The sequence below is a fragment of the Triticum aestivum genome, chromosome 4A (assembly GCF_018294505.1).
Source record: "Triticum aestivum cultivar Chinese Spring chromosome 4A, IWGSC CS RefSeq v2.1, whole genome shotgun sequence".
Classification (NCBI taxonomy): domain Eukaryota; kingdom Viridiplantae; phylum Streptophyta; class Magnoliopsida; order Poales; family Poaceae; genus Triticum; species Triticum aestivum.
The window spans coordinates 624,364,825-624,436,200 of NC_057803.1; the positions used below are offsets into that span (position 1 = coordinate 624,364,825).

Genomic DNA, 71,376 nt, shown 5'->3' on the forward strand with positions numbered 1-71,376 from the left:
CAAAAGAATATGAATTGCAATTTCTTGCTAATTACCTCATGTTTATCTTGTATATGTCATTCCTTTCTCTTACCAAAGATAGTTTGTCCCAGGCCACTTGTTTGCATGAAGTATGAAACAAGAACTACATATTGTAGTTATGCACCACTTTGACTATCTATTGCCACAATACATGTCTACAATATATATTAAAAAACAACATATATTTTTCAAGTAAATTCATATATGAAGCTCAATACAAATATTAACAGGTACACAATTCATATATGAAGCTGCCTGATCTCCCACATTGATTCTTCGTAACTGAAGTAGCACTAATGGGCAAGTTTTTCGAAAATGGCCTTTAATCAAGTGTATCCTCGAAGCAGCTAATTAACATTTAATTATTTTTTGTCTTTCCTGTAGATATGCCATGTGCATAGAACAAATGAAGTGTGTACAAACAACAGCAACGACATGTGATGCCTTGTATCCGACTTCACACAGAAGGCCACTTCACCGTGCATAAACAATTTTCTTAGACAAAAACTTGATTAGTAAACTGAATTTGAAGGAAAAGAACAGTGCTTTTTTGGAATCGACTAAGCAATCCGATACTATGAAACACCATGTAATCGGAAGAATGAGCTGGGTACTGAGTCAGACCATACGACCAAAAGTAGATATCTATGGTTCACTTTTTTTAACAGCAAAGGAGTTCTAAAATTACCAAATCTTCACAAATACATGTCACTTAATCGTGTAACTACAGATGTACTATTACTACATATCCACCATCACTGGGAGTAAATGATTGGGATTTGGTTAATCATCAACTGACCATGAAGTGTCCTTAAAAAACGAGACGATAACTAGCAATACAAGACATCAGATGATTGTGCAGGTAATACAGTAATGTAACTAATAAGATCATCTACCAACTGAAATTTTGCTTACCACTAAGATGTATATATCTGAATATTTATACTCTGTCAGATTCAACCCATGGTAAAATACTTTACTCTCCTACAAATAGGGCTGGTGCGTGCCAGGGGATTGAGAAACATCATGAAGCCCGAATCACACAAAAAGTGGAGACATGGTTCCAAATACTGCTTTCACATTCATGAGCCAGGGCAGGAAGAGTATATAAAGGCATTGCAAGGGAGATCACCGGCTTCAGTTCTCGGGCACCAATGATGCGGCTCTATTCCGGCTGCGAGTTGGGATCTGGTAGCTTGCTAATCAATTTCTAGGTGTCCTCCGCATCGCCACGGTCCAAGAGAGAATTCCTTATTTAACACTGTCTTAAAACTTTTTGCCCTATTTAACACTGTAAAAAAATTTCTTCCCTATCTAACAATGCGTCTAAATTTTATGCCCTTTATGACGCTTTTGTCCATTTAAGCCTTAACTGTGTTAAATGACATCTGAAAAGACGTTTTTGCCCCTCATATGATATGTGATAAAAAATTGATAAATGTTAATATTGTATGTATGTATGTATCCAACCGGCTCGGTTTGGTAGTTGTGTCAGCCAACTTTCAAGAAAAATCAATCAACCGCTTATGCTAGCTCTGTGTACGTGCATCTACAAGTGCTCTGAGTTGCATGGTGTAACTTTGCTTGTATTAATCACATCTGTGAAGTGACATATACATACCGGTACAACGAGTAGGGCAGCTCGCTACCGAATCTAAATAGAAAGGCTGTCGAGTAGGCGGAGGCATGTGGAGCGCGGCGCCATTGCACTTGCACCCTGCATGCGCGCGTGTTGACCGAGTCCATGAGCTGGTCCTTGTGTATGGAGTGGAGTCCGCTTGAGTCCATTTTGGTCAGGCGTGTCTTGCTGTCTGGCAAAGACGTGCGCGACGCCTTGCCCAGGTTGCCTCTTGCCAGGACGTGCGGCCGAGGAGCTCGACCACAGGGACGGGGCGTGTACTGTAGTCGACAACTCATCGACGTATTCCAGATGACCGGTTCATATTATACGAGGGGCAAAAGTGTCTTTTTACATGCAATTTAACAATGTTAGATGAAAAAATAGACAAAAGTGTCATGAAAGGCATAAAATTTAGACCCCGTGTTAAATAGGGAAGAAAAAGTTTTCCCGTGTCAAATAGGGAAACACATTTTAAAGTAGTGTCAAATAAGGAATTTTCTCACGGTCCGAAGGAGATGCACGCTAGCAGCCGCCATTGTGGGAGAGAAAGTCGAGCTCCGTCGCCATCCGTCGCCGCCTGTGCGTAGGTTTTTCTTTTTGAGACAAGCATGTGCGTAGGTTTTTTGAGAAGCTGGTCCAACGCAGGCCCAGCCTAGTAAATAAATGTCGGGCCCTTCGGGGGCGGCCCATAGTGCCTGTTAGCCCGATTCATGTGAAGTCGTCAATCGGCGGAGCAGCAGCCCTATGAATTGATCTGGTCCGTCGGTGAGCGTAATCAGACGGTTAATTGTGCCAAAACGGTGAGAGGGGGCATAGGTAGCTTCATTTTACTGTTTTACAATAGCTCATGACACGCTTTGTGCAGATACATAGTACTACTACGTACATGCAAAGTAATGGGGCAACTACTAAGTTGCATCATTTCTAACGGATGCACGCATTCTGAATATGAAATTATTAGTTCCTCAGCAAGACTTGTACATCTGGAATATGAAAGTCGATGTGAAGTAGGAGAGCAGGTGTCTTTCTTCACCTAAGTCAAACCTCATCTCTACATGTTGTCTTTTTTTTAGAGTAAGATGATGAAGGTTTCTTGCGGGCAAAGGGCACGACTATGTTAAATAATTGGATCATCATAGTTTCTTGTGGGCAAAGCGCAAGACTATGTCTCTGCAAGACACTGGTCGGGATGATCACGGCTTTGCTCATTAAGATGACACATTTGTTGGGATGATTAAGGCTTTGCTCACTAAGACAATGCATTGACGAAGGATTACTCTATGTGGTTTATGTAATACAAAATCACAATTCTTATCCGTAGGTGACTTTGAAAACAAATCTACACGGTAGCACCTATTAGTCATTTTAACCTCCCCCCCCCCCCCCCCCCCACCCCCACCTTGCGAGAAATTGGTGCCTTGATGACATCACACACAGTTAGAATAACAAGCTGTTTTGAGCATGTGTGATGTCAAAGAATCACACATAGTTGGAAATTAGTGACTGTGTGCTATGTCACGCACACGATTTATTCGGAGAAACCTTATAGGAGGAGGGGTTTCATCATATAAGGTCGGACGAGAAGACTTCTGTTCAATTTCTTTGCCACAATTACTTAGACTGAAAACATAAGTGATGGTTTGTAAAACCTTGTGTGATGCACGATTTTCAACCATGCGCAATGACCTGATCTGTACTAGTGAGTGGTGATATACCAACTCCATGCACTCAGATATAAACCAGATAACACTTTTATTCTTCATTGACCGTACTATTTTATAGCACCACCGTATGATTTACCATATGACCAGCCTAAACATACTAGAAAACATGCATGCACGAGATTAAACGAACAAAAAATTGAACATGGTACACGTAGTTGCTAGTTTGTCATCCGAACACTGACATTGGTACGCCGGCGGCGCCACTCGTCGGAGAGCTGCTGAGCGAACTCAGTTAGCTGCTCCACATTGGTGCCCCTGTCAGGGACCTCACATTCCGACCGGACTCCAGGTCCATCCGGGACACCTTCTTCCCGAGAAGCTCATTCACAATGTCCACCAGCTTATCCAAGTTAGCTTTGGAGCAGTCGTCGATCGAGCTCCAGCTCCGCTTAATTGATCATCCTGCACTTCCATGTACAACAATCATTCATTAATTACCATAGCAAATAATATGGCTGTGTATTCTCCATATAATTTACCACAATAGGGCACTCATTGTTACGTTTTTGTTTTTTCGGTAGGTACCTGGATGCGCAGGTATTGGTGGAAGGAGCCAAGGGTGGCCGAGAGGACGGAGAGGTGGATGTCGACCATGTCCCAACTAGCTGCATTGAACATGTCTTGTATGGTTAGCCCTTGAGGATCCAATTTATAATGCCCCACTTGGCGGTGTCCTGGGCACTGTACTTGCCTTTAGGGTTCGAAGACATCCTGCAGCCGATGGAGATGACCATGTACGACTTCCCAAGCAAGCCGCGGTTCTCAGCCACGATGATGTCCTCCACAACTAGGCTCATCATGCATAGTGTCTATAGCAGTCATGCATGTGAGATATCAAGTTATGTTATACAAATTAGGGTTTGGAACAATGCTCGATACCCTTGGTGGGTATGGCTGTCATATATTTATAAGAGGGAACCGTAAAAGTACATGTTATGTTACAAAACGTATATCTAATATATACTTAGTCTAACACCCTCCCTCAATCTTAACTATGTCCTAAAACACTCAGGAGGTTAAGATTGCGAAGACATCCTTCAAAAGAAGGCAAAGGCAGGGGTTTAGTGAAAATATCAGCAAGCTGATCCTTAGAAGAAACAAATTTAATCTGAAGGAGCTTCTGAGCAAAACGTTCCCTCACAAAATGATAGTCAACTTCGATGTGCTTCGTTTGGGCATGAAATACTGGATTGGTTGACAGATACGTAGCACCGATGTTATCACACCAAAGAACAGGTGGCTGAGTTGGGGAGACCTTCAGCTCTCGAAGCAATGACTGTACCCAAATGATCTCAGCTGTGGCATTAGCAACGGCTTTGTACTCAGCTTCGGTACTACTCCGAGACACCGTAGCCTGCTTGCGGGCTTGCCAGGCAATCAAGTTAGGTCCAAAGAACACAACATGTCCCCCCGTGGATCGCTGATCATCCGGACTACCAGCCCAATCGGCATCAGAAAATGCTGAGAACAGTCCAGAACGTGCAGGCTGAAGATGGAGTCCATAGGAACCGGTGTGACGAATATAGCGCAAGATACGCTTAACAGCTGACCAGTGAGAATCACGAGGTGCATGAAGGTACCGGCACACACGGTTAACGACAAATGATATGTCTGGCCTAGTAATGAGAAAGTACTGCAGTCCACCCACAACGCTGCGATACTCAGTGGCATCCTCAAGAGAGAGCAAGTCACCAGCAAGAGCTATCAGTTTGTCTGTGGCAGACATGGGAGTCATAGCAGTCTTGCACTGCAACATACCTGCACGACGTAGGAGATCCTGAGAGTACTTCTTCTGAGTAAGAGTCAAGCCAACATCAGAATGAAGAACCTCCAGGCCCAGAAAATAATGCAGTCTCCCAAGATCCTTAACAGCAAACTCAGCGCCAAGAGAGGACACAAGCCGATCTGTAGCAGTGGCAGACGAACTGACAAGAATAATGTCATCAACATAGACCAGAACGTACATAGTCACCTCAGGTCGCTGAAGAATAAATAGAGACGTGTCCGTTGTAGAAGGAACGAACCCATGTGCATGAAGAGCAGCACCAAGACGGGCATGGCAGGCACGCGGGGCCTGCTTCAGACCATAGAGAGCCTTGACAAGGCGACACAAATGATGTGGCTGAGCAGGATCAACAAAACCTGGCGGCTGACACATGTAAACCTCTTCTTCCAGAACTCCATGAAGGAAGGCATTCTGAACATCAAGCTGTCAAAGTGGCCATCCATGAGTAACAGACAAGGAGAGGAGAACACGAATAGTAGTTGGTTTAATAACAGGACTGAACGTGTCTTCATAATCAATGCCATACCGTTGCTTGAATCCCTTGGCAACCAAGCGCACCTTGTACCTCTCAATGGAGCCATCAGCATGCTTCTTCACCTTGAATACGCATTTAGAGTCAATGATATTGACACCAGATGGAGGTGGAATGAGACGCCAAGTGTTGTTTTTCCGAAGAGCACAGATCTCCTGCTCCATCGCAGCACGCCAATGTGGAATGCTAAGTGCTGCTGGAAAATGTCGTGGTTCAGTTGTAGGATCAGCCTCAGCATGCGCCACACAAGCCACAAGCCACGCGACGGTGCCATCGGTGCGCTTCTTCGGCTGAAAGATGCCACCCTTGCTGCGAGTATGGGGACGCAGGATGACAGGTGGCGGTGGCGATGGAGCTGCCACGACAGAGGGCACGGTCAGGGTCGGCGAAGACAGGCTCGGTGGCGTCCATGAGCCAGGCGACGAGGATGTAGTGGTTGACGACTCCGCCGGCCCAGGGGAATCAGGTGCCCTGTCCATCAGCGCCGCGGGCTCAGCCAACCCAAGCGACAGCGGGGCCGCCCCAGGCGACAGCGGGGCCGCCCCAGGCGACAGCGGGGCCGCCAGCCCAGGCGATGGAGAGGCCGCCCGAGACAAGCGCGAGGCCGCCAGCCCAGGCGACGGAGAGGCCGCCCCAGGCATGTGCGAGGCCGCCAGCCCAGGCGACTCGGGCGCCCCCTCGGTTCCACGTGCATGGGACATGCACGCGTGATCGACGTCGGGGACAGTGGGCGTAGCTGCGGGGGCAGTCAACGGAGCAGCAGCCGGCGCAGTAGTATCCACATCATCATCAAGCAGCTCAAGTCGAGCGCCTCGTCCAGTTCCTGCACCATGGTTAGGCAACAACAAAGGAGAATATGTAGCATCCACAAATTGATCAGGCAAAACTGGAAAAGAGTGCAACTCGGTGACGGGAGTAGCGGTGCGTGACGTGAGTGTGGAAAACGGGAAGACAGTCTCGTCAAAGACAACATCGCGAGAAATTTAAACACGATTCATCGGAATGTGAAGACACTTATAACCTTTGTGAAGAGGACTGTATCCAAGAAACACACATTGTTTGGACCGATACTCAAGTTTATGCTTATTATACGGACGAAGATGTGGCCAACACGCACAACCGAACACTTTGAGTAGGGAGTAATCAGGAGTTTCATTGAGCAACACTTCCAGCGGAGACTTCATGTGAAGAAGTCGTGTGGGAATCCTGTTAATCAAAAAACAGGCAGTAACAAAGGCATCGCTCCAGAACCGGAATGGGACAGAGGCATGCGCAAGAAGTGTTAGACCAGTTTCAACTATGTGACGGTGCTTGCGCTCAGCAGCACCGTTCTGCTGATGTGTATGAGGACAAGACACATGGTGTGAGATGCCAAGCTTCTGAAAGAAGGTGTTAAGATTACGATACTCACCACCCCAGTCTGACTAGACATGGATGATTTTGTGCTTAAGCAGTCGCTCAACATGTGCTTGAAATTGCATAAAGACATGAAACACATTAGATTTGCGCTTAATAAGATAAATCCAAGTAAAGTGACTGAAAGCATCGATGAAACTGACATAATAGTTGTGACCACTGATAGAAGTTTGGGCATAGCCCCATACATCAGAAAACACAAGTTCAAGAGGAGTCGTGACAACACGACTCGATATAGAAGAAGGCAACTGATGACTTTTGCCTTGTTGACAGGCATCACACACTAGAAACGCCTTATTACCCGACTCAACAAGAAAACGATGATGATGAAGCACATGGCGCACAATGGGAGTGGCAGGGTGGCCAAGGCGAGAATGCCACTGCGACGATGACACCAGAACACCACTGAAAACTTGAGAGGCTCGTGGCATATCAAGCGCGTATAAGCCATCACGAGCTCGACCACTAAGAAGAACGTCCCTCGTGTCCCGGTTGAAAGGATCGATATGGTTGACTAGATGGGGGGTGAATAAGCAACTACCAATTTTTAACTTTTCTTTAGCAAATTAAACTTTGCATCAAAGTAGGTTGTCTAGATGTGCAACTAGGTGAGCAACCTATATCATGCAATAACAACAAGCAAACAAGCAAGCAAGAGAAGTAACACTAAAGAGTTTGCAAAAGTAAAGGTAAAAGATAACCAAGAGTGGATCCGGTGAAGACGAGGATGTGTTACCGAAGTTCCTTCCCTTTGAAGGGAAGTACGTCTCCGTTGGAGCGGTGTGGAGGCACGATGCTCCCCAAGAAGCCACTAGGGCCACCGTATTCTCCTCACGCCCTCACACAATGCGAGATGCCGTGATTCCACTATTGGTGCCCTTGAAGGCGGCGATCGAACCTTTACAAAAAAGGTTGGGTCAATCTCCACAACTTAATCGGAGGCTCCCAACAAAACCACGAAGCTTCACCACAATGGACTATGGCTCCGTGGTGACCTCAACCGTCTAGGGTGCTCAAACACCCAAGAGTAACAAGATCCGCTAGGGATGAGTGGGGGAATCGAAAATCCCTTGGTGGAAGTGTAGATCGGGGCCTTCTCAACCACTCCCGAGCAAATCAACAAGTTTGATTGGCTAGAGAGATAGATCGGGCGAAAATGGAGCTTGGAGCATTTAATGGAGCTTGAGCAATAAATGGAGCTTGGGGGAGGAAGAGGTAGGTCAAAGAGAAGAAGGGGACTTCCTTTTATAGTGGGGGCAACAATCCAACCGTTGCCCCTCACCAACCAGCCCCGCACAGGGCGGTACTACCGCTGAGAGGGGGCGGTACTACCGCCAGGTCAGCGGTACTGCCGCGCCAGCCAGCGGCACTGCCGCGCAGAGGAGACTAGTAGGGAATAGGACCCAACGCGGTACTACCGCGGTGGTAGGGGCGGTACTACCGCTCCTGGAATGGTACTACCGCCTCTACAACCGCAACTAGTGCCGCAAAACCCGACACGAGAAAAAGACCCCTCGAGTCGAGGTGGTAGGAGCCACACAGCCCAGCGGTACTACGACAGCGGGGTCATGGGCGGTACTACCGCCGTGGAGCGGTACTGCCGCTTGTGACCCTTCGGCCGTACTACCGCTGGTAGTGCGGTACTACCGCTGGGGCACAGAAGAGAGAGAGAGAGAATCTCTCCAAAGAGGCTGAGGACGAGGCGGAGGTGCCAGGCACCCCAGCGGTACTACTGCTGTGGAGCCACGGGCGGTACTACCGCTGTGGAGCGGTACTGCCGCTTGTGGCTCCTCAGAGGTACTACCGCTGGGTTGCGCGGTACTACCACTTGGACCCAGACAGGACAAGGAAGAGAGGAGAGATCTCTACAATGGAATGGAAAATCTCGGAGGGTGAGAAGCTGATGTGTACATGTTGATTCCACCCATGCAATACCCCAGCGGACCCCCTCTTGATAGTACGGTGCCCTCTACGCAACTAGTCCATCGAGAAAGAAACGAAAGAGCTACACCGTCTTGAAATATACTCCGAGGGGAAGAAAACGTCTCGTGCCAGGGGAGAATCTGTGAATTATTCAAAGCACAAGATTAGTCCGCAAACATGTTGTCATCAATCACCAAAACTACCTTGAGAGAGATATGCCGTAACAATCTCCCCCTTTTTGGTGGATTGATGACAACTAGGGATTTGCGCAAGGAAAAGAAATAAAAGAAGAAAACTCTGAACTACAAAATATAGACGGGCTCCCCCAGAATGTGTGCACCTAGATAGTGGAGCATTCGGAGCAAGACACACACATTCGGATCAACACTCCCCCTATATTTTATAGTCCAACAATACTAAGCACAAGATATATGAGAGAAGAGAATAAAACAGGACAAGCATGCATCTCATAATAAACTACAGTACTGAATAGACATAAGTAATAAGGTAGCGATAGGGAGCATATGTCTCACACCATATGTCTAGAACTTAGGTCTCACAGGCACCAAACCAAACCAAATAAAGACACCGAGAGAACACACAAGAAACCACAAGACGACTCAAAGCACGGCAATAACACAAATCCCTACACTCTCTCCCCCTTTGGCAGCGAGACACCAAAAAGGGGAAAGAGTGACGCTACGACTCCAGGTGATGGGAAGATGAAGATCTCGAACATCACATCTCTGCATCTTCATCGTGGGTCGAAAACTGCTCGGCATCGGAGTCGGTCCAAGGGCAATGCTGATGAATCCATTCCTCCTCTTCAGTGATCTGACCCTCAGACCCACTGGCAACTGTCGCTCCCATCTGACGCATGAGCTCCTTGTGGCGCGTCCTGGCATGCTTCTCCGCCACATGAGTCATGTACTGACCATGAGACTCCATGCAGAAAAGCTTCTTCATCTTGCGTTTAAGCTTCTGTGCCCATGACGGTTCTGTACTAGAGGGCCCAAAGTCCTCCTCATGATCATCAGTAGCAGCCCCACCCTCGGTCCCCATGGCAGCAGCAGCAGCAGACGGATCCCCCATGGCAGCAGCAGCAGACGGACCCCCTGTGTGAGGCGCTGGGGTGGCCCAATTGTCCTTCTTCCTCAGACGCTTGATCTCATGAGAAACCAAGTCTCCAGTTTCTAGCAACACTCTGGGATAAGTCTGTGCCCAGGCCCTCTCAATGAGCCTCATGATGAATGGACCATATATAGGGCACTTGCGCTCAGACACGGCAGAGAGAAGTTCAGACCACATGACATGAGAAATATCCAGGCTCTCTCCAGTGCTTGCTTCCTTCTCATGCTGACAGAAAAGGAGCATGTCCACGAGGTAAGAGTGGACCATATCCAGATTCCCGATCCGAGGGAAGAGAGTCTCACGGAAGATGCGATGAAGAATGTCCAGATACGGAGACAGCTCATAGGTCTTCTTCTCAGTTACTGGGTGAACTTTCACAGTGCAGTAGGGCCAAAGGGCTTGCTTGTGGGTGGACGTAGCATTGCGGTGAGGGCGGAAACCGACAGGAGTCTCAAGCCCGTGATCCACCACATCAAGTAACTCCATGAAAGCCTTCCACTTGACGGGAAGCAGCTTGCCATTGGTCATCCATGTCAGAGTCCTGTCGACATCCGTCCCAAGATGGACGGTGGCATAGAATTGAGCCACCAAATCCGCATCGAAATCCTTGTTGAATTGCATGATCCTAAGAATGTTCAGCTGAGTGCACATCTGAAGGGCTTCGCCAAAGTACTCCGGGTCCTTTTCCATAGCATCAGTGTCAATGGAGCGAACATCAACAAAGAGATTCTTCTTGGCCTTGATCACATCAAAGTAGATGGCAAACTGAAAACGGTTCCAGAACAGGCGGTTGACCAAAGTGGGTTCTTGGTCCACCGCATAGGGGTTGTGGTGACGCTTCTCCCAAAACTCCTTGTTGGTCATCTCAGTCACACTCTTCCCTTTTGGCTTGTTGGCGGATCTCTTTGATTGCTGCGGAGGTGGGGGAACACTTGCAGAAGCGCTTGCTGGAGGCGGTTGGGTGCTCGAGGAACCACCGGCTGGCTCAGAGGTGCGGTAGCGTTTGGATGTTGCACGCCCAGGGTTGATACGGCGAGCTTGATGCTCAGAAGGGTCATCACCTGGAGCCAAACACAAGAACACGCAAAACAACCAGAAAGAACGAGCATGATCCAACAAACACAGCAAAAATAATCAAGGTAAGGTAGGAATTTGATGGAATTTGGCATGTAGCGGTAGTACCGTGACATGCACGTGGTAGTACCGCCCCAAAGAGAGCGGTAGTACCGCTCGAGGTCAAGCGGTAGTACCGCTCCAATGAGAGCGGTAGTACTGCTCGAGGCGGAGAAACAGCAGTTTCCTACAGCACGAGGCGGAGAAACATCGGTTTCCTACTACCGTGGTCAGATCCGGAACTACCGGCCTGCCAAATTCAGAAAATTCCTACCAAACTCTAATCGAGATAGTCTAGTTGCCTTCTCCAACCAACTCAAGCCTAGATTTAGCCAAAAATCTAGAGATGCAACCACCATTGCCCCTAAGAAACAAGATCTAAAAACGAGACAAAAGGAAAGAAGGAATGGGGGCAATACCGGCATCCATGGCAAGAGAACGGGGTGGGGATCGACTCCACCAAAGGAAATGGAGAGGGACGCCCCGGAGACGGAGATCCGCCGGAGCCCTCCCACGGCGAGTGGAGGCTGGAGAGAGGAAGAAGAAAGAGGGGGGGCGAATGGGTATGAGGGAGAAGAAACCTCCCCCTGCGCCGATATAACCCCCTGGTCCCGTCCCTCAGCGGTAGTACCGTGCTGGGGGCGGTAGTACCGCTTATGAGCGGTAGTACCGCGCACCACCAGCGGTAGTACCGCCCAGCACGCCACGGCAACCAAACAAACAAGGCTTTTGCTCGAAGGAAAGACACAAACGGCAAGAAAAGAGAGCACACGAGCAAATGACCAAGACACACCTCTTCAAAAGAGGGCGGTGGCCGAGGCCACCTATGTTTGAGTCAAGAGGTATGGCGCCGCGAAGATTTTAACCTTGGGCCCATGACCAAAACTCGTCTTTGAAACACAAGTACCATCAACAATGGCTAAAGTGAAAGACTTGATCAATTTATGCATAATGGGGGAGGGAGAGTTCATTGAGAGAACAACACTCCCCCTATGTCCATGCCTACACCTAAACTAGACAACAAATTGAGCGTGGTGGGGTGTGCAAGGGTTCAAGCCACATTGCTCGAATCAATGATATTTAGCTCATGCCTTAACTCGCGAAATCTTGCTTCATCCAAGGGCTTCGTGAAAATATCTGCAAGGTTGTCATGAGTGTTGACATAGTTGAGCTCGATCTCTCCTCGCCTAATGTGATCCCGGATGAAGTGATACCGAATCTCAATATGCTTCGTCTTGAAGTGTTGCACCGGGTTGAGAGAGATCTTGATGGCACTTTCATTGTCACACCAAAGAGGCACTTTGTCACAAGTGACACCGTAATCCTTTAAAGTTTGCCTCATCCATAGGAGTTGTGCACAACAACTACCGGCGGCAACATACTCCGCCTCAGTGGACGAGAGAGACACACAACTTTGCTTTTTGGAAGACCAACTTACCAAAGAGCAACCAAGGAATTGGCACCCTCCGGAAGTGGACTTCCTATCCACTTTGTCTCCCGCCCAATCGGAATCCGAGTACCCTACAAGCTTGAAGTTTGATCCTCTTGGGTACCATAAGCCAAAGTTTGGGGTATGAGCCAAATATCGAAAGATTCGTTTGACCGCCACATAGTGACTTTCCTTAGGTGCGGCTTGAAACCGTGCACAAATTCCCACACTCAACATGATGTCCGGTCTAGATGCACAAAGGTAAAGCAAGGATCCAATCATGGAACGATATACCTTTTGATCCACCACTTTACCATTGGGATCTAAGTCAAGTTGGCACTTGGTGGGCATTGGAGTGGAAGCCGGCTTGACGTCACTTAGCTTGAATCTCTTGAGCATGTCTTGAGTGTATTTGGATTGATTGATGAAGGTTCCTTCTCTTCTTTGCTTCACTTCGAACCCTAGAAAGAACTTCAACTCTCCCATGGAGGACATCTCGAACTTTGAGGTCATGAGAGCGGCAAATTCCTCATTGAAAGCTTTGTTAGGAGAACCAAAGATAATATCATCAACATATAATTGGCACACAAACAACTCCCCTTTGACCTTCTTAGTAAAAAGAGTGGGGTCGATTAGCCCAACTTCAAAACCACGGTCTTGTAACAACTCGGTAAGGTGGTCATACCACGCACGTGGGGCTTGTTTAAGGCCATAGAGTGCCTTATCGAGTTGATACACATGATCGGGAAAGTAGGGATCCTCGAACCCGGGGGGTTGCTTGACGTAAACCAATTCATTAATAGGACCATTAAGAAAAGCACTCTTCACATCCATTTGTTGTAACTTAAAGTTATGATGAGAAGCATATGCAATCAACATGCGAATGGATTCAAGACGAGCAACGGGAGCAAAGGTTTCACCGTAGTCGATACCCTCGACTTGGGAGTAGCCTTGTGCTACCAAACGAGCCTTGTTGCGAATGATAATCCCATGGGCATCTTGCTTGTTCTTAAATATCCACTTGGTTCCTATGACATTGTGATTCCCGGTCGGTCTTGGCACCAATCTCCACACTTTGTTGCGCTCGAAGTTGTTGAGTTCTTCATGCATGGCATTGAGCCAATCCGGATCTTCTAGCGCTTCATAGACCTTGTGGGGTTCCACACAAGAGACAAACGCGTGATGCTCACAATAATTTGCTAATTGTCTACGAGTGCTTACCCCCTTTCTTAAGCTTCCAAGCACATTCGTCATGAGATGATCCTTGGTGGAGAGCTTGGAAGCAACCTTGGCGGCACGACGCTCTAATTCCTCCTCGGGGGTGAGACGAGGAGTGGTCACTTGATCATCTTGAGTGTCGTCTTGGGCTTGTTCTTGTTCTTGAACTTGCTCGGAGGAGAGAACTTGACCTTGGGCATCACTTGATGTGTCAACACCGTCTTGAGCGTGATCTTGCCCTTGGTCATGTTCTTGAAGATGAGGGCCTTCATGTTGTTCTTCGGAAGCGTGTGGGCCTTGGGTTGGTGATGGCTCCACTTGAGTGGAGCTTTGTCCTTCTCCTTCGGCCACAAGGGGTTCCTCAATGGGTAGGATAAAGCCAACACCCATTCTTCTTATGGCTTGGGGAGGAATTTCATCACCTACATCACAAGTGCCACTTTGCTCCACTTGGGAGCCGTTATTCTCATCAAACTCCACGTTACACGTCTCCTCAATAAGTCCCGTGGATTTATTGAGGACACGGTAAGCATGAGAGTTTGTAGCATAGCCAACAAATATGCCCTCATAAGCTCTAGCCTCAAATTTAGACAACCGAACACCTTTCTTGAGAATGAAACACTTACACCCAAATACCCGGAAGTACTTGAGGTTGGGCTTGTTACCGGTGAGTATCTCGTATGGAGTCTTGTTCAAGCCCTTGCGGAGGTAGAGCCGATTGGATGCACGACACGCGGTGTTGATGGCTTCGGCCCAAAAGTTGTACGGAGACTTGAACTCCGCCATCATGGTCCTTGCCGCATCCATCAACGTCCGGTTCTTCCTCTCTGCAACACCGTTTTGTTGAGGGGTGTAGGGTGCGGAATATTGATGCTTGATTCCCTCATCACTAAGAAACTCATCCAAGGTGTAGTTCTTGAACTTGGTGCCGTTGTCACTTCTTATTGTCAAGATCTTTGCATTGTGTTGACGTTGTGCTTCATTTGCAAAGTCAATGACGGTTTGTTGGGTCTCGCTCTTCCTCTTGAAGAAATACACCCACGTGTACCTTGAGTAGTCATCCACAATCACCAAGCAATACTTCCTACCTCCAAGACTATCGAAGGATGGAGGCCCAAAGAGATCCATGTGAAGGAGCTCCAAAGGCCTCTTTGAATAAATGATAGTCGTGGGAGGGTGAGCCTTCTCATGTAGCTTTCCTTCGATACAGGCACTGCAAGCACGATCTTTAGCAAAACTAACATTCGTTAGTCCACGGACATGGTCCCCCTTGAGGAGACTTTGCAAAGATCTCATATTGACATGGGCTAAACGGCGATGCCAAAGCCATCCCACATCAACTTTAGCCATTAGGCATGTCGCGGTCTTAGTGGGTCGCTCCGAAAAGTTAATCACATATAGACCGTTCTCGACATGCCCAACAAAAGCTACTTTAAGAGTCTTGCTCCACAAGAGGGCCACGGTATCGATATCAAAGAAAGTGGCAAAGCCCATGATTGCAAGTTGACGAACGGAAAGTAAATTGTATGCAAGGGACTCAACAAGCATGACCTTCTCGATCGTGAGATCATGAGAGATGACCACCTTGCCAAGTCCCAATACCTTAGAAGATGAGGCGTCACCCCACTCGACATTGGTGGGCATAGATGGAACCTTGTGCACGTCCACCACCAAGTCCTTGCTTCCGGTCATATGATTTGTAGCTCCGCTATCGAGCAACCATGATCCCCCACCGGAAGCAAACACCTACAAGAGATCAATGCTTGGTTTTAGGTACCCATTTTGTAATGGGTCCTTTGATGTTAGTAACAAGGGTTTTTGGAACCCAAATAGACCATTCAATGTATTCATGAGGAGAACCAACAAATTTGGCATAAACATGCCCATCACTAGCATGGCATAACACATAAGAAGGATTAAAATCGCCGGCTTTGTTGGGAGGGGTGACATTGCCCTTCTTGACATTGTTCTTCTTCTTCTACTCGGAGGCACTCTCTCCCTCCTTCACAAAGGTTTGCATGAGAGGAGGAGGTCATTTGGTCTTGTCATTCTTCTTCTTGTTCTTGGAGTCGGGCACATACCCAACCCCTTCCTTGGCCACAACTCCCTTTTGGTTGATCAAGAGATCGTTGAGGTTCTTCTTGCCTTGTATGCAAGTCGCAAGACCTCTCTCAAGTTGCCCCTTTAGCTTAGTGTTCTCCTCAACAAGATTTACATGCTCACAACATGGGTTAGTAGCATTTGCATTATCAATTAACATCATACGAGGGAAAGTGGATTTTTCCTTGGTTAGCTTTACTTGAAGTTGATCATGACACTCTTTGAGGCTAGCATGAGCACCCTTCAAGACCTTGTGAGCCTTGTCAAGTAGATCAAACTCCTCTTTGAGTCTAGCAAGATCAACCTCAAGTTCGGTCTTCTCGGATTTTAGCACATGAGAAACTATGAGGACATGATCATAATCTTTCTTTAACTTAGCATGATCAATGTTGTGTGACTCCTCAAGAGCCAAACGAAGACCACGCTCTTCCTCAAGAGCATTGGAAAGATCCGAAATCTCATCGGCATAGTCACGACTATGCCCTTCCATCTTAGTGATGGTGTCTTCGTGAGTCTCGATCATGTCATTGGCTTCACCAAGTTGTTCCAAGAGAGCAACAAAGTGCTTCTTGGATTTTCCCTTGAGTTTGCTCATAAAGGACTCAAACTCGTTAGCCTCCACATTAGCTCCCTCAAGTTCATTACTGCTATTCGTCGGAGAAGGATGATTAATGATGGTAGTTTTGATATTGGGGGTTACCTTGTTGGTGGCTTTAGCCATGAGGCACTTGGCGGTGATGCTCTCATTGGGTGAGTCGAAGAGAGACACCCGTGAAGTCGTCGCAATGGCAACGGAGGCCATGGCAACCGACTCATCATCTTCATCATCGTCATCATCCTCATTGTACTCTTCTTGTACAACCAATGCCTTGGGAGGAGTCTTCTTGGTGAAGTTGTTCTTGTTGGGGAACGACTTGGCCTTGTCCTTTCGAATGAGCTTGCCACCATTGTCTTCCCTCTTCTCATACGGGCATTCCGCAACAAAATGACTCACATTGCCGCAATTGTAGCAAGTCCTTACACGTTGCTTGCCCCTCGTGCCACTCGAGTTGTTTTTGCTAAAGTTTGGCCTCGAGTTTTTCTTGCTCCAAAATTGCCTTGAAGCAAGTGCCATGTGTTCATGATATGCATACTTCGTATCTTCGGGGTTGCTCTCCTCTTCTTCCTCTTCTTCTTCTTCAACGGTGAGCTTGGCCTTCAATGCAAGGTTAGGCTTCTTTGCCCGTTGAGAACGGAGCACCGCATTGTCGGCGGTCTTGTCCAAAATGTTCATGGCCACAAACTCATCCAACACTTCGCTTGAGGTCAAAGTGTGGAAGTCCGGTCTTTGACGAATGACGGAGGACATGGCCTTGTGGTAGGGCATCATTGCCTTGAGGAATTTGCGCTTGATCCAATTGTCATCCGTGTCCTTGCTCCCGTGATCTCGTAGTGAGACCGCGAGTTTGGTTACTCTCCGATAAAGCTCACGAGGTTCTTCATCTTCTTTCATTGCAAACTCATCGGCCTCATCTTGTACCACTTCATAGTTGGAGCGTTGAATGCTTGCGCTTCCCCGGTAGAGAAAGACAACACAATGCCATGCATCTTTGGCCAAGGCGAAGGGACGAAGATGAGGTAGGTCTTCGGGTGGAATTGCATCTTGAATGATGAAGAGAGCATTCTCGTTGAATTGATTGTCCGCGGCTTCTCGAGGAGTGAAGTTGCTTGGATCATGTGGATAGAAACCTTCTTCAATGATTCTCCAAAGGTTAGTGTTCACATGATTTAAATGACGTTTAAACTGGTAAACCCAAGAATCAAAGTCCTCATTTTTCACAATCTTAGGGGGAGGACCGGCATGATTCAAATGAGTGGAAGGAACCGGTCCACCATAAACAAGTGGTGGTTCCACATGGGCAAAGATGCCGGTGCCATTCTTACCACTAGAAGAAGGAGCCTTTTCACTACTAGCTTCCCCCTTGTCGGGGATAGCATCTGTCACCTTGTTGGAGGGGTCACCCACTTTCAACGGTGCGGTGGATAGTTTAAGCCCCTCAAGAAATTTAGTAAACATGCTTTCAACTTCGGTCGTCATGGAGGTTTTCAATGTCTCCAAGGCCACATTGAACTCCTCCCGAGAGATTGAGGTTCCCCCATCGCCCGTAGACGAGATCGGATTCACACCGGAGTGTTCCTCCACACCGTCTACGGTATCAACCATACTCTTTGGACGGTAAAGTCCTTAATAAAGAGACGCGGCTCTGATACCAATTGAAAGGATCGATATGGTTGACTAGAGGGGGGTGAATAGGCAACTACCAATTTTTAACTTTTCTTTATCAAATTAAACTTTGCATCAAAGTAGGTTGTCTAGATGTGCAACTAGGTGAGCAACCTATATGATGCAATACCAACAAGCAAACAAGCAAGCAAGAGAAGTAACACTAAAGAGCTTGCACAAGTAAAGGTAAGAGATAACCAAGAGTGGATCCGGTGAAGACGAGGATGTGTTACCGAAGTTCCTTCCCTTTGAAGGGAAGTACGTCTCCGTTGGAGCGGTGTGGAGGCACGATGCTCCCCAAGAAGCCACTAGGGACACCATATTCTCCTCACGCCCTCACACAATGCGAGATGTCGTGATTCCACTATTGGTGCCCTTGAAGGCGGCGACTGAACCTTTACAAACAAGGTTGGGGCAATCTCCACAACTTAATCGGAAGCTCCCAACAAAACCACGAAGCTTCACCACAATGGACTATGGCTCCGTGGTGACCTCAATTGTAACGCCCCGGACACAACCGCGGGTGGTCGTTACTGCTGGCGGGATCTAGACTGGCCTCACAGATCAATACTAGTCTTTTCTGCGCACTTTGTCCTCACTCATGCGCACCCGGGAGTAACTTCCCGGTCGGTCACCCATCCTGACACTACTCCAAGCTGAGCATGCTTAACTTTGGAGTTCTGTCCGAATGGGCTCCCAGAAAAGAAGGAATTCCTTATTGATATGAGTAGTCTATCATCCCTAATAAGCCAGGCCATCACATACACCCCCACTCAGAGGAACCGACGTCCTCATCGGGCCACAGGAACGTTCCCTCTTGGCACATACGTCTGTGCTTCTAGTCCAGTACATGTGCCATGCCGTGTGCCACGACGGGTCACAAACGTCATGAACAACATGACCACACACCTGTCCGCAACCATCCGTGTAACCGTGAGGGTCGGCTCTGATACCAACTTGTAACGCCCCGGACACACCCACCGGTGGTCGTTACTCCTGGCGGGATCTAGACTGGCCTCATAGATCAATACTAGTCTTTTCTGCGCACTTTGTCCTCACTCATGCGCACCCGGGAGCAACTTCACGGTCGGTCACCCATCCTGACACTACTCCAAGCTGAGCACGCTTAACTTTGGAGTTCTGTCTGAATGGGCTCCCGGAAAAGAAGGAATTCCTTATTAATATGTGTAGTTTATCATCCCTAATAAGCCAGGCCATCACATCAACTGTCTAGGGTGCTCAAACACCCAAGAGTAACAAGATCCGCTAGGGATGAGTGGGGGAATCGAAAATCCCTTGGTGGAAGTGTAGATCGGGGCCTTCTCAACCACTCCCGAGCAAATCAACAAGTTTGATTGGCTAGAGAGATAGATCGGGCGAAAATGGAGCTTGGAGCATTTAATGGTGCTTGAGCAAAAAATTGAGCTTGGGGGAGGAAGAGGTAGGTCAAAGAGAAGAAGGGGACTCCCTTTTATAGTGGGGGCAACAATCCAACCGTTGCCCCTCACCAACCAGCTCCGCACAGGGCGGTACTACCACTGAGAGGGGGCGGTACTACCGCTAGGTCAGCGGTACTGCCGCGCCAGCCAGCGGCACTTCCGCGCAGAGGAGACTAGTAGGGAATAGGACCCAACGCGGTACTACCGCAGTGGTAGGGGCGGTACTACCGCTCCTGGAACGGTACTACCGCCTCTACAACCGCAACTAGTGCCGCAAAACCTGACACGAGAAAAAGACCCCTCGAGTCGAGGCGGTAGGAGCCACACAGCCCAGCGGTACTACGGTAGCGGGGTCACGGGCGGTACTACCGCCGTGGAGCGGTACTGCCGCTTGTGACCCTTCGGCCGTACTACCGCTGGTAGTGCGGTACTACTGCTGGGGCACAGAAGAGAGAGAGAGAATCTCTCCAAAGAGGCTGAGGACGAGGCGGAGGTGCCAGGCACCCCAGCGGTACTATTGCTGTGGAGCCACGGGCAGTACTACCGCTGTGGAGCGGTACTGCCGCTTGTGGCTCCTCAGTGGTACTACCGCTGGGTTGCGCGGTACTACCGCTTGGACCCAGACAGGACAAGGAAGAGAGGAGAGATCTCTACAATGGAATGGAAAAGCTCGGAGGGTGAGAAGCTGATGTGTACGTGTTGATTCCACCCATGCAATACCCCAGCGGACCCCCTCTTGATAGTACGGTGCCATCTACGCAACTAGTCCACCGAGAAAGAAACGAAAGAGCTACACCATCTTGAAATATACTCCGAGGGGAAGAAAACGTCTCGTGCCAGGGGAGAATCTGTGAATTATTCAAAGCACAAGATTAGTCCGCAAACATGTTGTCATCAATCACCAAAACTACCTTGAGAGAGATATGCCGTAACACCGGTCCTTGATAAAAAAATAAAAAGGGTGAAACTCAACGAACACATTGTTGTCACGAGTTAATTTAGGAACTGAGAGTAAACTACGTGTGACTGAGGGAACACGAAGGACATCAAGCAGACACAAGGTTTTAGTGGTACGTGAAAGGAGAGATGCCTGACCAACATGTGAGATGGGCATACCTGATCCATTTGCAGTGCGAACTTGATCATGGCCGGTGTAGGGCCGGCGAGTGGCCAGTTTGTCAAGCTGGCTCGTCAAGTGGTCTGTGGCGCCCGTGTCCATGTACCAGGCAGGATCCACAGAGTATGATGGAGTGAAGCCAGGATCCTGTGTAGCGAGAGCAGCTTGCTTCTCATTGCCCTTCCCATTGTTCCCAATGCCAAGAAAATCTCGTTTGAAGCGACGATGGCAGCGAGACGCCAAGTGTCCCTCAATACCGCAGAGTTGACACTCAACCCCACCACCACACGCTTCACAGTGGAGCCGCTTGTGGCCAGACGTCGGTGGAGGTGGAGCGGGCAGACGGGGCTGGCTGCCCGAAGATGACAGCGCCTTCTGCTTGGCACCGCGAGCACCTCCGCGAAGAGCAGCGTTCGTAGATGGACCCTCCGAGTAGACGCCAACGGAGCGGCGAGCAACGAGTCGTTGTTCGGTGTTGAGGAGGCGTGCATAGAGATCGCGAGGCGGCGTCGGCGTGTCACGTCCGTTGATGTTTTCAACAAGGGAATCATAGTCCTCGTCAAGCCCATTGAGAATGAATGAAGTGAACTCCTCGTCAAAAAGAGGCTTCCCAATGGATGATAGTGTATCAGCCAGGGTCTTGACCTTGTTGAAGAAGGTCGTGACGGAGAGATCATTTTTCTTGACCTCACCCCGCTGATTACGGATGGCAGAAGACCGAGCCAGCGACTGTGAAGAGAAGCTGGAGTCGAGCGTGGCCCATGCATCCCTCGACGTCGCGGCAAAGACCACCATGCCGGCCACGGAGGGAGTGAGCGAGGACTGAATAGCACCCAGAATAGCCTGATCCTGAGCGATCCACCGACGATGAGCAGGGTTGGACACCATGACAGAACCACCTGCAGCTGAGGGCACCGGAACCATGGCCGGCGGACAGGGCAGCGTACCATCGACATACCCCTCAAGGTAGTGACTACGCATCAGCGGTAACACCTGAGCGCGCCACAGGAGGTAGTTATCAGCAGAGAGCTTCACCGTCGCCAGATGAGCAAAGTGGAACGGTCCTGGTTCGGACACTGATGCGGGAAGCTGCGAGTCATACGTCGGAGGGGCACTGTATGGAACCAGCATCGGCCGACGGAGGCAGCACACGGGAGTGTTGGTGATGACCGTAGGGCTGCACAGAGGGCACGCCGTAGGACTGCAGAGGTGGCGCGGTGTGCGACCTAGGAGCTCCGTAGGGCGCGCCATGCAGTGCCTCACTGGGTACGACGGGCGACATCGCATACGGCGTCGAGGACGGAGCAACGTACGATGCAGGGTATACCCCGCCGTAGGGCTGCTGGACAGGGGCATCGTAGAGGCCCTGAGGGCCGTATGGGTGCGGAACGGGAGCGTCGTAGGGTTGCTGTGGAGGAGCGCCATAGGGGCCAGAAGCCAGCGGCGCATCGCGGGATTGGCCCGGGAACGCGCCGTAGGGACCAGCGCCAGAAGCCAGCGGCGCATCGCGGGAATCGCCCGGGGCAGCGCCATAGGGACCAGCAGCCGGCGGTGCGTCGCGGGATTGGCCCGGGGCAGCGCCGTAGTGCACCGGGGCGACAATCGAGGCGCCGTAGGAGGGCGCGGGAGACCGAGCCGATGCAGATGGATCGAGTGCGGGAGATCGGGACGGCGCCATCGGGCGCGAGTCCGAGGCCGCCTGCCGAGCCCAGGCGAGCGGTGTGGACGCCATGAAGGGTGAGTCCGTTGCCAGGGTCGAGGGAGGCGGACGGCAGAGGAGGCCGACGTGGCGGCGGCGGCGGCAGCAGAGGAGGCGGAAGCGCGGCGCGAATCGAACGCGTCGTCTGATACCATGTTATACAAATTAGGATTTGGAACAATGCTCGATACCCTTGATGGGTACGGCTGTCATATATTTATAAGAGGGAACCGTACAAGTACAGGTTATGTTACAACACGTATATCTAATATATACTTAGTCTAACAAGTTACGTGGGCCCAATCGAGTTATGTACCAGTGAGCTTAAGTAGGTAGTTACAAGCAATGTTGTTGGCGGCAATGCCACCTTCCATGAGGTTGAAGGCCCTTGTGTCACCATAGGCATGCATGCATGTTGAGTTAGTTAGTTGCTTACTTTTGTCGGAATATTTTGGGCGGCTCGTCGATAGAACTTCGCCAGGTCCTTCTTGCGTGCTATAAGCACACGTTGACTCCCAGAGGCGAGGCGAGACCATCCGTCACCGCAGCTCATTGCACAAGAAAGATTTGAAGAATCACTTGGGTATGTTGAAGGAGATGTATGACTACATCAAGGACCATGCTCGACTCACCTGAGATGGTACCACCTATCCGATCCTTTTACGACAGCAGCACTTTGCGCCCACAATCCCAAGTACCAACACCGCAACCCCTAGCACTGACAACACAACCTGAAGAAGCAGCATTGAAGGACCAAGGAAAGGCGTTGAAATCTTAAGGTGTCGCCTTGTAGAAACTTGATATGTAATTGACCATATGGTTCAACCTGAACCTACGTACCATCCATTTATGTTTTCTTCCACTTGTGTTTTCTGCCGTGGATGGTTATAACTTGTGTTTTTCTATGTTATCATTGGATGACTATCAAATTAACTTAGAGGAAATGTCTATGAAATCTACAGACTGTGGCTTCCTGGTGATTCTAACTTGTAAAGGTTGCGAGTGTTCAGCGGCGGCAAGGTAAATAACTAAATATGCATCTACATTATATATCACCCATAAATGTTTAGAAAATGTGACAATGTGTACGAAATGAGGTTCTTCAATAGGTATGCTGTTTACTCTTAGAATATCTATGACTTCTCTAGTACCATAATTCCCAAGCCATGCCATCTTATATTGACTCCGGGTATATATATACCAGTCCGACGCAAACCATATAGAGTTCATAAGTAGCTTTCCATGATTCCATCAGCGAATCAAAGTATGATGTGAGCGTATCATGGTTAGTAACAAGAGTGATTAATTAGTTATGGTCACCTTCAGCAAGACAACTAGATTCCACGGGATAATAGTAAACATATTATTGGTAGCTCATGACGGGCTTTGTGCAGAGACATAACGTGCCAGGCAACTACTAACTGACATCATATGTGTATGGAAGCACGTATTGATGATTCCTCCGACGCGGCCTGTACAGCTGGAATATGAAAATTGATTCGGATTAGGATAGCAGGTGACCTTAGCTCTGCATGCAAGTCAAACCAATACAAGAGACAAACCTGATCTCTGCTCGTTGTATTTATTTATTTTAAAAAGGATGATGGAGCCATGGAGGTTTCTTGTGGGCAAAGGACGTGACAATGAGAAGTTCCTTGTGCTCGAACCATCATGTTTTTTTGTGGGCAAAGTGCACGACTATGCCTCTGCAAGACATTTGTCAGGATTTTTCTTCTTCTTTTTATTTTTTTCAAAAAAGAGGTTGGAACATCCGGCCTCTGCATTATTGTGATGCACACATCCATCTATATTGATGTTGATCTAAGGCAATGAAACATTTGTCAGGATGATCAAGGCTTTTCTCATTCAAAAAACGCTTCGAATAAGGATTATTCATGTAGTTTATGTGATACCAAATCACAACTATTAGAGTAAGTGACTTTGAAAACAAGTCTGGTAGTGATATACCAGCTCCATGCACTCATATATATATAAACCACATATCAACACCTTAATTCTTCCTTGTACAAGGCTATACTCCTTCCCTCCGTTTCAAAATATAATGCTAGTCTTTTAAAAAAGTTAACCTTTCTATGTTTGACCATGTTTATAGAAAGATATCAACATCTGTATCAGTAAGTCACGGAGAATTTGGATAGATCGACCTAATACCTGATTTGTTGCATTTACCTGTCATATAAAATTACAATTACTGACTTTGAAAGGAAACACAGTAGCAATAATAATTCCATGCATTCATATGAACCAGATTACAACGCCTTCAACAAATCTTCTGTAATATGCACAAAACTATATTATAGCACCACCGTACAGTAGGATTTACTATATGAACATATAAAACATAATGGAAAAAACATGCATGCATATACATGCACCAAATTAGATGAAAAAAATGAAACACACTAGGTCTGTGTAGTTGCTAGTTCGTTGTGACGGCGACGCCTCTCATGGGAGAGCTGCTTTGCAAACTTAGCTAGTTGCTCCGCGTTGGTACCCTCGTCGGGTACCTCCACATTCTGGCATGTCTCTAGGTCCACCTGAGATACCTTCTTCCCGAGAAGCTCATTCCCAATCTCCACCAGCTTATCCAAGTTAGCTTTGGAGCAGTCGTCGATTGAGCCTGCGCTTCCGCTTAGTTGACCGTAGCAGATAATTGTTGTGTACATCAATTGATGCAGAGGCCAGGCAGTACTCTCTTTAAATTACCACAATAGGCCACTCATTGTTATGTTTTCTTTTTTGGGTATAATAGGTAGGTGGGTAGGTACCTGGATACGCAGGTATTGATGGGAGGAGCCGAGGGCGGCGGAGAGGATGGAGAGGTGGATGTCGACCATGTCGCCGCTAGCCGCGTTGAACATGTCGAGGATCGGGACGGTGCTGCCCTTGAGGATCCAGTCCAGGATGCCCCACTGGGCGGTGTCCTTAGCACTATACTTGCCTTTTGGATTTGAAGACGTCCCGCAGCCGATGGAGATGACCATGTATGACTTCCCAAGCAAGTCACCGTTCCCAGCCACGATGATGTCCTCTGCCACATGGCTCATCGCGCATAGTGTCTACAGTAGCCATGCACGTGAGATATCGAGTCAGTTGGGCCTGCCAGATGACCGAGTTGTGTGTACCGGTGAACTTAAGTAGTTACAGGGTTGTTGGCGGCGACGCCGCCGTCAATGAGGTTGAAGGCCCTTGTGCCGCCCTTGCCGTCTTCGGTCTCAAAGTAATGCGCCGGGAAGAAGGTGGGTGCGGCGGAGGTGCCAATGGCGATGTCTGACAGGAGCGCGTTCTTCGCTGGCTGGTTCTTCAGCTGGTCAATCATGCATGCACATATGATTAGTTGAATGTTCGTTACTAGGTACTCCCTTGGTCCTAAAATATAAAAACGTTTTTAACACTAGCATAGTGCCAAAAACGTTTTTATATTCTAGGACAGAGGGAGTACATAGGTAGCACCATACCATGCATATGCGTGCATCACATGGATACCTGGTGGTAGCTGGAGAAGATGGTGGGTTGCAGGTGGGTGATATCGAAGGCCGGGATCACCACGCTGGTGAGAGCCCCGTCCAGCTTGGTGTCGCCGAGGTGCCGACGGAGCAACGATTGGAGGTACTTGCCATTGTACTTGGGCCCGGTCACCATCCCCAGAGCTGTGCCGATCTTGGAGAAGATTGAGTCCCTGCACCTTGGCAATTAACTCTCCAAGAATCGATGAAATTACGATGTCGTAAACTAAGGAACTGATGATCCATATACTGGTATGTGTATAGTGATATACATATGAATGCATGCTTAGTTAGTTAGTTGCATGCGTACTTCTGTGGGAAGATTTTGGGCGACTCGTCGATTTAGAACTTTGCCAGATCCTTGGCATCGAACAGCGGCCGTCCATCCTTGTCCGGCGCCGTGAGCATCACCGTCAAAAGGCCACCGGTGCTGGTGCCGGCGACCACGTCGAAGTAATCCGCGATCCGAGCATCCGGCCCGTCCAGTTTCTACAGGCAACACATTACACATGCAGTGATATATGACAAGATCGATTGATGAACATACGTAAAAGTATCTTACCTGGAGCTCCTTCTCAAGGAAGGCGAGGACGGTGGCTGGGATGATCCCTCTCACACCGCCGCCATCGATGCTCAGGATGGTCACCAGCTTATTCACCTTGTCACCTCCTGCAGAAGAACTACTACTTGCCATTGATTTGGAGTTTGGTAACACGTACAGCCCAAGCTAGCTACGAAAACTCAAGAAGAGAATGTGGCAAACTAAGGATTTAGCTAGAAAGAACAAACTTGTTATATATATAGACAGGTCTGGAGCAACCAAATAAATTAACTACTACCTCCGTCCTGGTTTATTAGTCCTCTATGTAATCTGTGCTAAATTTTGATCAAAAATTTAACTAACAAAATGTTAGTGCATGTCAACAAAATTATATTGTTGGATTCGTATCATAGTTTTAAATAGCCGGCTATAGCCCTGCTATAGCTCCGCTATAGCTGTTTGAGGGTGTTGCCGCTAAATGATTTCATGTACAATTTGCCGCTATAGCTCCGCTATAGCCCGCTATAGCCCAGCTATAGCCGTTTTTAAGGGTCGCCGCTAAATACCATAGCCCGCTATTTAAAATATTAATTTGTATTTGAACATAGTTTTTAATGATATAATTTTTGGTGACATAAATGAACATTTTGTTAGTTAAATTTATGGTCAAAATTTGGCACAGATTATAATAAGACCAATAAACCAGAAAAGAGGTAGTAAGAAGCAAGAAACGTTAACTCGTTCCCTCAAATACAGGGTATAATTGCAAAGTCAGACGTCAAAAAGGACAGAACACAACTAATGCTAATATTATATAGTATGACCCCACTGGTTCATTGTGCCCAAAAACAATCACAAAGTCAGATCCTCTCTCTCTCTCTCTCTCCAATCCTTTTTAATGTAATCAATTCTTATAGTTGTGTGTTTTGTATCAACTAGGTACTAGATACCAAGAACAAATAAAATATTTCTTTTCCCAAAAAAAAGTCACATAGTAATTATTTTCTTTGTATGTACTTGTGCGCCCACGAGCCTCGTTTAGAACAGGAGGAGATTATGTTGATGGTTGCTCAATGGATTTTTTCAAACTATTTACTTTCTGTGAGAAAGATTTTTTTTCTAACTATTAACACTGGTACATGCACAAGTATTTCAATTTGTTGTATGAAAAATGCTACAATATATAATTTGATTGCATTTGCATGTTATCTTTTGAGAAACATGGGCGCTTCACAGTTCGTAGTCCAAGGCTGCATGCAACTGCAAGCACCCCTTTCAAATTCATGGCACGAGGCCACAATTGGCTGGATAAGATGCCTCAACAAATGAAGGTAGTTTTTCGGAAGTTGTCAGGTGGTTCCTTTCAACTGCTGATAGCTGGATAATAAACTAACAGTTTGTCTAATTCACATCTAAATGTTTTTAAAAAATGTCACATTTAAGCTCCCACATATATATAATGCAACAACAAAAAACAAAAAAGATTAGGACAAAAAAATAAACCACAAACAGAATAGACATCAGCTTAGATGTGACATAACTATGTCATATAGATGTTTCCTAAAGAGACCCATAAACCAACACCGAGTCAAGCCCCGAATACATGTGTATGTATCTTAGTATCAGAGGGATGTGCAGACGACGTTAAGAATAGAATACGAGCCTTCCGCTATTAAGAGTTTTCAGCCTGATTAGTACTCAGGGGGTGTTTGTTTACAGGGACTTTTTTGTGTAGGGACTAGAAAAAGTCCCTCTTAGAGACTTTTTTACCAAACGGGAGGGACTTTTTAGGGACTAAACTAGGCATTTGGGACTAAATGAAGAAGACTCTCAAGGAGAGTCTTTTTTAGGACTTTTTTGGGACTTTTCCAACAATGCCCATCCATGCATTTAATGGCCCGCCACCCCATGGTGTTGTTTGATTGTTATTTTTCTATATACTAGGGGCAATATGGTCATTTAATAACCTCTAGGAAGGGACTTGGGACTTTTTAGTCTCTGCAAACAAACAGGGAGGGATTTTTTAGGGACTAGAGACTTTTTAGTTGAGACTAGAAAAAGTCCTAGGACTTATGAACCAAACAGGGCCTCAGGCTCGTGTGTGCATGTTGCATGATAGAAATTCTAAATGTTTAAAAAAGGCGTAGCAATGTTTAATCTCACCTTGTTGAGTCAAGGAGGTGGCTAGCAACTTAACAACAACTCTAGTAGAGTGGCTATATCTTTTTTTTAGGAAACAACAGTACTCTGCTGCGTATTTTTATTCATTTTCAAATAAATAGTACAGCAAAATGTTCATAAAAGAGCAAAAGGAAACTATACAGAAGAAAAGAAAACTAGCAAAGCTAGCACTAGCAGAAGAATTGAAAAACAACATAAACAAGTGGACAGTTCATACAAGGTAGGAGCAACAACTGTTGGGTTCAAATAAAAGCTTTCACCCAGTCTTCTAGTCCATGGTATACTTTCCTCCTTGCTCTGAAAGTGAGCCACTTGATTTCTTCCTTGAATCCCTTTCTGCATGCAAATTCTTTACCCATATGACATTTTTTTACTAGAACATTCAGTCTAGCAAATTCGTTACCCGACACCCCATCGCTCTAATATTTTAAGCACGCTGCGAAAACTTCCTTGTAGCCTCCATATAGTGCTCCCTTCATCCACCATTTTTTTACGGCACAGACCTTTCAGGATGCCCACACCCTTCCGCCGCCACCCAAATCACCTCATAGCTATGGTTTGTTGTAATCTCTAGTCCCTGAACTGCCGCCATTTTGCACCACTCGCCGCCACTGACCCATTCAAGGCCCTAGCACACCTTGTCACAGCCACATGCCTGCTTCCCCGTCGTTCGGCTGACCATTGCCATGGCTGCACCATGAGAGTTTGGACGCGGGCAAGTCTATGCCGATGTTCCTCCCTTCCCTGGCTTGCTGAGAAAGTCGGCGTCATGAGCTGACCGTTCACAACTCCATCTTCCACATCGGCCGTGCCACATTTCGCCTGCCAGATCTCAACGTGTTCGATGACTTGCCCCAATGTATGGTTGCCCCTAATCTGTCCATGTTTACCCGGCAAAACATGAAAAACCACCGGGCCATGCATGCATACCAGTTACTCCATGCACCGGTGGATATACTTCAAATCCAGAAATCACGCATGTTGGTTACTAGCCAATCTGACGATCGGCTTGTTATCTGATCGGATGGCCATGGACTGGTCTGATAGGAGGCGATGCATCAGTAGTCTGATGCTTAGTGTTTTCTTTTTTTTCATTCTTGGTATTGTACCTATCCAGTTGATACAAACACAAAGGAGTACTATTATAAAAAAAAATCTGTCGAGGACGTAGATTTCTCATAAAATTAGAAAATCATCTACATTGGTGATCACAACTACTACCTCCATCTGGGTTTATTAGTAGTCTTCATCATAGTTTAGGTCAAAGTTTGACCATATATTTGACTAGCAAAATGTTAATGCACGTCGCTGAACATTATATTGTTGAGTTCGTATTTAATTTTAAGTTTAAATGATATTATTTTTGTTACATCTAATTATATTTTATTAGTTAAAATCATGATTAAAATATGACACAAAATGCGAGGGAACTAGCAAATCATGAGGAAGTAAATATAAGATAAGAATAACGACACATCTTCAATTACATTATATTAAAAATGATAGGAGAGAGAGAAAGGATCTGAATTTGTAATATTCTTTCGTGCACAAGGAACTAGTGGGGTCATACTATACTATTAGGAATTTGGGATTAGCTGGTTTTGTCCTTTTTGACCTCTGACTTTGTGATTAAGACCTGCAGTTGAGGGAGCCAACTAATGGTGTTGCTTCTTGATAATTAGTTTATGTGAACGTTGTCTATATACATAACAAGTTTGTCCTTTGTAATAAATCCTTGATCTCCCACCTTCTGTTCAAAACGTTTGCCATTTGAGCCTGGCCTCGTGTTAGCAAACTCCAAATTGATGGCAGGAGGTAGTTCTGCTACAGCAGGTGACGAAGCGAAGGTGATAACCATCTTGAGCATCGACGGCGGCGGCGTGAGAGGGATCATCCCGGCCATCGTCCTCGCCTTCCTTGAAAAAGAGCTCCAGGTAAGTTACTCCACTTTGATATGTTCATCGATGATGCTCTTCGTGTGTAGTATATCATGCTTGTTAACGGAGTATATCACTGCATGTGTTGTGTGTAGAAACTGGACGGGCCGGATGCTAGGATCGCGGACTACTTCGATGTCGTCGCCGGCACGAGCACGGGTGGCCTCTTGACGGTGATGCTTGCGGCGCCGGACAAGGATGGGCTCCCAAAACTCAAGTACAGCGCCAAGGATGCCGCCAAGTGGGGCATCTTGAGCTGGCTCATCAAGGACGGCTCCGTACCCATCCTCGACATGTTCAATGCCGGCAGCGCCGACATGGTCGACTTCCACCTCTCCGTCCTCTCCGCCGTCCTCGGCACCTCCCACCAATACCTGCGCATCCAGGTTCGTACCCGCCTACCTATTACAATTAGTAATTTATACTCCAAAAACATAAAAAAGAGGATAGTCTTTATTTTTGGCATCGATTGATACATGTAGCCATCCATCATCTGTTGTAGTAATGACTCAATGATCCGTTGTAAACGCAAGTGCAGTATGATAAACTGAGCGGGAGTGCGGGTTCGATCGACGACTCCTCCAAAGCCAACTTGGATAGGTTGGTGAAGATTGGTGAAGAGCTGCTCAGCGAGAAGGTGTCCGGGGTGGACCTGGAGACCGGCCGGAATGTGGAGGTGCCCGGCGGGGGCACCAACGCGGAGGAGCTAGCTAAGTATGCAAAGCAGCTCTCCGACAAGCGGCGCAAACGCCGCAACAATTAATATGTGCCTGCTCGAACCAAACTAGCAATTGCATGCTAGTTAATGTGTGTGTTTAAGTTCACTTTTACGTTTAGTTTGGGAGTTCAATCTGTTTGATTTATGTCGTTCGTAAATTCTATGGTGCTGTTGTAATAGTCCTGTGCAAAAATCATTGGCACAAATAATATTATGATATTAATATGTGGTTTATGTGACGTGGAAATGATATCACTAGATTTGTTTTCAAAAGTCACATAATGATAATTGTGATTTTGCGTTACATATATAAACCATGTTAACTGAAGTTTCATGGCCATTGTTAGAGTTAACAAAATCTGATGAGTCATATATCATGAACCAGAAATGCTATTTCTACCTAATATTTTTACGAAATTTCTACGCACAAATAAGGTGGAGCTCTGGGCTGCAACCACCTCAGCACAGAGTGAGTCTGGTGCTGCTCTAATACACTGCATGGTTTTTCCTATCTTGGACACGGTGTGAGGTGTCAACCCTCAACACCGATGCGCCCTGTGCACATAATTCACGCTCTATATAGGTTCTAAACCTCTTAATATAGTTGCCTTTTATGCACTAGTTTGCTCAAGAATCCTTGATCATTCACTTTTGAGTCGTATGTATCAGTGTATGTAACCTCTCCGTTCTGGTTTGTATGGTTGCGACTTGCAAGTATCCATAAATTGTCAATTTAATCAACGTGTTACAAGTTATACTCCCCCTGTTCCGTTATATAAGGTGTATTTGTTTTTTCAAAAGACAAACGAGTGCATGTTTGACCAAGTTTTTTTACAAAAATACATCAATACCCACAATACAAAATTTATATAATTTGATTCATCATGAAAACTAGTTTCATATTTTATCTATTAGATATTGCAGATGTTGTTAGTTTATTCTATAATCTTGGTCAAACATTCAAATGGTTGACTTGTACGGAAATCAATACACCTTTTATTCTGGAACGAAGGGAGTATGTTATAACAACATACCATTAGAAACTTTTCTGTATATGAATTCAATGGTGTGATTTTTAGGACATATATTTCATATTGGGTTAGCAAAACAATCCCTTCGGATGTATTATAAAAAGGTAAAGAAAGAGCAACTTGTAAGCCGAGGAGGCTTCCCAATGACATAAGCAAGGATAATGTTTGACTTGCATGCAGAGGGACACCTGCTATCCTTATCCACATCGATCTTCATACTATTCCAACTATACATGTCCTGGAGAGAAATCAATACGTGCATCCATATGCAATAGTGTCAGTCAGTAGTAGTTGACCCGTTACTTTTTCCATACACTATATATTTGGACACACACACGCACACGCACACGCACACGCACATGCACAGGCACACACGCACACGCACGCACGCACGCACGCACGTCAATACTCAACAGGTGAAATATTACCGTCTTACTCAACGAGCATATTTACTATCAACACGTGAAATATTATTGTCTTACTCAACATGACCATAGAACAGGTATCCCTAGATTTGTTTCCAAAAGTCACTTATTAAATGATAATTGTGATTCTATATTGCATATAAAAATCATGTTAATCAAAGTAATTTATGGTCAAAGTGTGTACCCATTTGACCTCCTCACGCGACGGCCCAGACTATTAGAGTTTCTTCGCCTGCCATTTGTGCCGCTGGCGATCCGCCTCATCTCTGGTGGCCTTAGGGCCATGGAGGCGTGGTGGACCTTGGACCTTACCAGTAGGAGGGTTCCTGTTCCTTTTTTTGGTGTTTTTTTGAGATCGATAAGGATTTGTGTTGCGGCTGCTTGAAGATGGTATAAGGTCCTCCCCACCTAGCCCGCATTACCGACGGTGCGTCTAGCATCGTCGTAGGGCATGCGAAGGTATGCCTCTTAAGGATGACATGGAATTGAGTCGGTGTTGTAGTTAGTGAATCTCCGTGCATCCAGACTTCGTTCGTGTGTCTATAGGTTGGATCCTTCTGATCTACACTTCTCTTCATCAATGGCGATTGGTGTTCTGGTGCGCTGGTCCTGTGGGGCCTTACTATGACAACTTCTCGACTATCTACTACAATATTGCCTGGCTTCAGCGAGAAAGGGGCGATGACGGCAGCGTGCCTTTAGCTCGCTCCAATGGTTGTATACGTCCGTAGGGGTCTATGGACCTAGATGTAATTTTGTTGTTTCTGTTGTTCGTTATACTGCCATGAAAGATGATGGATAAATTGAAAGCTTTCCAGCAAAACAAGTGTTGTCAAGTTAACAAAATCTGGTACACCCAGAGAGTATGAACAATTAAATTATTATTTCTTTGGCTAAGCACAAACATAAATTTCTGGTCTTTGGGGAGATATTGTGAATTGTTTATTAGCAAGTGAGACCCCATCTGATTTTAAGAAAGGTACTGCTGCAAGATTCTTACTACCCTAGAAACGGTATGAGGTGTCAATCCTTGACATCACTATCAGTACCACTGCCACACATAGTTGATGCTCTAAGCCGGATATAAATCTCTTATCACTTTTGACGCATTAGCTCCGCTCAAGAATCCTTGAAGACCCGATTTGAGCTGTATGTATTGTTGTATACTCCCTCCCTTACAGCAACTCCCATATCTCACATCATCAATTTGACTAACGTAATGAAGAATATATAATAGAAGTCATATGCTAGAAATTTCTTGTGAATACAAATTCAACGATATACTTTTGAAGCATATAGCACATATTTTGTTTATGATTGCCTAAAGTAGAAATGCGTGCATACCTTATTATAAACCAAAAGAGAAAGAGTAACTTGCAGGTCGAGGAGACGTCCTAATCACATAAGCAGGGATAATGTTTGACCTGTTGTATTTGTTCGGCATGCGTGTAGAGGACACCTGCGATGTTAAATCCACATCGATGCTCCTTCCAGCTATATGCCATGCTGTGGAAATAAAGACGTGCACGTAAGTTAGTTGGCCAGTTACTTTTGCATGCGCTGTATATCTGGACAAAGAACAGCTACATTAGTGTCTTGCTCAACCTGACAATCATAGTTAACCTTTCTTGCTACAAATAGCGTCATTGATATTGACTGCTCTAGCACGTAGAAAGCTACTTAGGAATTCTATATCGGTTGCTTTGAACTGGTATACACCAGGAAATAAGATGGTGTGGCTCAGATATTTTAGTAGAGAAGTCACAGATGTTCTAAGAGGAGTAAATTGCAGACACATCGCATGCACATATGGACTTATACACATTTGAATATTTCCATAGACAATCATGTACTCAAATCCGTAAATATGTACAACTGCATCAAGGACCGGCAAATCTCGTGACCCAAATCCATAAGGGCATCTCCAGCCATTGGCACCCCCAGGAGGCGTTTTTTTCACCGCTTGGGGGGCTGCCGGCGAGATTTTAAGCCTGGGGCTGAAATTTCTTTCAGTCGTTTGGCCCCCCAGGCAGCAACGAGCCGTCGGAGCAGCGCCAAGCGCGGGAACTGCGCGAGATGCGATCACCGGCCGGCCGTTTCCGGCCACGGCTGGTCGCGGGGGTTTGTTCGCTGGAACGCCCGCAGTGCGGCGCGTCCAGCAGTGGTCGTTGCAGCCGCCGACGTGGGGTGTAGCGACGGCAGCGACGGGCAGAGCGGCGGCCGTGTTGCGGGTAGCTAGCGACCCAACGGAGCAACGAGGCAGCGTTAGTAGAGCACCCGGAGCACGACGGGCAGCTGTGCATGGCGGGATGAGCTCGGCATCAAGCAGAGCATCGGCCATGGCGGACGGCAGCGCTCGGTGCTCCCGGGGACGACGGTTACGGCACGAAATCAAGCGAGAGGGGTGGTCAGCGAGCTCGGGAAGGCGGCCATGAGGAAGAGCACCGACACCCAGTGCCCCCGCCGCGGCCAGCGACGCTAGGAGGAGCGGCCGACTCACCGGAACGTGCGCCCAAGCCGGACGGGGCGAGCAGGCAGGGAGCAAGGCGGGCGCGGAGGAAGCCGCGGGAGGTGGAGCCGGCGCGAGCCAACCAGCCGGCATGCGGGAGGCTGGCCGGGCAAGGCGGCGAGCGGAAGGGGCCGGACTCGGCGCCACTGCTGGAGCCGGACAGGGCGATGGTGAGGTACAGCGCCGACACGCGCACCACGGTGTCCCGCGAGGTCTCGGACGAGCGGAGACGTGGCGTCCTCCCCGCGAGCTCCGTCGCGCGCCCCGTCCTTCCTCCTCCGCCATGGCCGTCGGGGGCACGAAGACATCGACGCCACCCTCCTCCTCGTCCGGCTCTTCGTCGTCGGCGGGTGCTTCTTGGGCGGGGGCAGGAACTCCCGTGGCCGCGCGCGCCCGTGGCCGCCCCGGCCATGCCTGCTCCGGCCTCGCCCGTCCCGGCCTTGCCTGCTCCGGCCTCGCCCATACCGGCCTTGCCTGCTCCGGCCACGGCCCCGCCTCGCCAGCTCCGGCCAGCGCCTGCCTCGGCCAGTGCCCGCCCCGGCCGCGCACGGCGAGCTCCTGCCTCGCCCGCCCGTAGTACATGGAGAGTAGAACCGGGGAGAGAGGGAGTGTGGGCGTGGAGAGGAGAGAGGGAGTGTGCTGCATGTGGGTGGGCCTGGAGAAGAGAAAGGGGGAGAGAGAGAGGCTGGCAAGTGGGGCAGCGCCTGCAAAAAGCTAATGCCGGCGTCCCCAGCTGCCCCCTGGTGGGCTGGGTGCGGGGTGAGCGTGCCGGCGCTAACTTTTGCTAAATCCGGCGCAAAACGACGTATTGGGGCCCTGACTGGGGCGTTTTTTACTCGTCGGCGTTCAAAAAAGCGCCTGGGGGGGCTTCTTGGGGGCCTTAGTGGAGATGCCCTAAGGAGCATAACGCCGCCTCCTGGCCCATCATTTCCGACGGAGGGCCCGCCGCCGCTATGAGTGGAACCACTGTTCCGGGGCCCTTGTGTCGTACTCCCCCCGTTTCTTTATATAAGGTGTATTTGTTTTTTTTAAGTCAAATGAGTGCATGTTTGACTGAGTTTCTAGAAAAATATATCGATATTCATAATACGAAATTTATATAATTTGAACTATCATTAAAAGTAGTTTCGCTTTTATTCTATAATCTTGGTCAAACTTTCAAATGGTTGACTTACACGGAAATCAATACACCTTATATTCTGGAATGGAGGGAGTAGATCACACCACATCCATGCCTGGCGTCCCCATGTTGTCACCGCAGCGCCGCCAGGTACAGCCCCTCCAGGAAACCACGTCATGCCCATAGGACGCGAGATTCCCGCCACCCCTTTCACCGGCGGCACATGGGCTTACCTGACGGTCACCTCTAGGGACATCAAGCAAAGAGGAGATAATGGAGGAGTGGGGCTAGGGGTAGTGCCCACGGTCGTCCTAGAGGCAACGCTTATGTTGCATTATATCTATGCATCTGTTATATATGCTTATTTTTTTCAACTTGATAAAACAGTAAATGGATGCCCCATGTGAGACCAGTGGTTCAGTGAGATGCCAAGGGGATAAGAAGTTCTTCATAGATCTGTTGAGTGACTTCCTCACTAGGACAGTATATTTAAGTTGAACATGTTCTGATTAAGTTTCATATGCGATTTATACGGTTGTGCCCAAAATTGTCTAACTAGCTCGTTTTTTTTATTTCAATTTGCTTAGGTCATCCCTTGCCGGGCAAGGCGTGACTTCTTAGAGAAGTTTTGAGTTTCAGTAGATGCCACCATCACATTCCAGTGCACCCTCATAAAGATATTGACGACCCAACAATTCAATTGTCTTGTCATCAACGAGGCAAGCCGCACCTATTTTGGTTGCCCTGGTTGGAAAGCCTTTGCAACTGCTTGCGAGCTGGAAGCTGAGGAGAGAGCCATGTTCTACCTCGACTATGATCGTGACAAGATAATGGTCTACTATAGGCCTGCTGGCAGCGACGATGGTTCACTTACTCCGTACTATGACCTTGACTTCGTTTGCCGAAAAGTCTAGTTAGCTAGTTGTCATGCATGGAAGATCTCATGTAATTATTACCTCTATTTATTTAAACTTGTACATTCATGTGTTACTTTGCCTACTTTGTTGAACTATATCAATAAGTGCATTGTTGAACTTAAATGTTGTTATTCGGTCTATTTAAAGTTAATTTATTTACTGTTCTTAAACAGGATTATACTGTCATTTTGGTTGCGATCGCCGTTGTACAGCCTTTATTTCAAATCTGAAAATATCAAATTACTGGCATCACAACAACATGAAATGTCACTACTGATGAATATTACTGTTGGCGTTGGCCACGTGGCATGCCATTACCGTCCAATATAGTGCTCATGTAAGCTCCAACGCCACCACTATTTTTTAACAATGGCACCATATTATTGGCGTCGGGTGCCCACGCCAGCAAGGCTGTTTTTGGCACGCCATAGATAGTCTTTTTTGCACTTCCATCAAGATGTGTCATCTCCCACTGTCATCCTTTAGTAATTTTTTTTTAATAAAATAGAGTACTTGAACATTTTTTTAATAATCTATTTGAACAAGAATATATAATAGACTTGTTGAAAAAAAATCACATTTTCCAAAACAAAAGTGTTCATGTATCGCATAAACAATAATGTATTTTTTCCACCAAAAAAGAAATAAATTTGAATTGATAAAGTAGTAATAAAAATAAGATGAAAAGAAATAAAAAACGAGATTTAAAATAAAAAATTCCCATCTGAAGCAAAAGAAATAGTGAGTAAAGTGAAATAAGAAATAAAAAATAAAAAATAAACCCATAATTGTAATAAAAAGGAAGGTAAAATAATGTTTAAAAAGAAAAGGAAACAACAAAAAGAGCAAAGAAAGTGGACAGAGTTACCTGAGGCTTGCCATGTGGGTATTCTTACCCAAATCTCTAGATGGCCCAACTCGTCAAGAGGCTACTGCACTTCGACCTCTTATTTTACTTCTCCCCCAAAAAAAAAACTGAAGTGCACCTTTTACCACCAGAGCTTCAGTTCTGGCCATCTCAAAAGAAAAAGTAAAAAAAAAAGGGTCTCAGTTCTTATGCATGATGTGCTCAACTACCAACACACATTTCCTTCCGTGAAGAGTCAACTAATATAGCCTTAAGGCATTGGTAGTAAGTCGTAACTATGGAAAATAAAGAGGGCAAATATTTCTGAACGATTTTGATTGCATAATCAACTCATCCAAGCACTGTAACTGCACACGAGCTCCAAAGCAAGAAACTTTCAGAAGCCTCAAATCATCTATACACACCAACCATGAAAGCCTCCAAACCTCACATGCACCCTGGGGCAACTCTACTACTCCAGCGCTTGCACCCACACAAAGCTACAGCTTCCCTCCAGAGACCAGACCCCAAACAACGCGAAAAACAAGGGGAGGGTACGCGAAAACTAGGTGCGGAGCGCCATGAACAGGTTCTGCCTTCTCGCGTGCTCCGGAACCAGGCGCTCGACGACTTCTGGAGGTATACCGTTTAGCTCTGCGAATGGCACATAAAATGGGCTGATTCAGCTGGCAGCAGTTTACTAGATGCAGATAGGTGCATTTCTGAACTAGGAAGACTGAAGGTAAATGTAACTACCGACACACCAAAGGTGCTGGAGAAAGCATGACAAATGCAGCAATAAGGCAAAGCCTATAGCAACCAAGATTCGCAGGAAGCGAATCACTGAGTGTGAAGGTTTGACTGCTGCTACTGCTATTTAGATACAGTTACACTACCTTGAGATCTGAAGTTGAAGAGGGGAGGTAGAGGGCGGCCGTTAGGTAGACGGGTGTTTGGATCTCTCAACTCGTCAAAGAACGGGTGCATGCAGGCTTCCATCTGAAGAACGGTTCCATGGTTAGAACATAAATGAGCTCATAGTCTATCAATCTGCAATTTGGAAGGCAACATAAGAAAATGATCATGTGGCCTTACAGCAGTGCACCGAAGATCTGGCGAGTATTGGAGAAACCTGCTGACAAGGTCCATTGCTTCAGGTGGAAGCTTTTTCTGAAAAACCTGAATAAAAAGAAAATTTTGAGGTAACAGAGGAACCATGAGAAAATATGTTGATTTAATTTTGCGCCTGAGCATATAGATGACATGAAAATGACTTCTATGTTAATTATTATTTCTCACTATTTAACGACAGTCATTGTTTCCAAAAGTATGCACCAAATCGAACAGCTGCTGCACAACAGCCACTAATCAAGCATGGCAGACATAATATGCAAATTACCTTGTGCCATGGGTGAGCCTTAATTTGTGGGAACTTGAACTCCGTGTAGTTTGGATTCATGCACTTGATCTCTTCCCTTGTTGGAGTACCCAAGACCTGCAAGGCAGACTGAACATGTCATTGTAAAGAATACAGGTCTCAGGACAGACCAGTTTAAGATGTCATATAAGTTTTCACCTTGATAATCTCAACCAGCTGATCAACTCCACTTTCCCCAGGAAAAAGAGGCTGCATGGATGAATATTATGAGAAGCAGCTACAGAGTAAAATGAAATGACTATATGCGTGAACAAAACCTGTCCAAGAAGCAGCTTTGCCATGACACAGCCTGTGGACCACAAATCAATGGCCGTAGTATATTCAGTTGCACCAAATATGAGTTCTGGTGCTCGGTAGTATCTTGAGCATATGTAGGAGATATTTGGCTCTCCCTTGACCTGCATATATTCAAAACATTACATCAAAAAAAATAGAAATCACCATGTCTTGGTAGGTTACTGGCACAACTGCACACCTTTTTTATTCTTATTATCAAGAAAGTTTAGCATGCTCTTTTCAAAATCAGCAGGACTCGTGCATTTAAATTTCAAAACCTAATATAGAAGATAACTTACCAAGACCTTTGCACTGCCAAAATCACATATTTTAAGCTGGTGTGTATGTGGGTTAACCTACAGTGGAAAGTTCACTGGGTTAGTAAAAATGTATTAGTGGTTCTTCAAATTTGTTTAGTAATTGTTCTTCCTGATGTAAAGAAAGCTCAACTGGCCAAACAATTCAGAGGGTGAGGAAAGATATGTATAGCACAACATATTAAGCAATAAGCATAGAAAGGGAGGTTAAAATCTCACGAGAACGTTCTGTGGTTTGATATCACGGTGGCAGATGCCAACACAGTTGTGTATATAAGCAAGTGCTCGACATATCTGCAAAGTTATGAGATTACTGGAACAATAATTAGACGACTTGTAAAGCTAATACTCAATATCAAAAGACAACTGAAGGAACAATTCTGTTGCATGGCCGGGACATTATATTCTGACTTGAGCAACTACAAAGAGCAAACAGATTACAGATTACAGATATATGACAGAACTCATTAACTAAACTTTTATCTGTAGTAAGAAGAAGCAAGTAAATAACAAGGATGCACTAATGTGTGATTCATCGGTTATACAGTAGATGGTCTATTGGAGTCCCTAGTAGAGATAACGTTCACACTACTACAAAAATGTGCACATAATTATCTCAGAAAAAAAACGTATGGCATCTACTCGCCTGTGTGATATACTGATATATACAAAGAAAATAGCGCCTTCTGATTAAGTAAACATACAAGAAGAAAGTTGTAGAACATAAATTCAAAGACTGTAGAACTGACAGGCTGGTTCGGTTGTACGTTTGGATGTCTCAGAATTTATTTTGGGTTGTTAGTCAAGCCATCAATGTGAATAACTAATCTGAAACTTGTAGATAGGTCCCAATACAGTACTCAAGTATTGGAACATAAGTTTCAAGCAGGCATGAGGACAAAAATGTGCTGCAACTAATTAGGGAACATATCATATACCACGAGTTCCACATCACAGCATAACTAGTGCAACGATTAACTTTAAAATATTTTTTGTAAAAACAAATAAAGATGGAGGACAATTGTGCAAAGCATAGCATCGTTCAGAAAATTAACTGCCAGGTCAGGTCAGACCTGATAAGTGTATAGTTTGACATAAATGAGGGGCACTCTTTGATTCATTCTGTTGTACTGTCTTGCCATCCGGTTTACTGTCTCTGGAACGAACTCAAGGACAAGATTAAGATAAAGCTCATTCCTTTCAGTGGTTGAGAAGAAGTAATGCTTAAGACCAACAATGTTCGGATGGTCAAGCATATGCATAATTTGCAATTCCCTGTTTTTGTAACGCTTATCTTGAAGAACCTTTTTGATGGCAACGACTTCTCCTGTTTCTCGACATTTCGCCTGAAGAGTTGACAATAAGAGGTTATATGCCATTGACAATCAGTTGAGCATAGACCAGTTTAGACAACGCAAATGCCAGAAGTTTACCTGAAATACAACCCCAAAAGAACCAGTTCCAACCACATGTTCAGCAATATAACTGACGGACTGTTTCATTAACCACCATATCAGCAAATTGTGCTTTGACAGCCAAACATTATAGATTGTCAAGATGAATGTAACATCACCTTTACCTGTTTAGGCAGACCATTTCGACCACGGATTGTGGTTGCAATTATTTGACCAGCTTCAGAACCAGAATCTGCAACCACATCTGGCTCATTGTCCTGAAAATGTAGAATTGAGTCACTTTATCCAGTAAAACAAGTTGCAGAGTTGATCAACAATTATCCTTAGGCTTGCTGTGGATATACATGAGGCATAACAGAGCAAAGCCAGAGCATAAAACTGCATTCCCAGGTTCTAGAACACACTGCAAATCTGCGGCAGAGCAGAATCACGCAGTGCCATTTCATCGTAGACTAAATACAGTGATTACTGATAAATTGCTCATTCTACCTCAAACAGTACAATTAGTTGAGTAACGAGTCAATCAAACAGGAATAGTGACCAATCAACCTACCCTTTCATCATCAGCATCATCTGGCTTTGCATCTCTGAGCTGCATCCCCACCATCCCCCTTCCCAGGAACTCGACTGAGCTGGCCTGCCCCTTCAAGCCATTCCCCTGCCGCGACGAGCTCCCGGCGGCACCGGCATGCCTCTGCCCAGAATACGCCATCTCCTAGCTGATTGGTGAGGAATTAATGGAGATCACCAAGGTCAGCGTCTGCAAACAGCAGAGGGCTCATCTCCTTGCCAGCAGAAGGATCAGCCTACTGCCAATGCAGCTCCCTCCACCACCTGCTTCAACAACAGCTGCCCACAACAAATTTCGGTCAAGATTAACTCGGAATGGATAAATCCCCCAGAAAATAATCGTCAGGAAATAATAAATTGTTCTTCAGTCAGAGCACACATCTCCTGAAAAAAAAAACATCAGCCGAATTTGTACCCACCCAGAGACCTAGAAGATCCACTGAATAAAAAAACCAGCGACTCTCTCCAAATCGTGAGGGACAAATCCCTCAGGAAATTGGACCAAGATCCTCCGAGACAATTGGGTCGAACCAGCCGCAAACCGGGCCGGCGCGGGCAATAAAGATGAACTTTTTCTCCGGCGGGATCAGAGAATCCAAGAACCATTACCTGAAACCAAACCTGCCGGGGAGATCGAAGGCCGAAAATTCTGGAGCAGATCAAGCCGCAGCCCCTCAGCGGTTCCACGGTTCCCGCGATTCTTCTCCCTGCACGAACCGCTGGTTTCGGGGCGGCGGAGGGGGGCGACGGTCACCGGGCCGGCCGGCCAGTAGGTAATGGTGACTGACGAGTGAGGGAGGGAGAGTGGGAGTGAGTGGAGGGCAGGGGGCGGCTGCTCCTCCCCTTCTACCCTCCAAACTTTTCTTTTTCTGGCACTCAACATTATTGGCATGGAGTAGAAAAATAGTTGAGGAGGAGGAGGTGATGGCGAGCATGTGAACCGAAAGAAAGGAGGAAAGATACAAACTGAGGCTGAGACTCTGAAGAACTGTGAAGGTGACGCCTTTTTTTTGCAGTCAATTTGGCAGCGAAATTTGTGTGGATTGACTGATGGATGGATGGATGGATAATACTAGATGAGATAAATGACCCAGAAAGAAAGTGAGCAAGGTGAGAGGTTTCTTACCTGCATATCAATTAACGACGCACTGATACATGCACACATCTCAATTTTCTATGACACTACACGGCCCTGTATTCTATCCTATAACGGTAAAATTGATCCTGAATAACTATCTTTCCTTCACATGCAAGCTTGCACATCATTACAATTGAAACCACGTGATCCATCAACACTTCGTCTCCTGGCCTAACCTCATGTTCATGATGTACTTTATATATCCATTGGATATTCAAGTGATTGTGTTTGATCAATGTAACCATCATAGATAATCAGACTTTTGCTTATGATTAAGAACTTATTTATGTGGGTTAGTACCTCTGTCATCCCTCGATGACTTCTTGGTGGCTATAACATAAAATGTTGAGAATTAACTAAAACAAAAGATATTTCAGGTTGTATCTATTACACTACACATTTTTACTTTCCTTTATTTTGCTCTCTTTTTTGCTGTTAGCTTCCGTTTGTTTCTCAACTACTCAGATTATCTAGAAAAGTTCTCGAGGATTCCCACCGCAGCGCGCGAGGTATTTTCTAGCTTTCATAGGGAAACATCACAAATCACGAATCGGGCATAGCTAGTGTTTGCAGCTCCATTTTAGCTAAAGATGGCAGATTAAGAAAATATGGAAAAGGGTACACAAAATGATTATTATTTTTTACTTAATTGCACAAGGTGCCTTAACTTGGTGCCACTTTCGAGGCTATGGCCTTCCTGTGGCATTTTTACCAGTCTAATTACCTTCCAAATACATGTCCAAAATCAATCATTATGGACATCTAGATATGAGCTAACACATAAACAATTCGGGACCATTCATGCCATCTTCGAAAAACTACCGGTGATGATGATTAACATCAGGATTTCTAACAGCTAACTCCAGCATCCAAACCCAACTAACCACTGGTGATAACATACTGTAGTTTGCTAATCTATTGGAAGAAGGGAATATTATTTTTAAACAAGATGACAAGAGTAATAACTTAACAGAAAGTGAGAGAAATTTATCATGACAATCCAGAATTATATGCACCTTGTTCTAACAAATTCACGAGAATCTACATGTGCAAATACAGTTGCAATCACATGGATTAAATTATCCATGAAGTCGGACAGATGTGAAAAGGGCTTACTCATATCTAGATGGCTCATCTAGTGTCCGGATCAAATCGCAGATCTTGTAAACCTGCATCCACTGCTTGGAGACGACCAAGCATTTCCCCTCCGACTCCACAAAATCATCTGTTTTGTACGTCCTCACCCTGATGTGCGCCCGGCGATGCGGGGGATACGGCGTTTCGTCAACGCTCCAACAGGTCACCAAGCAGAAGCCACTATCAATCCCCAGGGACACGAAATTGTGTGAGCGAGCGACCGGCTCTTCATCTTCCAAGTCGGACACCACAGGAATCTCAACAACAGAGAGTGAACTAGTGCCCATTATAATCTTGTATCCAGTGATGGCTTTTGTGGTGCTTGATAAGCCAAGGAAGAGCCCACGGCCATGCGGGATGGCACCATCGCTGAACGGCAGGTCGTTCTGGTCATCCACCGTCACCCACTTCTTCGAGCCCTTGGTGTCAAAAGCGTACGTGCCCACCCGTCCGGTCACAGAAACCAATATGTGGGAGCCCACGGCGACGTATGACTCGACGGCAACCCTCGGTGGACAACAGTACTGCCGTGGGGTGAGCTCCCAGGGAAAGAAGGGTGGCCGCTGCAGGGACCTCCACTTGCAGTTGGTTAGACGGCCGTCGACTGCCTGTGCCTGGGAGAGGTCGAGGACCTCGAACCAGGGCAAGTAATCGAGCGGTCCCTTCACTGAGGGGCTTCGGGAAAGAGAGTAATCGATGCACTACCGGACTCGCGGGCTATGCCTACGGCCCAAGGCCGTCGGCATAGGTCCTTTCCCGTCGGCATAGATCTATGCCTACGGCTGCCGTCGGCATAGCCCCGTCGGCGTAGATCACGTCAGCGTAGATGTGTCAGACCGTCGGCGTAGTATAGCCGTCGGCATAGGTGCATATGCCGACGGCCGTGGGATAGCCGTCGGCATAGTTTAGCCGTCGGCGTTGTTTTCCGTCTGACGGCAACGGACGGCGCCGTCAACAGCGCTATTCAGGAGACGACACGTGGCGCGATACAGGAGACGACACGTGGAGCAGGTATGCCGACGGCTAGGTCGTCGGCATAGATTTCAATCTATGCCGACGACCTAGCCGTCGGCATACCTGCTCCACGTGTCGCACGAAGGCTTCTCCTGGCGGCAGGGCTATGCCTACGGCAAAGCCGTCGGCATAGATGGGTAGCAGGATCGGGAGGCTCTTGATCGACTTAGGTTCCGGGCCCCGGATCACCAACTGCTTCTCGGTGTCGAAAACGATGGTCCCCGGGCCGTAGTAGTTCTTGGTTGAGCTGCCGCCGACGCCGACGATCCACCGGCGGTCCTTCAATGTCAAAGGGACGAAACACATGTTGTGTTTGCATTTGAGGCGGGCGAGGCGGCGCGGGATGCTCACCGGGGTGTCGCCGCCGCCGCCGTCGGTGTAGGGTTCCACCTTGAACACGGAGAAGGCAGGGCTCACACTCCCATGGCCTACCACCAGGTAGGGCGAGGGCTCACGCTCCTCATTGCTACCGCTGCTACCGCCGAGCCTCTGCTTCTTGTTCGGGCGCATGGTCTCCAGCGAATCACTACCTCTATCGGTGATTCCATCGGCCCTCCTCTGCTCCTTGTTTTTGCGCTTCATCTCCATGCGCCGCCGCCGCTTGGGACGGGATCCTTGATAAAGTTAGGGTTGTGTTCTCCTTGTGAGCAATATGCGATGGATAAGAGGCTTTTTTAGGCAACGATGGATTTTTTTTTGAGAATCACTACCGGAATAACCCATTATGCCCACGGCTTTTTGATGGCTTTTTGTCGGGGCGTCGGCATAGTTGAGGTATGCCGACGGCTTGGGAAAAACCGCCGAGACAGAAAAGACGTCGGCACACTGCCATCTATGCCGACAGTAGTCGTCGACATACCTTAATCTACGCTGACGGCACCTGTCGTTATAGAAAGGCCGTCGGCATATAGGCGGCACTGGCTACCCGGTCTCCAACAGTCGGCCGACGCCGTCAAATCTATGCCGATGGTCCTGACGGTGGCCGTAGGTGTAGATTATATCTTTATTTTTCAATTTTTAAGTTGTTTTCTTTTTTGGTTAAAACTTGATCCGACTTGTTTAAATTTAAACATACACAAATTTATATCTATTTGGGGTAGAATTTCCATAGATTATGAATATTAAGTTTGTTTTTGTTTTTGAGTATGTTAGAAATGTGACCTCATGTACTTTTGTATATAGGTCGTTATACTTTGTTAAAATCACAAGTAATTAATACTTGCATCGATTTTGACAAATTTTGTATGGTTTTTATCGAAATCTTGAAAGGATTTTGTTGTTATACTATTTTTTCAATTTTGAATAAGCTCAAATCATGTATGCTTCAGATTTACAGAAAACACCCTCTGGTCACGCTTCTACTAAACACACTCAAACTTTTACCACAACCTACAAGGGCCATATGACGGCACCGTGCCAGACATTGAGGATTTCGTGGATTTTAGCTACTAGATCCGGCATGCCGCCAAGGTACATTCACCGCTCGGCGGTGGGTCCTGCCCCTCCTTCACTACTGGGAAAAGGCTTATAGGTCAACACAATTGAGTGGCGGGCATAGTGTATCACCCGCCACGGCTAATTTAAAAAGTCAGCAATGGTGGGTGATAATGCATGGCCGCCACTGCTACTTAGTAAGCTATATATGATGGGCGAAAAACGGAGCCCGCCACAGGTAAGCCTTTTCAGATTTGGCCGCGTGTTGAAACCTAACAGTGGCAGGCAGGCAAATAAAAACCGACCACCACTGCTCGGTGGGCCAACAATGGCGGACGAGCATTTCCTCCGCTCCACAACTGAAATTGTGGTACCCACCAAAAGGAGGTCATCTTAGCAATGGCGGGTGCAACGGACTCCCGCCGCAGCTTCTCGCTTTTCGGGTGGCGGGCTCTATCCTGTTAAACCCACACCCCTGGTGGTTCAATTTTCACCCAAAAACCAATTCGCCCCCAAAACAGGCATTCCCCCGCCCCGCTCCATGTCTTCCCCCCTCAAATCTCACCCGAGTCACTGTCGTGCCCCTCGTCATCGCTGCCGCTCCTCGCAACCGCGCCCCTGGTTGCCGCCATCGCTCCACGCGGCCGCGCGCTCTCCTCGTGCCGCCGCAGGCATGGCCTCCTCCTCCAACACCAGAGGAGTCGACTCGTCGCTGCCGCCGTCATTGTCACCGTCGTAACCGCAGAGCTCTACCCCGATGGATAGGTGCCTTGCAGCCATGTCAACCTCCTCCGCCAACATCGGAGACCTCGCGCTGCCTTCGAACATCAAGAGCCGGACCTCTCTGGTATGCATGGTCAAATTTGTATTTAGGGTAAATACCACTAGTTTATAAATATATGCAAATGTTTCTTAGTGTTATTTGTCTTTAGGGTAACTAGAATTGCATTTTGATCGATATTTAGAATGGATTATATTTGAGTAGTGTGTATTAGATCTATTGTAGTATCGTTGGCTTATAGTCGTAGGTTATGACATGAGTGCCAATATGTTTTCGCGAAACGTCAATTAACTTCCATTTCGCCGAATTTCTGGCACTCACTATGTCCTCTTGTTAGTAAAGGTCATGTTGAACTTTTCTTAATTTTGTGCCTAAGATCCCTTCTAGTGTGTTGATAGCCCACAAGTGTAGGGGACCGCAACAGCTTTCGAGGGTAGAGTATTCAACCCAAATTTATTGATTCGACACAAGGGAGCCAAAGAATATTCTCAAGTATTAGCAGTTGAGTTGTCAATTCAACCACACCTAGATAACTTAATATCTGCAGCAAGGTATTTAGTAGCAAAGTAATATGATAGTAGCGGTAACGGTAACAAAAGAGTAATGAAAGCAAAAGTACTATTTTTTGGTATTTTGTAGTGATTGTAACAATAGCAACGGGAAAGTAAATAAGCGTATACCAGTATATGGAAAGCTCGTAGGCATTGGATCGGTGATGGATAATTATGCCAGATGCGGTTCATCATGTAACAGTCATAACCAAGGGTGACACAGAACTAGCTCCAATTCATCAATATAATGTAGGCATGTATTTCGAATATAGTCATACGTGCTTATGGAAAAGAACTTGCATGACATCTTTTGTCCTACCCTCCCGTGGCAGCGGGGTCCTAATGGAAACTAAGGGATATTAAGGCCTCCTTTTAATAGAGAACCGGAACAAAGCATTAGCATATAGTGAATACATGAACTCCTCAAACTATGGTCATCACCGGGAGTGGTCCCGATTATTGTCACTTCGGGGTTGCCGGATCATAACACATAGTAGGTGACTATAGACTTGCAAGATAGGATCAAGAACTCACATATATTCATGAAAACACAATACGTTCAGATCTGAAATCATGGCACTCGGGCCCTAGTGACAAGCATTAAGCATAGCAAAGTCATAGCAACATCAATCTCAGAACATAGTGGATACTAGGGATCAAACCCTAACAAAACTAACTCGATTACATGATAGATCTCATCCAACCCATCACCGTCCAGCAAGCCTACGATGGAATTACTCACGCACGGCGGTGAGCATCATGAAATTGGTGATGGAGGATGGTTGATGATGACGACAACGACGAACCCCCCTCTCCGGAGCCCCGAACGGACTCCAGATCAGCCCTCCCGAGAGGTTTTAGGGCTTGGCGGCGGCTCCATATCGTAAAACGCGATGATTTCTTCTCCTTGATTTTTTCTCCCCGAAAGCAAATATATAGAGTTGGACTTGGCGTCGGAGGAGCTCCAGGGGGCCCACGAGGTAGGGGGCGCCCTAGGGCCCCCACCCTCGTGGACAGGGTGTGGCCCCCTGGTCTTCATCTTTGGCAAGGATTTTTTATTATTTTTAACTAGATGTTCCGTGGAGTTTCAGGTCATTCCGAGAACTTTTGTTTTCTGCACATAAAACAACATCATGGCAATTCTGCTAAAAACAACATCAGTCCGGGTTAGTTCCATTCAAATCATGCAAGTTAGAGTCCAAAATAAGGGCAAAAGTGTTTGGAAAAGTAGATACGATAGAGTCGCAGGTTATGACATGAGTGTTGGAGAACGTAGTAATTTCAAAAAAAAATCCTACGAACACGCAAGATCATGGTGATGCATAGAAACGAGAGGGAAGAGTATTTTCTACGTACCCTCGTAGACCGTAAGCGGAAGCGTTATATCAACGCGGTTGATGTAGTCGTACGTCTTCACGATCCGACCGATCCAAGTACCGAAAGCACGGCACCTCCGAGTTCTGCACACGTTCGGCTCGGTGACGTCCTCGCCTTCTCGTTCCAGCAAGAGGGGCGAAGTAGTAGATGAGTTCCGGCAGCACGACGGCGTGGTGATGGTGTTGGTGAAGAACAATCTTCGCAGGGCTTCGACTAAGCACTACGAAAACTATGACGGAGGATAAACTAGAGGAGACGGGGTTGCCGGCACACGGCTTGGTGTTTCTTGATGTCTTTTGGGTGCTAGCCCTACCCCTCTATTTATATGTTGAGCCTTGGGATCGAAACTTAGAGTAAAAGCCTCCACAAAGTCGGTTTCACCCGAAAGGCAAGAGTCCTTCTCGGACTCCAGGGCCAGACGCCAGAGTTCCCGGCATCTGGAGCCAGACGCCAGGGATCCTGGCGTCTGGCCCCTGGACTCCGCAAAACTTCCTTTTGCGCTTTCTAAAAACCTCGTGGCTTTCCCCTTTGGCCCAGATAAAGTGTTCTCATGCCCAAACATTTCGGGAAACATCCGGAACCCCTTCCGATGGATTCCGGAACCTTTTCGGAGATCAAACACTACTATCCACATATCAATCTTTACTTCTGGACCATTCCAGAGTTCCTCATCATATCCGTGATCTCATCCAAAACTCCGAACAACATTCGGTCACCAACATACATAACTCATAGTACTATATCGTCAATGAACGTTAAGCGTGCGGACCCTACGGGTTCGAGAACTATGTAAACATGACCGAGACACCTCTCTTGTCAATAACCAATAGCGGGACCTGGATGCCCATATTGGATCCTACATATTCTACGAAGATCTTTATCGGTCAGACCGCATAATGATACGTCCATTTTGCATCATGCTTTTATATTGATATTTATTGCATTATGGGCTGTTACTTCACATTATATCACAATACTTATGGCTATTTTCTCTTATTTTACAAGGTTTACATAAGGAGGGAGAATGCCGACAGCTGGAATTCTGAGCTGGAAAAGGAGCAAATATAAGAGACCTATTCTGCACAACTCCAAAAGTCCTGAAACTCCACGGAATGTCTTACAATAAATAATAAAAAAATCCTCGCCAAAGATGAAGGCCAGGGGGCCCACACCCTATCCACGAGGGTGGGGGCGCGCCCCCCCTAGGGCGCGCCCCCTACCTCATGGGCCCCTGGTGGCTCTCCGATGACCATCTTCTACTATATGAAGTCTTTCATCGAGAAAAAAAGAAGAAGCAGCCTTTCGGGACGAAACTCCGCCGCCACGAGGCGGAACTAATCTAGGGCTCCGGCAGAGCTGTTCTGCCAGGGACACTTCCCTCCGGGAGGGGGAAATCATCGCCATCGTCATCACCAACGCTCCTCTCATCAGGAGAGGGCAATCTCCATCAACATCTTCACCAGCACCATCTCCTCTCAAAACCCTAGTTCATCTCTTGTATCCAATTCTTGTCTCCAAGTCCGAGATTGGTACTAGTAGGTTGCTAGTAGTGTTGATTACTCCTTGTAGTTGATGCTAGTTGGTTTATTTGGTGGAAGATCATATGTTCAGATCCTTTATGCATATTATTACCCCTCTGATTATGAACATGAATATGCTTTGTGAGTAGTTACGTTTGTTCCTGAGGACAAGGGAGAAGTCTTGCTATTAGTAGTCATGTGAATTTGGTATTCGTTCGATATTTTGATGAGATGTATGTTGTCTAGCCTCTAGTGGTGTTATGTGAACGTCGACTACATAACACTTCACCATTATTTGGGCCTAGAGGAAGGCATTAGGAAGTAATAAGTAGATGATGGGTTGCTAGAGTGACAGAAGCTTAAACCCTAGTTTATGCGTTGCTTCGTAAGGGGCTGATTTGGATCCATATGTTTCATGCTATGGTTAGGTTTACCTTAATACTTTTGTTGTAGTTGCGGATGCTTGCAATAGAGGTTAATCATAAGAGGGATGCTTGTTCAAGTAAGAACGGCACCCAAGCACCGGTCCACCCACATATCAAATTATCAAAGTACCGAACGCGAATCATATGAATGTGATGAAAACTAGCTTGACGATATTCCCATGTGTCCCTGGGAGCGCTTTTCCTTATATAAGAGTTTCTCCAGGCTTGTCCTTTGCTACAAAAAGGACTGGGCCACCTTGCTGCACTTTATTTACTTTTGTTACTTGTTGCTCGTTACGAATTATCTTGTCACAAAACTATTTATTACCACTTATTTCAGTACTTGCAGAGAATACCTTGCTGAAAACCGCTTTTCATTTCCTTCTGTTCCTCGTTGGGTTCGACACTCTTACTTATCGAAAGGATTACGATAGATCCCCTATACTTGTGGGTCATCAAGACTCTTTTCTGGCGCCGTTTCCGGGGAGTGAAGCGCCTTTGGTAGGTGGAATTTGGTAAGGAAAAATTTATATACTATGCTGAAATTTACTGTCAGTTGTTACTATGGAAAGTAATCCTCTGAGGGGCTTCTTCGGGGTATCTTCACCTCGTCCAGTAGAGCAAAGAGTTGCTCCTCAACCTACTGAACCTATTGAAAATGAAACTCCTTTTGAATTTCCTTTGGGTATGATAGAAAAACTGCTAGCTAATCCTTTTACAGGAGATGGAACAAAGCATCCTGATGAGCACTTGATATATGTGGATGAAGTTTGTGGATTATTTAAGCTTGCAGGTATACCCGATGATGTTGCTAAGAGGAAGGTCTTCCCTTTATCTTTGAAGGGAGACGCATTGACATGGTATAGGCTATGTGATGATACGAGATCATGGAACTATAGAAGATTGAAATTGGAATTTCATCAAAAGTATTATCCTATGCATCTTGTTCATCATGATCGCAATTATATATATAATTTTTGGCCTCGCGAAGGAGAAAGCATCGCTCAAGCTTGGGGGAGGCTTAAATCAATGTTATATTCATTCCCCAATCATGAGCTCCCAAGAGAAACAATTATTCAAAATCTTTATGCTCGGCTTTCTGAAAACAATCGCACCATGCTCGATACTTGTTGTGCTGGCTCTTTTATGATGAAGACTATTGAATTTAAATGGGATTTATTGGATAGAATTAAACGCAACTCTGAAGATTGGGACCTCGTCGAAGGTAAGGAGTCAGGTATGACACCTAAATTTGATTGTGTTAAATCTTCTATGGATACCGATATTTTTTGTAAGTTTAGCACTAAATATGGACTTGACTCTGAGATAGTAGCTTCTTTTTGTGAATCTTTTGCTACTTATGTTGATCTCCCTAAGGAGAAGTGGTTTAAATATCATCCTCCCATAGAAGTAAAAGTAGCAGCACCTATTAAAATTGAAGAAAAGACTGTCACTTATAATGATCCTATTGTTCCTACTTCTTATGTTGAGAGACCACCTTTCCCTGTTAGAATAAAGGATCATGCTAAAGCTTCAACTATTGTTCGTAAAAGCAATATTAGAACTTATACACCTCCTGAGCAAGTTAAAGTAGAACCTAATATTGCTATTGTTAAAGATCTCTTGTCTGATAATATTGATGGGCATGTTATTCAGTTCTGCGGTGAAACTGCTAGAATTGCTAAACCTTGTGCTAAAGATAAACATAGACCTATGGTAGGCGTGCCTGTTATTTCTGTTAAAATAGGAGATCATTGTTATCATGGCTTATGTGATATGGGTGCTAGTGCTAGTGCAATACCCATTGATTTATACAAAGAAATTATGCATGATATTGCACCTATTGAGTTAGAAGAAATTGATGTCATAATTAAGCTTGCCAATAGAGATACTATTTCACCAACAGGGATCGTTAGAGATGTTGAAGTCTTGTGTGGGAAAACTAAATATCCTGCTGATTTTCTTGTTTTTGGTTCCCCACAAGATAGCTTTTGTCCCATTATATTTGGTAGACCCTTCTTGAACACTGTTAATGCTAGGATTGACTGCGAAAAGAATGTTGTTACTATTGGCTTGGATGATATGATTCATGAGTTTAATTTCTCTAAATTTAGTAAACAACACCATGAAGAAGAATTGCCTAGTAAGGATGAAATTATTGGTCTTGCTTCTATTGCCGTACCTCCTAGTGATCCTTTAGAACATTATTTGCTAGACCATGAAAATGATATGTTCATGAATGAAATAAGGGAAATAGATGAAGTATTCTTTAAACAGGAACCTATTCTAAAACACAATTTGTGTGTTGAAATCCTAGGGGATCCCCCTCCACCCAAGGGTGATCCCGTGTTTGAGCTTAAATTGTTGCCTGATAATCTTAAATATGCCTATCTTGATGAAAAGAAGATATATCCTGTTATTATTAGTGCTAACCTTTCAGAGCATGAAGAAGAAAGATTATTGAAAACTCTGAAGAAGCACCGTGCTGCTATTGGATATACTCTTGATGATCTTAAGGGCATTAGTCCCACTCTATGTCAACATAAAATAAATTTGGAGGCAGATGCCAAACCAGTTCGTGATCCTCAACGACGTTTGAATCCTAAAATGAAAGAAGTGGTAAGAAAAGAAACACTAAAGCTTCTGGAGGCAGGTATAATTTATCCCGTTGCTGATAGTCAGTGGGTGAGTCCTGTCCATTGTGTCCCTAAGAAGGGAGGTATTACTGTCGTTCCTAATGATAAAGATGAATTGATCCCACAAAGAATTATTACGGGTTATAGGATGGTAATTGATTTCCGCAAATTAAATAAGGCTAATAAGAAAGATCATTACCCCTTACCTTTTATTGATCAAATGCTAGAAAGATTATGCAAACATACACATTACTGCTTTCTAGATGGTTATTCTTGTTTCTCTCAAATACCTGTGTCGGCTAAAGATCAATCAAAGACTACTTTTACATGCCCTTTTGGTACTTTTGCTTATAGACGTATGCCTTTTGGGTTATGTATTGCACCTGCTACCTTCCAAAGATGTATGATGGCTATATTCTCTGACTTTTGTGAAAAGATTTGTGAGGTTTTCATGGACGACTTTTCCGTCTATGGATCCTCTTTTGATGATTGCTTGAGCAATCTTGATCGAGTTTTGCAGAGATGTGAAGAAACTAATCTTGTCTTGAATTGGGAAAAGTGCCACTTTATGGTTAATGAAGGTATTGTCTTGGGGCATAGAGTTTCTGAAAGAGGTATTGAAGTTGATAAAGCCAAGGTTGATGCTATTGAAAAGATGCCATGTCCCAAGGGCATCAAAGGTATAAGAAGTTTCGTAACACCGGATTTTATAGGAGGTTCATTAAGGACTTCTCAAAAATTTCTCGGCCTCTGACTAATTTATTACAAAAAGATATACCATTTGTCTTTGACGATGATTGTGTAGAAGCATTTGAAATACTTACGAAAGCATTAGTCTCTGCACCTGTTGTTCAGCCACCTGATTGGAATTTACCCTTTGAAATTATGTGTGATGCTAGTGATTATGTTGTAGGTGTTGTTCTAGGGCAAAGAGTTGATAATAAATTAAATGTTATCCAGTATGCTAGTAAGACTCTAGACAATGCTCAAAGGAATTATGCTACTGCTGAAAAAGAACTTTTAGCAGTTGTATTTGCTTGTGATAAGTTCAGACCTTATATTGTTGATTCTAAAGTAACTATTCACACTGATCATGCTGCTATTAAATATCTTATGGAAAAGAAAGATGCTAAACCTAGACTTATTAGATGGGTTCTCTTGCTACAAGAATTTGATTTGCATATTGTTGATAGAAAGGGAGCTGAGAACCCTGTTGCAGACAACTTGTCTAGGCTAGAAAATGTTCTTGATGACCCACTACCTATTGATGATAGCTTTCCTGATGAACAATTAAATGTTATAAGTACTTCTTGTAGTACTCCATGGTATGCTGATTATGCTAATTATATTGTTGCTAAATTCATACCACCTAGTTTCACATACCAACAAAAGAAAAAGTTCTTCTATGATTTGAGACATTACTTTTGGGATGACCCACATCTTTATAAAGAAGGAGTAGATGGTGTTATTAGACATTGTGTGCCTGAGCATGAACATGAACAGATCCTACGCAAGTGTCACTCCGAAGCTTATGGAGGACACCACGCTGGAGATAGAACTGCACATAAGGTATTGCAATCCGGTTTCTATTGGCCTACTCTCTTCAAGGATGCCCGTAAGTTTGTCTTATCTTGTGATGAATGTCAAAGAATTGGTAATATTAGTAGACGTCAAGAAATGCCTATGAATTATTCACTTGTTATTGAACCATTTGATGTTTGGGGCTTTGATTATATGGGACCTTTTCCTGCCTCTAATGGATATACATATATCTTAGTTGTTGTTGATTACGTTACTAAGTGGGTAGAAGCTATTCCAACTAGTAGTGTTGATCATAACACTTCTATTAAAATGCTTAAGGAAGTTATTTTTCCGAGGTTTGGAGTCCCTAGATATTTAATGACTGATGGTGGTTCACACTTTATTCATGGTGCTTTCCGTAAAATGCTTGCTAAGTATGACGTTAATCATAGAATTGCATCCCCCTATCATCCACAGTCTAGTGGTCAAGTAGAATTGAGCAACAGAGAGCTCAAATTAATTTTGCAAAAGACTGTTAATAGGTCTAGAAAGAATTGGTCCAAGAAACTTGATGATGCATTATGGGCCTATAGAACTGCATATAAAAATCCTATGGGTATGTCTCCATATAAAATGGTTTATGGAAAAGCATGTCACTTACCTCTCGAACTAGAACATAAGGCATATTGGGCTATTAAGGAGCTCAACTATGATTACAAACTTGCCGGTGAGAAGAGGTTATTTGATATTAGCTCACTTGATGAATGGAGAACCCAAGCTTATGAAAATGCCAAGTTGTTTAAAGAAAAAGTTAAAAGATGGCATGACAAAAGGATACAAAAGCGTGAGTTTAATGTAGGTGATTATGTATTGCTATACAACTCTCGTTTAAGATTTTTTGCAGGAAAACTTCTCTCTAAATGGGAAGGCCCCTATGTTATCGAGGAGGTCTATCGTTCCGGTGCCATAAAGATCAACAACTTCGAAGGCACAAACCCGAAGGTGGTAAATGGTCAAAGAATTAAACATTATATCTCAGGTAATCCCATAAATGTTGAAACCAATGTTATTGAAACCGTAACCCCGGAGGAATACATAAGAGACACTTTCCAGAACATTTCAGACTCCGAAAAGGAATAGGTGTGTGGTGCGGTAAGTAAACTGACTCCAAAACAATTTTAAGGCAATATTTCTCCATTTTGAAATATTTAGAAAAATAGAAAAATAAGTAGCAGTCCGGGAAGGACATGAGGGCCCCACGAGGGTGGTGGGAGCGCCCTACCCCCTGGGCGCGCCCCCCTACCTCGTGAGCACCTTGTGTGCCCTCCGGACTCCGTTTTCTTGCACGATACGTATTTTGATCGGTAAAAATTCATTATATAATCTCCCGAAGGTTTTGACTCCTGTATCACGCAAATATCCTCTATTTTTGTTTCGAGCTGTTTTCTGTCAGGGTTGTCAAGGCCAGGCATCATGTCGTCCCCCTCCTCCAACAATGGTGACAAAGATGCTTGGCTAATGAAGATAGAGCTGAAGAGGGAAGAACCCATGGATATCAACAAGGATGAAGGGATCAAGAAGACCACGGAGAACCAAGCTCCAGCAACAGAAGACATCCTTCAACTTGATCACAATCTTCTTACCCCAACTGAGATCGAAGCTTTCAAGATGATTGAGTTAGCTCGTATTCAAAACAAGTATCTCACAAGTGAAAATATTTTGTTGAAGGAGCATATCGTTGCACTCAAGGGAATTAACCGCAAGTTGGAGGACCTCCTACGCTCGATGTGCGACTATCCATCACCTCCATCTTCACCAACAACAAAGAAGGAGACATAATTACATGGGTATGGGCACTCCCCTTGGCAACTGCCAAGCTTGGGGGAGGTGCCCCGGTATCGTATCACAATCACAACTCCTACCTTTACCGTTTTTCTTAGTTCGATCCTATTAGTAGTATCTTGATCTAGTAGAATAAAGTTTTGGCAAGATCTAGTTTTGAGTTTTGCTTTATGATCTCTCTATGCAATCGAGTCCGTGAGCTATATATATAATAAAGATTAGTGTTGAGTCAAGGGCTTGATTATTTTGCCATGATCTTGGGTGAATAAAAGAAAAGAAGAAAAAGAATAAAAATAAACAAAGAGTTCATATTGATCTTATCAAGAGTAATGACTTCACATAGAAAGTGTATGATGATTAAAAGTTGTTGGGAGTTGGCAGACATAGCTTTGGTCATCGTTGCAATTAATAGGAAGTAATAAGGAAAGAGAGGTTTCACATATAGATATATTATCATTGACATCTTTTATGATTGGGAGCACTCATTAAAATATGACATGCTAAAGAGTTGATGTTGGACAAGGAAGACAATGTAATGAATTATGTTTTCTTATATCTGAGATAAAGTATGTTGTCATGGATCCTCTAACATGTTGAGCTTGCCTTTCCCCCTCATGCTAGCCAAATTCTCAGCACCAAGTAGAGATACTACTTGTGCTTCCAAATACCCTTAAACCAGTTTTGCCATGAGAGTCCACCATATCTACCTATGGATTGAGTAAGATCCTTTAAGTAAGTTGTCATCGGTGCAAGCAATAAAAATTTCTTTAAATATGTATGATTGATTGGTGTGGGAGAAATAAGCTTTATACGATCTTGTGATGTGGAAGTAATAAAAGCGACGGACTGCATAATAAAGGTTCATATCACAAGGGGCAATATAAAGTGACATTCTTTCGCATTGAGATTTTGTGCATCCTACCATAAAAGCGCATGGCAACCTCTGCTTCCCTCTGTGAAGGGCCTATCTTTTATTATCATCTTCTACCTCATGCAAGTGTCACGGTGATCTTCACCTTTCCTTTTTCATTTTATCCTTTGGCAAGCCCAGCATGTTGGAAAGAACCTGATATATATATATATATACATATCTAATTGGATATAGGGGAGCATGGGTTATTATTGTTGACATTACCCTCGAGGTAAAAGGTTGTGGGGCGAAACTATAAGCCCCTATATTTCTCTGTGTCCGATTAAAACTCCGTAACCACAAGTATTGCGTGAGTGTTAGCAACTATGAAGGACTAGATGATAGTTGAGTATGTGGACTTGCTTTTTAGCTCTGACATAGACTCTTTCTGATGTTATGATAAATTGCAATTGCTTCAATGACTGAGGTTATAGTTTGTTGGTTCTCAATAAGGTTTCTGATTCATACTTTTGCATTGTGAATAGATCATCACTTGAACATAAGTAATCATATGACAATATCTATATATGTTGATGTTATGAGAATAATCATGATGCCTTCATGTCCGTATTTTATTTTTATCAACGCCTCTACCTCTAAACATGAGGACATATTTATTGTTATCGGCTTTCGCTTGAGGACAAGAGAGGTCTAAGCTTGGGGGAGTTGATACGTCCATTTTGCATCATGCTTTTATATTGATATTTATTGCATTATGGGCTATTACTTCACATTATATCACAATACTTATGGCTATTTTCTCTCATTTTACAAGGTTTACATAAGGAGGGAGAATGCCGACAGCTGGAATTCTGGGCTGGAAAAGGAGCAAATATTAGAGACCTATTCTACACAACTCCAAAAGTCCTGAAACTCCATGGAATGTCTTACAATAAATAATAAAAAATCCTCGCCAAAGATGAAGGCCAGGGGGCCCACACCCTGTCCACGAGGGTGGGGGGCGCGCCCACCCCCTAGGGCGTGCCCCCTACCTCGTGGGCCCCCTGGTGGCTCTCCGATGACCATCTTCTGCTATATGAAGTCTTTCGTTGAGAAAAAAAAAGCAACCTTTCGGGACGAAACTCCACCGCCACGAGGCGGAACCTTGGCGGAACCAATCTAGGGCTCCGGCAGAGCTGTTCTGCCGAGGACACTTCACTCCGGGAGGGGGAAATCATCTCCATCATCATCACCAACGCTCCTCTCATCGGGAGAGGGCAATCTCTATCAACATCTTCACCAGCACCATCTCCTCTCAAAACCCTAGTCATCTCTTGTATCCAATTCTTGTCTCCAAGTCCGGGATTGGTACTAGTAGGTTGCTATTAGTGTTGATTACTCCTTGTAGTTGATGCTAGTTGGTTTATTTGGTGGAAGATCATATGTTCAGATCCTTTATGCATATTATTACCCCTCTGATTATGAACATGAATATGCTTTGTGAGTAGTTACGTTTGTTCCTGAGGACAAGGGAGAAGTCTTGCTATTAGTAGTCATGTAAATTTGGTATTCGCTCGATATTTTGATGAGATGTATGTTGTCTAGCCTCTAGTGGTGTTATGTGAACGTCGACTACATAACACTTCACCATTATTTGGGCCTAGAGGAAGGCATTGGGAAGTAATAAGTAGATGATGGGTTGCTAGAGTGACAAAAGCTTAAACCCTAGTTTATGCGTTGCTTCGTAAGGAGCTGATTTGGATCCATATGTTTCATGCTATGGTTAGGTTTACCTTAATACTTTTGTTGTAGTTGCAGATGCTTGCAATAGAGGTTAATAATAAGTGGGATGTTTGTTCAAGTAAGAACAGCACCCAAGCACCGGTCCACCCACATATCAAATTATCAAAGTACCGAACGCGAATCGTATGAACGTGATGAAAACTAGCTTGACGATATTCACATGTGTCCTCGGGAGCGCTTTTCCTTATATAAGAGTTTGTCCAGGCTTGTCCTTTGCTACAAAAAGGATTGGGCCACCTTGCTGCACTTTATTTACTTTTGTTACTTGTTGCTCGTTACGAATTATCTTGTCACAAAACTATTTGTTACCACTTATTTCAGTACTTGCAGAGAATACCTTGCTGAAAACCGCTTGTCATTTCCTTCTGCTCCTCGTTGGGTACGACACTCTTACTTATCGAAAGGACTATGATAGATCCCCTATACTTGTGGGTCATCACATAACAACATACGTTGTTCCCTTTGTCATCGGTATGTTACTTGCCCGAGATTCGATCGTCGGTATCTCAATACCTAGTTCAATCTCATTACCGGCATACACCATTCTGCAACTAACTCATTAGTTGCAATGCTTGCAAGGCTCATAGTGATGTGCATTACTGAGTGGGCCCAGAGATACCTCTCCGACAATCGGAGTGACAAATCCTAATCTCGAAATACGCCAACCCAACAAGTACCTTTGGAGACACCTGTAGAGCACCTTTATAATCACCCAGTTACGTTGTGACATTTGGTAGCACACAAAGTGTTCCTCCGGTAAACAGGAGTTGCATAATCTCATAGTCATAGGAACATGTATAAGTCATGAAGAAAGCAATAGCAGAATACTAAACGATCGAGTGCTAAGCTGACGGAATGGGTCAAGTCAATCACATCATTCTCCTAATGATGTGATCCCGTTAATCAAATGACAACCCATGTCAATGGCTAGGAAACTTAACCATCTTTGATCAACGAGCTAGTCAAGTAGAGGCATATATACTAGTGACACTCTGTTTGTGTATGTATTCACACATGTATTATGTTTCCGGTTAATACAATTCTAGCATGAATAATAAACATTTATCATGAAATAAGGAAATAAATAATAACTTTATTATTGCCTCTAGGGCATATTTCCTTCAGTCTCCCACTTGCACTAGAGTCAATAATCTAGATCACGTCGCCATGTGATTTAACATCAATAGTTCACATCACCATGTGATTAACACCCGTTGTTCACATCGTCATGTGACCAACACCCAAAGGGTTTACTAGAGTCAATAATCTAGTTCACATCGCTATGTGATTAACACCCAAAGAGTACTAAGGTGTGATCATGTTTTGCTTGTGGGAGAAGTTTAGTCAATGGGTCTGCCACATTCAGATCCGTATGTATTTTGCAAATCTCTATGTCAACAATGCTCTGCACAGAGTTACTCTAGCTAATTGCTCCCACTTTCAATATGTATCCAGATTGAGACTTGGAGTCATCTGGATCAGTGTCAAAATTTGCATCGACATAACCCTTTACGACGAACCTTTTTGTCACCTCCATTATCGAGAAACATATCCTTATTCCACTAAGGATAATTTGACCGTTGTCCAGTGATCTACTCCTACATCACTATTGTACTCCCTTGCCAAAATCAGTGTAGGGTATACAATAGGTCTGGTACACAGCATGGCATACTTTATAGAACCTATGGCTGAGGCATAGGAAATGACTTTCATTTTCTTTCTATCTTCTGCAGTGGTCGGGCTTTGAGTCTTACTCATTTTCACACCTTGTAACACAGGCAAGAACTCTTTCTTTGACTGTTCCATTTTGAACTACTTCAAAATCTTGTCAATGTATGTACTTATTGAAAAAACTTATCAAGTGTCTTGCTCTATCTACATAGATCTTGATGCTCAATATGTAAGTAGCTTCACCGAGGTCTTTCTTTGAAAAACTCCTTTCAAACACTCCTTTATGCTTTGCAGAATAATTCTACATTATTTCTGATCAACAATATGTCATTCATATATACTTATCAGAAATGCTGTAGTTCTCCCACTCACTTTCTTGTAAATACAGGCTTCATCGCAAGTCTATAAAACTATATGCTTTGATCAACTTATCAAAGCGTGTATTCCAACTCCGAGATGCTTGCACCAGTCCATAGATGGATCGCTGGAGCTTGCATATTTTGTTAGCACCTTTAGGATTGACAAAACCTTCTGGTTGCATCATATACAACTCTTCTTTAATAAATCCATTAAGGAATGCAGTTTTGTTTATCCATTTGCCAGATTTCATAAAATGCGGCAATTGCTAACATGATTCGGACAGACTTAAGCATAGATACGAGTGAGAAACTCTCATCGTAGTCAATACCTTGAACTTGTCGAAAACCTTTTGCAACAATTCTAGCTTTGTAGATAGTAACACTACTATCAGCGTCTGTCTTCCTCTTGAAGATCCATTTAATCTCAATGGCTCACCATGTTGGGGAACGTAGTAATTTCAAAAAAATTCCTATGCACATGCAAGATCATGGTGATGCACAACAACGAGAGGGGAGAGTGTTGTCTATGTACCCACACAGACCGACTGCGGAAGCGTTGACACAACATAGAGGAAGTAGTCGTACGTCTTCCCGATCCGACCGATCCAAGCACCGTTACTCTGGCACCTCCGAGTTCTTAGCACACGTACAGCTCGATGACGATCCCCGGGCTCCGATCCAGTAAAGCGTCGAGGAGGAGTTCCGTCAGCACGACGGCGTGGTGACGATCTTGATGTACTACCGTCGCAGGGCTTCGCCTAAGCACTGCTACAATATAATCGAGGTGGAATATGGTGGCAGGTGGCACCGCACACGGCTAAGGAACGATCTCAATGATCAACTTGTGTGTCTAGAGGTGCCCCCCTGCCTCCGTATATAAAGGAGCCAAGGGGGAGGGTGCGGCCGGCCAGGAGGAGGGCGCAGGAGGAGTCCTACTCCTACCGGGAGTAGGACTCCCCCCCAATCCTAGTTGGAATAGGATTCCCCGAGGGGGGAGAGAGAGAGAGGGGCCGGCCACCTCTCCTTGTCCTAATAGGACTAGGGCAGGGGGGAGGCGCGCAGCCCACCTTGGGCTGCCCCTTTCACCTTTCCACTAAAGCCCACTAAGGCCCGTATAGCTCCCGGGGGGTTCCGGTAACCTCCCGGTACTCCGGTAAAATCCCGATTTCACCCGAAACACTTCCGATATCCAAACATAGGCTTCCAATATATCAATCTTTATGTCTCGACCATTTCGAGACTCCTCGTCATGTCCGTGATCACATCCGGGACTCCGAACTAACTTCGGTACATCAAAATGTATAAACTCATAATAACTGTCATCGTAACGTTAAGCGTGCGGACCCTACGGTTCGAGAATAATGCAGACATGACTGAGACACATATCCGGTCAATAACCAATAGCAGGACCTGGATGCCCATATTGGCTCCTACATATTCCACGAAGATCTTTATCGGTCAGACCGCATAACAACATACGTTGTTCCCTTTGTCATCGGTATGTTAATTGCCCGAGATTCGATCGTCGGTATCCAATACCTAGTTCAATCTCGTTACCGGCAAGTCTCTTTACTCATTCTGTAATACATCATCCCGCAACTAACTCATTAGTTGCAATGCTTGCAAGGCTTATGTGATGTGCATTACCGAGAGGGCCCAGAGATACCTCTTCGACAATCGGAGTGACAAATCCTACTCTCGAAATACGCCAACCCAACATCTACCATTGGAGACACCTGTAGAGCTCCTTTATAATCACCCATTTACGTTGTGACGTTTGGTAGCACACAAAGTGTTCCTCCGGAAAACGGGAGTTGCATAATCTCATAGTCATAGGAACATGTATAAGTCATGAAGAAAGCAATAGCAACATACTAAACTATCGGGTGCTAAGCTAATGGAATGGGTCATGTCAATCACATCATTCAACTAATGATGTGATCCCGTTAATCAAATAACAACTCTTTGTCCATGGTTAGGAAACATAACCATCTTTGATTAACGAGCTAGTCAAGTAGAGGCATACTAGTGACACTTTGTTTGTCTATGTATTCACACATGTATTATGTTTCCGGTTAATACAATTCTAGCATGAATAATAAACATTCATCATGATATAAGGAAATAAATAATAACTTTATTATTGCCTCTAGGGCATATTTCCTTCAGTCTCCCACTTGCACTAGAGTCAATAATCTAGTTCACATTGCCATGTGATTTAATAGCAATAGTTCACATCACCATGTGATTAACACCCATAGTTCACATCGTCATGTGACCAACACTCAAAGGGTTTACTAGAGTCAGTAATCTAGTTCACATATCTATGTGATTAACACCCAAAGAGTACTAAGGTGTGATCATGTTTTGCTTGTGAGATAATTTTAGTCAACGGGTCTGTCACATTCAGATCCGTAAGTATTTTGCAAGTTCTATGTCTACAATGCTCTAAACGGAGCTACTCTAGCTAATTGCTCCCACTTTCAATATGTATCCAGATTGAGACTTAGAATCATCTGGATCAGTGTCAAAACTTGCATCGACGTAACCCTTTACGACGAACCTTTTGTCACCTCCGTAATCGAGAAACATATCCTTATTCCACTAAGGATAATTTTGACCGCTGTCTAGTGATCTACTCCTAGATCACTATTGTACTCCCTTGCCAAACTTAGTGGTAGGGTATACAATAGATCTGGTACACAGCATGACATACTTTATAGAACCTATGGCCAAGGCATAGGGAATGACATTCATTCGCTTTCTATCTTCTGCCGTGGTCGGGCTTTGAGTCTCACTCAATTTCACACCTTGTAACATAGGCAAGAAACTCTTTCTTTGACTGTTCCATTTTGAACTACTTCAAAATCTTGTCAAGGTATGTATTTATTGAAAAAACTTATCAAGCGTCTTGATCTATCTCTATAGATCTTGATGCTCAATATGTAAGCAACTTCACCGAGGTCTTTCTTTGAAAAACTCCTTTCAAACAATCCTTTATGCTTTGCAGAATAATTCTACATTATTTCCGATCAACAATATGTCATACACATATACTTATCAGAAATGCTGTAGTGCTCCAACTCAATTTCTTGTAAATACAGGCTTCACCACAAGTCTGTATAAAACTATATGCTTTGATCAACTTATCAAAGCGTATATTCCAACTCCGAGATTCTTGCACCAGTCCATAGATGGATCGCTGGAGCTTGCATATTTTGTTAACACCTTTAGGATCGACAAAACCTTCTAGTTGCATCGTATACAACTCTTCTTTAGTAAATCCATTAAGGAATGCAGTTTTGTTTATCCATTTGCCAGATTTCATAAAATGCGGCAATTGCTAACATGATTCGGACAGACTTTAAGCATAGATACGAGTGAGAAAATTTCATCGTAGTCAACACCTTGAACTTGTCGAAAACCTTTTGCGACAATTCTAGCTTTGTAGATAGTAACACTACTATTAGCGTCCGTCTTCCTCTTGAAGATCCATTTATTTTCTATGGCTTGCCGATCATCGGGCAAATCCATCAAAGTCCATACTTTGTTCTCATACATGGATCATATCTCAGATTTCATGGCCTCAAACCATTTCGCGGAATCTGGGCTCATCATCGCTTCCTCATAGTTCGCAAGTTCGTCATGGTCTAGTAACATGACTTCCAGAACATGATTACCGTACCACTCTGGTGCGGATCTCACTCTGGTTTACCTACGAGATTCGGTAGTAACTTGATCTGAAGTTACATGATCATCATCATTAGCTTCTTTACTAATTGGTGTAGTAGTCACAGGAATAGATTTCTGTGATGAACTATTTTCCAGTAAGGGAGAAGGTACAATTACCTTATCAAGTTTTCTACTTTCCTCCCACTCACTTCTTTCGAGAGAAACTCCTTCTCTAGAAAGGATCCATTCTTAGCAACGAATGTCTTGCCTTTGGATCTGTGATAGAAGGTGTACCCAACATTTTCTTTTGGGTATCCTATGAAGACACATTTCTCCGATTTGGGTTTGAGCTTATCAGGTTGAAGCTTTTTCACATAAGCATCGCAACCCCAAACTTTAAGAAACGACAACTTTGGTTTCTTGCCAAACCATGGTTCATAAGGCGTCGTCTCAACGGATTTTGATGGTGCCCTATTTAACATGAATGCAGCTGTCTCTAATGCATAACCCCAAAATGATAGTGGTAGATCGGTAAGAGACATCATAGATCGCACCATATCTAATAAAGTACGGTTATGACGTTCGGACACACCATTACATTGTGGTGTTCCAGGTGGCATGAGTAGTGAAACTATTTCACATTGTTTTTAACTAAAGGCCAAACTCGTAACTCAAATACTCTTCTCTACGATCAGATCGTAGAAACTTTATTTTCTTGCTACGATGATTTTTCACTTCACTCTGAAATTCTTTGAACTTTTCAAATGTTTCAGACTTATGTTTCATCAAGTAGATATACTCATATCTGCTCAAATCATCTGTGAAGATCAGAAAATATTGATACCTGTCGCGAGCCTTAACACTCATCAGATCGCATACATCAGTATGTATTATTTCCAATAAGTCAGTTGCTTGCTACACTGTTCCGGAGAACGTAGTCTTAGTAATCTTGCCCATGAGGCATGGTTCGCAAGCATCAAGTGATTCATAATCAAGTGATTCCAAAAGCCCATCAGCATGGAGTTTCTTCATGCACTTTACACCAATATGACCTAAACGGCAGTGCCACAAATAAGTTGCACTATCATTATTAACTTTGCATCTTTTTGGTTCAATATTATGATTATGTGTATCACTACGATCGAGATCCAATGAACTATTTTCATTGGGTGTGTAACCATATAAGGTTTTATTCATGTAAATAGAACAACAATTTATTCTCTTACTTAAATGAATAACCGTATTACAATAAACATGATCAAATCATATTCATGCTCAACGCAAACACCAAATAACACTTATTTAGGTTCTACACTAATCCCGAAATTATAGGGAGTGTGCGATGATGATCATATCAATCTTGGAACCACTTCCAACACACATCGTCACTTCACCCTTAACTAGTCTCTGTTTATTCTGCAACTCCTGTTTCGAGTTACTAATCTTAGCAACTGAACCAGTATCAAATGCCGAGGGGTTGCTATAAACACTATTAAAGTACACATCAATAACACGTATATCCAATATACCTTTGTTTACCTTGCCATCCTTCTTATCTGCCAAATACTTGGGGCAGTTCCACTTCCAGTGACCAGTCCCTTTGCAGTAGAAGCACTTAGTCTCAGGCTTACGACCAGACTTGGGCTTCTTCACTTGAGCAGCAACTTGCTTGCCGTTCTTCTTGAAGTTCCCCTTCTTCCCTTTGCCCTTTCTGTTGAAACTAGTGGTCTTGTTAACCATCAACACTTGATGTTTTTCTTGATTTCTACCTTTGTCGATTTCAGCATCACGAAGAGCTTGGGAATTACTTTCGTTATCCCTTGCATATTATAGTTCATCACGAAGTTCTACTAACTTGGTGATGGTGACTAGAGAATTCTGTCAATCACTATTTTATCTGGAAGATTAACTCCCACTTGATTCAAGCGATTGTAGTACCCAGACAATCTAAGCACATGCTCACTAGTTGAGCGATTCTCCTCCATCTTTTAGCTATAGAACTTGTTGGAGACTCCATATCTCTCAACTCGGGTATTTGCTTGAAATATTAACTTCAAGTCCTGGAACATCTCATATGGTCCATAACGTTCAAAACGTCTTTGAAGTCCCGATTCTAAGCCATTAAGCATGGTGCACTAAACTATCAAGTAGTCATCATATTGAGCTAGCCAAACGTTCATAATGTCTGCATCTGCTCTTGCAATAGGTCTGTCACCTAGCGGTGCATCAAGGACATAATTCTTCTGTGCAGCAATGAGGATAAACCTCGGATCACGGATCCAATCTGCATCATTGCTACTAACATCTTTCAACACAATTTTTCTCTAGGAACATATCAAAATAAACACAGGGAAGTAACAACGCGAGCTATTGATCTACAACATAATTTGCAAAATACTACCAGGACTAAGTTCATGATAAATTTAAGTTCAATTTAATCATATTACTTAAGAACTCCCACTTAGATAGACATCCCTCTAATCCTCTAAGTGATCACGTGATCCAAATCAACTAAACCATGTCCGATCATCACGTGAGATGGAGTAGTTTTCAATGGTGAACATCGTTATGTTGATCATATCTACTATATGATTCACGCTCGACCTTTCGGTCTCCGTGTTCCGAGGCCATATCTGCATATGCTAGGCTCGTCAAGTTTAACCTGAGTATTCTGCGTGTGCAAAACTGGCTTGCACCCGTTGTAGATGGACGTAGAGCTTATCACACCCGATCATCACGTGGTGTCTGGGCACGACGAACTTTGGCAACGGTGCATACTCAGGGAGAACACTTCTTGATAATTTAGTGAGAGATCATCTTATAATGCTACCGTCAATCAAAGCAAGATAAGATGCATAAAAAGATAAACATCACATGCAATCAATATAAGTGATATGATATGGCCATCATCATCTTGTGCTTGTGATCTCCATCTCCGAAGCACCTTCATGATCACCATCGTCACCGGCGCGACACCTTGATCTCCATCGTAGCATCATTGTCGTCTCGCTAATCTTATGCTTCCACGACTATCGCAACCGCTTAGTGATAAAGTAAAGCATTACATCGCGATTGCATTGCATACAATAAAGCGACAACCATATGGCTCCTGCCAGTTGCCGATAACTCGGTTACAAAACATGATCATCTCATACAATAAATTCATCATCATGCCTTGACCATATCACATCACAACATGCCCTGCAAAAACAAGTTAGACGTCCTCTACTTTGTTTGTTGCAAGTTTTACGTGGCTGCTACGGGCTTAAGCAAGAACCAATCTCACCTACGCATCAAAACCACAACGATAGTTTGTCAAATAGACTCCGTTTTAACCTTCGCAAGGATCGGGCGTAGCCACACTCGGTTCAACTAAAGTTGGAGAGACAGTCGCCCGCAAGCCACCTATGTGCAAAGCACGCCGGGGGAACCGGTCTCGCGTAAGCGTACGCGTAATGTTGGTCCGGGTCGTCTCGTCCAACAATACCGCCAAACCAAAGTATGACATGCTGGTAGGCAATATGACTTATATCGCCCACAACTCACTTGTGTTCTACTCGTGCATATAACATCAAACCATAAAACCTAGGCTCGGATGCCACTGTTGGGGAACGTAGTAATTTCAAAAAATTTCCTACGCACACGCAAGATCATGGTGATGCACAACAACGAGAGGGGAGAGTGTTGTCTACGTACCCACGCAGACCGACTGCGGAAGCGTTGACACAACGTAGAGGAAGTAGTCGTACGTCTTCCCGATCCGACCGATCCAAGCACCGTTACTCCGGCACCTCTGAGTTCTTAGCACACGTACAGCTCGATGACGATCCCCGGGCTCTGATCCAGCAAAGCGTCGGGGAGGAGTTCTGTCAGCACGACGGCGTGGTGACGATCTTGATGTACTATCATCGCAGGGCTTCGCCTAAGCACTGCTACAATATAATCGAGGTGGAATATGGTGGCAGGGGGCACCGCACACGGCTAAGGAACGATCTCAATGATCAACTTGTGTGTCTAGAGGTGCCCTCCTGCCTCCGTATATAAAGGAGCCAAGGGGGAGGGTGCGGCCGGCCAGGAGGAGGGCGCAGGAGGAGTCCTACTCCTACCGGGCGTAGGACTCCCCCCTCCCCCCCCAATCCTAGTTGGAATAGGATTCCCCGAGGGGGGAGAGAGAGAGAGGGGCCGGCCACCTCCCCTTGTCCTAATAGGACTAGGGGAGGGGGGAGGTGCGCAGCCCACATTGGGCTGCCCCTTTCACCTTTCCACTAAAGCCCACTAAGGCCCATATAGCTCCCGGGGGGTTCCGGTAACCTCCCGGTACTCCGGTAAAATCCCGATTTCACCCGGAACACTTCCGATATCCAAACACAGGCTTCCAATATATCAATCTTTATGTCTCGACCATTTCGAGACTCCTCGTCATGTCCGTGATCACATCCGGGACTCCGAACTAACTTCGGTACATCAAAATGTATAAACTCATAATAATTGTCATCGTAACGTTAAGCGTGCGGACCCTACGATTCGAGAATAATGCAGACATGACTGAGCCACATCTCCGGTCAATAACCAATAGCGGGATCTGGATGCCCATATTGGCTCCTACATATTCCACGAAGATCTTTATCGGTCAGACCGCATAACAACATACGTTGTTCCCTTTGTCATCGGTATGTTACTTGCCCGAGATTCGATCGTCGGTATCCAATACCTAGTTCAATCTCGTTACCGGCAAGTCTCTTTACTCGTTCTGTAATACATCATCACACAACTAACTCATTAGTTGCAATGCTTGCAAGGCTTATGGGATGTGCATTACCGAGAGGGCCCAGAGATACCTCTCCGACAATCGGAGTGACAAATCCTACTCTCGAAATACGCCAACCCAACATCTACCATTGGAGACACCTGTAGAGCTCCTTTATAATCACCCATTTACGTTGTGACGTTTGGTAGCACACAAAGTGTTCCTCCGGAAAACGGGAGTTGCATAATCTCATAGTCATAGGAACATGTATAAGTCATGAAGAAAGCAATAGCAACATACTAAACGATCGGGTGCTAAGCTAATGGAATGGGTCATGTCAATCACATCATTCAACTAATGATGTGATCCCGTTAATCAAATAACAACTCTTTGTCCACGGTTAGGAAACTTAACCATCTTTGATCAACGAGCTAGTCAAGTAGAGGCATATATACTAGTGACACTCTGTTTGTCTATGTATTCACACATGTATTATGTTTCTGGTTAATACAATTCTAGCATGAATAATAAACATTCATCATGATATAAGGAAATAAATAATAACTTTATTATTGCCTCTAGGGCATATTTCCTTCA

General features: G+C 45.1%; 4 protein-coding genes and 1 pseudogene across 8 annotated transcripts; 1 reads left to right on the forward strand and 4 right to left on the reverse strand.

Moving 5' to 3' along the window:
- Positions 1–3,454: 3,454 nt before the first annotated feature.
- On the reverse strand, positions 3,455–22,942 carry LOC123084113 (patatin-like protein 2; annotated as a pseudogene).
- Positions 22,943–24,803: 1,861 nt separating this feature from the next.
- LOC123082710 (patatin-like protein 2) lies at positions 24,804–26,816 on the reverse strand. 2 transcript variants are annotated; one of them, XM_044504979.1, is made up of 5 exons: positions 26,622–26,816; positions 26,370–26,548; positions 26,040–26,232; positions 25,699–25,860; positions 24,804–25,612 (listed from the first exon to the last, which is right to left on the reverse strand). In XM_044504979.1, exons 3-5 carry the CDS (start codon positions 26,193–26,195, stop codon positions 25,256–25,258), a joined length of 675 nt encoding a protein of 224 aa, XP_044360914.1. In that variant the 5' UTR covers positions 26,196–26,232; positions 26,370–26,548; positions 26,622–26,816; the 3' UTR covers positions 24,804–25,255. The 2 variants fall into 2 exon arrangements, with proteins under 2 accessions (XP_044360914.1, XP_044360915.1); XM_044504980.1 differs by lacking the exons at positions 26,370–26,548; positions 26,622–26,816 and having other exon boundaries at positions 26,040–26,308.
- A 3,678-nt stretch (positions 26,817–30,494) lies between these two features.
- Positions 30,495–31,675, forward strand: LOC123082711 (patatin-like protein 2). Its single transcript, XM_044504981.1, has 3 exons — positions 30,495–30,715; positions 30,814–31,104; positions 31,257–31,675. The coding sequence occupies exons 1-3, from the start codon at positions 30,587–30,589 to the stop codon at positions 31,479–31,481; spliced, it is 645 nt and encodes a 214-aa protein (XP_044360916.1). The 5' UTR covers positions 30,495–30,586; the 3' UTR covers positions 31,482–31,675.
- Positions 31,676–38,604: 6,929 nt separating this feature from the next.
- On the reverse strand, positions 38,605–43,201 carry LOC123087695 (shaggy-related protein kinase kappa). 4 transcript variants are annotated; one of them, XM_044509784.1, is made up of 13 exons: positions 42,911–43,201; positions 42,285–42,580; positions 41,890–41,988; positions 41,750–41,809; positions 41,390–41,662; positions 40,536–40,610; positions 40,299–40,355; positions 39,981–40,121; positions 39,862–39,912; positions 39,685–39,792; positions 39,381–39,464; positions 39,182–39,284; positions 38,605–38,939 (listed from the first exon to the last, which is right to left on the reverse strand). In XM_044509784.1, exons 2-13 carry the CDS (start codon positions 42,441–42,443, stop codon positions 38,851–38,853), a joined length of 1,299 nt encoding a protein of 432 aa, XP_044365719.1. In that variant the 5' UTR covers positions 42,444–42,580; positions 42,911–43,201; the 3' UTR covers positions 38,605–38,850. The 4 variants fall into 4 exon arrangements, with proteins under 4 accessions (XP_044365719.1, XP_044365720.1, XP_044365721.1 ...); XM_044509785.1 differs by having other exon boundaries at positions 41,896–41,988; positions 42,911–43,198; XM_044509786.1 differs by having other exon boundaries at positions 39,685–39,780; positions 42,911–43,198.
- Positions 43,202–43,365: 164 nt separating this feature from the next.
- On the reverse strand, positions 43,366–46,178 carry LOC123084114 (uncharacterized). Its single transcript, XM_044505885.1, has 2 exons — positions 45,720–46,178; positions 43,366–45,277 (listed from the first exon to the last, which is right to left on the reverse strand). Exons 1-2 carry the CDS (start codon positions 46,176–46,178, stop codon positions 44,552–44,554), a joined length of 1,185 nt encoding a protein of 394 aa, XP_044361820.1. The 3' UTR covers positions 43,366–44,551.
- Positions 46,179–71,376: the final 25,198 nt, after the last annotated feature.

What these genes read in the sequence shown, in the direction of transcription:
- LOC123082710 (XM_044504979.1), bottom strand. Translation starts at nt 26,195, where the DNA reads ATGGTGACCGGGCCCAAGTACAATGGCAAGTACCTCCAATCGTTGCTC. An exon ending in TCTTCTCCAGCTACCACCAG is followed by an intron (nt 25,861 to 26,039) that starts GTATCCATGTGA and finishes ATGATTGACCAG; the next exon opens with CTGAAGAACCAGCCAGCGAA. An exon ending in GCGTCGCCGCCAACAACCCT is followed by an intron (nt 25,613 to 25,698) that starts GTAACTACTTAA and finishes TGGCTACTGTAG; the next exon opens with ACACTATGCGCGATGAGCCA.
- LOC123082711 (XM_044504981.1), top strand. Translation starts at nt 30,587, where the DNA reads ATGGCAGGAGGTAGTTCTGCTACAGCAGGTGACGAAGCGAAGGTGATA. An exon ending in TCCTTGAAAAAGAGCTCCAG is followed by an intron (nt 30,716 to 30,813) that starts GTAAGTTACTCC and finishes TGTTGTGTGTAG; the next exon opens with AAACTGGACGGGCCGGATGC. An exon ending in ACCAATACCTGCGCATCCAG is followed by an intron (nt 31,105 to 31,256) that starts GTTCGTACCCGC and finishes ACGCAAGTGCAG; the next exon opens with TATGATAAACTGAGCGGGAG.
- LOC123087695 (XM_044509784.1), bottom strand. Translation starts at nt 42,443, where the DNA reads ATGGCGTATTCTGGGCAGAGGCATGCCGGTGCCGCCGGGAGCTCGTCG. An exon ending in CTTTTGGGGTTGTATTTCAG is followed by an intron (nt 41,663 to 41,749) that starts GTAAACTTCTGG and finishes TCAACTCTTCAG; the next exon opens with GCGAAATGTCGAGAAACAGG. An exon ending in TCAAACCACAGAACGTTCTC is followed by an intron (nt 40,356 to 40,535) that starts GTGAGATTTTAA and finishes TTTCCACTGTAG; the next exon opens with GTTAACCCACATACACACCA.
- LOC123084114 (XM_044505885.1), bottom strand. Translation starts at nt 46,178, where the DNA reads ATGGAGATGAAGCGCAAAAACAAGGAGCAGAGGAGGGCCGATGGAATC. An exon ending in CGATCCTGCTACCCATCTAT is followed by an intron (nt 45,278 to 45,719) that starts GCCGACGGCTTT and finishes CGAGTCCGGTAG; the next exon opens with TGCATCGATTACTCTCTTTC.